Below are 70,008 nucleotides of genomic sequence, written 5' to 3'. Positions count from 1 at the left end.
TTTACTCTCGCATTCCTATTCGAGTACTCGCCATTCTAGGTTGAATACTCGCATTTGTCATCTCTCAAATAATTCTCTCTTTTACCAGTTAAATTGTACTTTTTGGTGTTGCGAAATATCAGTAACAACAAAATCCAAATTGTTTGAAAAACTAAACAATTAATTCAAATGAAAGAGCTTCTTCTTTATTATAGACAATCTCCATCCACCATCCAGCTTTCTAATCCAACTCGTTAAGACAGCACCCGAGTTTAAGAAGCTTTAGCTATAAGAAGAATAATAAACAAGGTTAGTAGTCCAGAATTATTAATCCAAAAGGATAATAATTCACTAAAAACACATCAATTTATAAAGAAAATACCTTGTTTCTTTGCGAGATACTTAGGACATTGGGATTTCCAATGGCCTTTCTCATTGCAGTAGAAACATTTTCCTTTTTGTGTATTGCCAGAAGCTCCAGCATTTTTGTTTCTAGCTGCATTCGCAGCTTGAGCTCGCTTCTTGGCATTTTTCCACTTCTTCTTATGATGGGATTTGGAAGTAGAAGCAACAAGTGCTTCAGGATTACTTGTCTTATTACCATTTCCAGAATTCTGAGGTTTATTCCCTCTTTTCTTGGGACCTCCAATCAAATTTTCATATGTCTGAAGGTCATTGACTAAAGTATGAAAGTCTTGTTCCTTCTTATTCATGACATAATTTGATGTGTAGGGATTTCCAATGGCCTATGAGAGCAATATGAATGTTCTCTCTCCACTTTGGGAAGTTAGACCCATTTAGCTTATTTTCAGTTAAGAGTGACAACATGGGATTTGACATTTCAATTCAGGATACTACAAGATAATGCATAGATATCAGTTATGGTTTATCACAAAATCTCATTCAGAAATTATTAACATACGGCAAGTAGGAATGACTAGAGAAAATACAAAAAAAAAAAAATTCAATCCTAAATAATTTCCAAGGTTTTCAACAAACTGATATCAGTGTCCCGTTTAGGCGAGAGTCAAAGCTATCATTCATTGAATAGAGTTGTCAGCTCATCTAGAATAGCAAACCTTCTAGCAACCTTTTACTCGATCGAAAAGAGAATCTGACGTTGTCCCGTTTAGGCGAGAGTCAAGGTCATTCTTATTTCATGAGCTTCTACCATTGTTTCATATGTTTGTAAGTCTTATACAGTACCCACCATTAGGGTGGTTAATACTAATATAAAACACTTACAAACATACTTATCTTTCGAGATTAAACGGCGCTAACTTGCTAATGAACGTTCCTCCATTAGGGAGGATTACTCACTAAAACAATAGCTATGTAAAACCAACAATGGAGATGGAATATCTCAAAATAATAAAGCTCATTATTTAAATTGTATTTTCTTCTATTATTTATTTATTTTAAATCTATATATATATTTATTAAATTTTAAATTTAGAATGGAATCTAAATAAAATTTAATTTAATATTTGTAAAATTAAACTTAGATGGTTAAGAGAATAAAATGAATTATTTCCATCTTAGTGTTAATTTTTCAACAAATATTAAGAAAATTACTTAATTTAAGTTGTATTAATTTAAATTAATTTACAACTCAAATTAAAATTTTCTACAAATATATATATTGTATTTCCAAAAATACACAATTTTTGAAATACATTTAAAATAAATCAAACTTTACTTAGAAAAAATACCTCAAGCAAAAATATTATCTATCTAGATTTTCTTGACTAATTAATCCAATTTCTAATAATATATTTCAGTTCCTTTATTTTAAATTAATCATTAAATGAAAAGATCATTGATTTAAGTTGATTCAAAATTAATTAAAATAATTAATTTACAACTTCAATCTATCTTTCAAGATAAATTCAAAATCATCTTGCATAATTAAATGCTATTTTGAAAAATGATTAATAAAATAAATAAAATATATTATGAAAATTATTCAAATTTAAGTTGTTATGGAAATACCCAACTTAAAATAATTTTCTTATTTAATTAAATATCATGAAAATACCAATATCCAAGTATCATTATGAAAATCAGCTTAGACATTTAATTTTCAATTTAATTAAATGTATTAAATTCAGGAAATAAATAATTAAGTACAGAGAAGGCTTAATCATTAATTTTCAATTTAATACAAGAAAAAATATCCTTAATTGAATTGTACCAAAATTAATTATTAACCAATTAATTTCACAATCAATGATATTTTCCTAGATTAGAAATAATAATTAGTATGGAAATAACTATCTAGAAAATATCTCAATTCTACTAAGTATCTTTTCAAGATCTGGAAAATATCTGATTTAAGTTATTATAGAAAGAATCTATAATTTACAAACTTAAAATTTTCCAAACATCATTTAATTAAATATCAAAATTAGGTGGTAACTACCTAATTTAAAGATATTCCCTTTTTAAGTTTAAAACCAACTTAAAATAATATCTTCTAAGAATCTTCAATAACTAATTCCTAGAATTCCTCAGCTTAACATTATTATCAAAATATATTCAAATTTAAGTTATTATGAAAAATTAGTAATTACTAATTCATAACTTAAATAAGAATATTTAATGAAATAATAAAAATAAGTTTCAGAAGGAATCTAGTTAGTTAAAATTCTTTATTTAATTAAATACAAGAAAAATACAAATAGTTTATCCAGAAATGAAATTCATTAAACTATGTTTTTCTTAAATTAATTTCGAAGAAATTAATTATGTTGCTATTCAATTTTTTATTAGGTCAAACTAATATAATTAACCTAGCACAGTTATCCAAATTAGGCAAATGGGCCTTCACAATTGGGGTTGTTCATGTGAGGGGGAGCTGGGTCCAGTATGTCGCACCCACTTCTAAGGCTCCCAACTCTCACACAAGGCCCAAAAGAGAGGAATTTAACCTTAAAATGAACAACTGTTATTAATTGAATAGGCTCATTAACTAAATGAGCCTAAATAAAATCTATCAGGTTATGACATTTTATTTAGCAACAACAACCTATATGTATCTATAATAAAAATTAAACATATAGGCTCACACAGACACACAGATTTGGATGGATCCTATCATGTTACTAGGTCATACACAGATGAAAGAAGTTTGTAAAAATTACCTGTTACAAATTATCAACTTGATCTATCATCAATTGAACCATGGGTTAAAATCAGATCATTTGATATGTCAACAAGTTAACCCTGGCAATTTAGATCAAGTAATAATAGGTTTTAGAAAAAACTTACAAACAATCTAAAACACATACTCCTGCAACAAGGTTAGACCTGGATAGTTGGATGTAGGATTTATTTAATTTTAAATCTATATTTCGAAAAATAATATTAAAATTAAACCTACCATTTTGAAAATTTAGGTTTTGGGTAACCTAAATGCATTTCAAAATTAAACTGTCAATTTTCCTTTTAAATTTCATGTTATTTAATAAATTAAATAATAAAATAGAAAATGGTAAATACATACCCTTTTCTTATTTTACAACTTAATTTAATTGAAAAATAACAAAATTTAAAAGTTAACAAAAATACCTTATTTCCTCTTTTAAAATTATCATGATTATTTGGATCTTATTTTAATTAAGGTCAAGTTACCAAAAAAAAATTAATATCTGACCTTAAAAAAAATAAAATAATCAAATTTTAAAGGAAATAAGAAAAAGGTAAGCAAAACTTGATTTTTCCTTATTTTCAAAATCAAATTGCACTAATATCTAAAATTAATTTTAAAAAAAAATAAAATTAATTTATTTCCGATAATTAGATTTGAAATTTGAAAAACAAAAATCAACATACAAAACTACACAAAAAATCGGAATTTAATTCCATGAAATAGCATGAAAAATCGAAGAAAACGAAGAAAATAGCACACTGTACGGATGGTATGCGTTGCATACCATCCGCATGCGCAGGGGAGGAGATCAGCCGAGGTTCCTCGGCGCAGGGAGGCTGCCAGCAGCCCTTCCGCGCGCGTGGGTAGGGTGATCACCACCCAGATTTTTCCCGATTTTTAAAAATTCATAACTAATTCAAATTAAATCGAAATCGAGTTCTGTAAAAAAGTAAATTGCTTAGAATTTTCCAAACTATCCAATAAAAATAATTCCAGATACAGACAATCAATTATTTTTCCCAGAATTCACAAACATCAATCAAACATCAATATGACACAACATGAAACCATCCAAATCACAAGCAAATCGTTTTAAGTCCAAATTTCTTGCAAGTAAATCAATTACCATGGCTCTGGTGCCAGTTGTTGGTATTATATTTATCCAGGATCTTAGATCTATTGCAAGTATGTTGATTTAACAACCTAATATTGAACTTCTAAAACGATGAACTAAACACATAAAAGTTAAGAATAACTTACAGTGATTGCAGCGGAATTTATGTCTCCTTCCACTCAGATCTCTAACCCTTGATTCCTGTCTGTAGCAGAGTATAATCAAGATCTGAGCCCGAAAGTTCTTCAGTTGGATGTGATCCTTCACAGTCTTCCAAACTATGATGAGATACTGAATGATGTGAGTGGGCACTTCTCTCTCACTAGGGAATTTCGAAATCTCTCTTTGTTTTCTCTCTTATTTTCGTGTGATACACTTTGCAGAGCAAAGTTTCTCAAGCAACACACATATATACAAAGAGAAGAGAGGGGCTGCTATATATAGGAAAAGAGAAGACCACAACTTTCCAAATAAACAGTTTCCTCTTTTACTGTGTAATAGAATAACTGCTTTATTTAGTGTGATTCACCACTTTCCTATTTAGGCTAGGCTTTGATTAGCAATTAAATGACAAATTAAATTGAAAAATAATAATTGGGAAAAGGCAATGATGTGGCAGGCCGGCCATGGTGTGAATGGGCCTCACATTGATTTTGCAGTTTCCTCAATTTTATTTCTATTTCTCCAAAAATGCCATTTTTCCAATTCTAATCATTTAAATGCCAAAACCAATTATTTAATAACTAAAATAGATTATTAAATAATATTGCCATTTAAAATTAATTATTAATTCGTACATGCAAAGTCTCATAATTAATAATTAAACTTAGAAACCCTCTTATTTGCGATTTCATCCCTAAACTGTGAGAATTCACAAATTAGACATAGTCTAACTTTTAGAATTATAATTGATTATTCATAAATCAATTATAGAGTCCTACAAACAAGATAATCTCAACTAGAATGGGGACCATGGATCTATATTCTGAGCTTCCAATAAGTTGAACCGATTTACCAAGTAAATCCCTAACTTATTAATTCCTCGTTGAATCCACTCTTAGAACTTGGAATTGCACTCTCAGACTTATATAGAGCATATCATATGTTTCACGATATCAATATGCTATCTCATTTAACCATTGTTATAATCTTAATGTGATTTAGAGATCCTCTATATAGATGATTTACATCGAGACGGGACTAATTTACCGTTTACACCCCTCAATGTATTTTGCCCATTTGAACACTTAGTTACCTGTAAATGATGTTTTAGTGATCTAATATATAGTCACTGAAACAAGAGCTCATCCATTTACTTCTATTCAACTAAGCTCAAAAGGAATCATCACTTTACTTCTATACACCAGTAGAAGCTATAGATTTCCATATTTATGTTTAGCACTCCCTATTCAGTTATGCTATCATGTTCCCAAAATATATGTATTATCCTGACTCAAAACAGGCTTTAACTAATAAATCAAAGAACAAGAATAGCACTCCTGAGATTGAGCCTAAGCATATCAGGATTTAGATTCTCTTAATCTAAGATCAACTTCTGACATTGACTTGGAAAGATACAACGGTAAGTTTACAATATCTTTAACCAAGTTCAATATCGGTCCAGTCCAATGCATACTCCATGCATTCGAAACCAGTATACTTTACCAATATTCTAGAAAGAACATAACACTTACTCCAAGTGTAAGTATACTTCATCGCTGATTATCACATCAGTGTAAATCCAAAACACTGATGAACAGGGACCAAATCTTTTGAATCATATAATCACAATCACATTCCACTGTATTGACGATACTGTAATTGTGAATAACTATATGTTCTAGATTTAACTGATTTTGTGCATATATCAAATATATGTATTAAACCATAAACATGTAACATACATGTAAACATGCTTCACTTCTAAATTGATAACTAATCAGATTGTAATGAGTTTTATTTAGGGCATAAAACCCAACAAGAACGAGATCTAAAACTTTTATGTTGAGCTCCAAGTCCATTTCTACTTCTAAGGTTGCCAAAATTTATAATTAAGTTCTGCCTTGTAAAACCGAGCTCGCCGACTTCCTCTATTTTCCACCAAAATATACTAACATCCCTCCAATGACTCCAAATACATGATTAGTATTTAAAATAGCTTAATAAATTATAATCACACTTATCAATAATTTAAAGAATCAATTTAAGAATATTAATACATAAATTAGCTATATTTATAAGATAAAAAATCAACTTATCACTACCTTTAGTAGAACATTTATAATTCACTCAATATTGATTTGATTGATGCGATTCAACTTGCATTTCGATGCTAATTCAATGTTCTATCAAATAATATCTTACACTTCAATTAAAATTATGAAGTTATCGACCTCAAATTTCACCCCAAGTGAGTTACAAAAATAAGCTTCAAGTTACCCACAGCGGGTCTTGCTAGGCTCCGAAAATTAACTATCAGCTTCAGAAGTTAATTTTGATCATTGGATCATCATCTACGGTCAAAATTAGCCAATTTAGATTTTTTTTTTCATATTTTGAATTAATTTTTTCTATTTTCGTGGGCCTCCTTCACCTATAAAAGAAGAGCTCCCTTACTTCATTTTTCACATTCAGAAAACTACCCACAAGGTTAGAGCTTTTCTCTCTAGTTTCTCTCTCTAAAAATTAGAGTTTTGATACTTAGCCTTTTTCTGTAATACCATCTCCTAAGAAATAAAAACTCAAAGTAGATGTAGCTCCATTACTGTCGTGATACAGGGAGTGAACTACAATAAATTTGTTGTGTTTCTCTTTTTAATACTTAACAACTATTTTATTCTCGCCAATCTAGCGGGCATGAGTGGCTTAGGAATCTATGTCCAAACTTCTGAGTCAACAATATGGGATTTAATTTTTCTTATATAGTCTTCATTGTGCAATTAAAGTTATATAATCAATGAAACTCTTATTTAAATATTTTCTCATCTTCATGCACAACTTAATTTCATTTGAGAAAATTATATTTTCAGAGGATCAGAATAAATAGAAGGTTTAGAGTTTATTCACTTAAATACATGTCACATAAAGTATATTATTATGTAATAAATATATCGTAATACATGGAAAATAATTCTCGCCATATAATGAGGACATATAGCCATAATTCATATATTTGTTATTCAGCAAGGATAATCATTGAGTTTAAGTGGTACACTAGTTTAAATGTCGATCAAGTGAGAGAATATAAATATATTTTCATAATAATAAAATTATTAATTGTATTGATTATAATTAATTATATTCAAGACTCGAATCTCTAAAAGCAAACAACTTCTTGCAAAGTTCAAAAATTCTGCTAATGCTCTTGATACAGAAAAATTTGTGATGGAAAGAACCAATTATTTTGAGATTCTAGCTCAGCAAGAATTATACTGGAATCAAAGATCTAAACAATATTGGCTTCACTCAGTGGACAATAATTATAAATATTTCCATGCCACGGCTAGTGCTCGGAAAAGATCGAATCAAATTCATCAATTACATGATGGTAACGACACCTGGAAGAACTAGAGGACCAGTCTTGATAATCTTATTAATGCCTATTTTGTTGATCTTTTCTCACGCTGCTAACACTTCTTTGCTCTTAATTTTTGATAATATTAACGTTTCTATTAGTGCTATTCACAATAAAGCTCTATTAAAATCAATTCATGATGAAGAAGTTAAATCAGCCCTGTTCTCCATGCACCGTGATAAGGCTCCCGGGCCTGATGGTATGGGTCCTAGATTCTTTCAACATCATTAGGACGTTGTCGGTAATGATGTTACTAAACTAGTTAAGGAGTTTTTTGACTCTGGAGCTATGCCAGATGGCCTTAATGACGCCAATCTTATTTTGATCCCAAAAAGAAGAATTTTTCTGTTATGAGTGACCTTAGGCCTATATCTCTTTGCAATGGTCTTTATAAGATTATTTCTAAAGTTCTTGCAAATCGTATGAGAGACCTCATTGACTAAACTATCTTTGATACTCAAAGCGCATTTATCCTAAGCGTCTCATCTCAGATAATGTAATGGTTGATTTTGAAGTTATGCACTACCTGAAACGTAAAAGAAAAGGTAAGAAAGGCTTCGTGGCTCTTAAGCTTGATATGAGCAAAGCCACTGATCGAGTTGAATGGGATTTTTTAGGGCGGTTATGCACCGTATGGGCTTTGCTAGTAGATGGATTAATCTTGTTATGACTTGTGTCTCCACGGTTCGTTACAAAATTGTACATGGTGGTCATGTGTTGGAGCCTATTTGCCCATCTCGTGGCATTCGTCAAGGTGATCCTCTTTCAACTTACCTCTTCATTATTTGTGTTGAAGGCCTTTCAGCTTTAATTCAGAAATTTGAAGCAAACAGACTCATTCAAGGGTGTCGTGTTGCTCACTGTGGACCCTCAATCACACATATGTTTTTTGCAGATGATAGCTACTTATTTTGCCAAGTGACAAGAGGTGCTGCTGGTAGTATCTCCACTTTACTTCAATTATTTGAAAATGCTTCTGGCCAAAAAATTAATCACTTAAAATCATCGATCTTCTTCAGCCCCAACACTGATTCTTCAAGTCGTGTTCAGGTTTTCTCTACTCTCCACATGACTGAAGCTCCCGAAGGAAGCCTTTATCTTGGCTTCCCTAATATTATTGGCCGTAATAAAAATGTCATGATTGGTTTCATCAAAATTAAAGTCATTGCTTGTATCAACAATTGGAATGGTAAATTTCTGTCTCGTGCAGGGAAAGAAATCCTTCTTAAAATAGTTATTCAATCTCTGCCCACCTATGCTATGAGTGTCTTCCTTTTACCTCTTAGTACTTGCAATGAAATTGAAAAATTAATGACAAGATTTTGGTGGAAAACCTATACTAGTAAAGGGTGTGGCATCATATGGATGTCTTGGGATCGTTTAGCCATTCCCAAAGAAGAAGGAGGTATGGGATTTAGACACCTCCATGATTTTAACCTCGATATGCTTGCAAAAAAAGGATGGAGTTTATTATGTAACCTCGATTCTCTTGCTGGTAGAGTTTACATAGCCAAATATTTTCCAAATTTAGATTTTCTTTCAACTGAACTTGGTAACAATCCAAGCTTTGTTTGGCGTAGCATTTGGGGTGCTCAAGATGTGGTTCGTTTAGGTGCAACATGAGTTATTTGTGATGGTACAAACACCAGTATTCTCGGTTCTCCTTGGCTGCCAACACCTAATAACAAGTTCATTACTTTTAATCACCCTGGGCTGCAAAATCAAACTATAAGTTCCTTGTTTCAGTTGGATAATCGCAGCTGGGATGTGGATATTGTGAATGACCTATTTTCTGTTCAAGAAGCCAAGTTAATTCTTGGTATTCTGTTGAGTAGCACTGTTGGACCCGATTTTCGGTCTTGGACAGCTGACCACAAAGGCGATTTCTCTGTGTGAAGTGCATACTCTCTGCTGCAACGTCAAAAATAAGTCACACTAGGGCCAAATAATTCTGGTTTTTGGTGCAATCTTTGGCACCTAAAGGTACCACTCAAAGTGTCTAACTTTTTGTGGCATGTCATCTCCGGTTCCCTCCCCACTTGTGTCAATCTTGTTACAAAACATGTGCCAATTTTAGCTCAATGCCCGATCTACAACTTACATGTTGAAACTGCATTGCATGCTCTTCTCACTTGTGATTTTGCCAAAGCTTGGTGGTCTGTTTTTGGGTGGCCGATTACGATTGCTTCACCATCAACCTTTGGCATTTGGTTTAAGCTTCTGTAGAATACTAGTGATACAGACCAGGTATTTCGGGTTGCAACACTATGTTGGGCAATATGGAAAGCTCAAAACAAGGTTGTTTGGAACAAGCGAAAATCCACCATTAATGATGTTGTTGACCGAGGTTTTCGGCAACTATTAAAATATAATTATAATAATGAGCTGTAAGAAAGTGAGATGAAGACTTTTTACGTGGTTGGGGCGTTAATGAGCCTTAGTCCACGAGCCACTGCTATTAATGGATGTGTTTAATACAGATTCTACACTTGAGAGAATGTTTTTCTCTTAAATACAGAGAATGTTCTTGGTGAGTTTTTTCTTTCCTTGCTCTTTTGCCACCAAGATTCTCCGACCCCATTAAATGAGCTTTGAGGGGGTATTTATAGTGTTTTGGTGGGGTAATCCCTAGAATTGTTCTTACACATGTGTCTGTAAGTATCCATAAAGTTGGGCATTTCCGATGAATATACCATGGGTGATGCATGGTCAAATCCCTAGGTGCTGTAGGGTTTTTATGGAGAATGTCCTTTTTGTCTTATGATTGACGTGACTCTTCGCAGAGTAGCCGTCGCTAGACTTAAATGATCATTACTGTGGCGCTGCTGTTCGGGGGTTGTGCTGTCAGACTTTATTGCGTGTTACAGTCCCAACACGCTTCCTCCCATGCAGCATTAAATGCGACTTGATTTCTCGGGAGAGACCTGACACATCCCGGAGTGCCTTCATGCTATGCTAGCTTCCCGGAGTACCTTGTACTCCGGGTGTATCCTCCGGGACCCATGCGAATAGCGCTTGCTGGTGGCATAAAAAGACTTAGCAAATCTTTCCAAGTTATCTGATCCACGTGTCCCCTCTTGACTGGTCCACGTATATTGGGCAAATTTAGGAGCAACATTTACCCCCCAAGCCTTGTTTACTTAGTGAAAATAAACCAAGGCTTGTTCAAGTGTCTCCGGTTGACCCCTCGTTTCCCTAGCTCGAGCCTCGAGCGCGTGGGGGCACATTAAATGATGTCATTTAATGCAGCAATATGCTTGTTTGCAGGAATGTTTCCAGCCGCCTCCTCGGTCTTCTGATACGACTTGGGGGCGCGTGGAGGTGTGTCTAATAATGGCATTAAATGCGGCGATTCACTTTTGCAGAGGTCGATTCGTTTCACGCCCCATGATTGATGCAGCGCATTGATGGTGTCAGACAGATACTCAAACGTTTCCACCGCCTTAATGGTAGATTGATCTGGTCCGTTGATCTCTTGGGAATTCGAATCGTGCGTTTCCCCCACCGTGCGATTGGTAGGTGAAGACGCCTGTTCCTCATGCACTTTTGCCTATAAAAGCCACCACCTTTCCTTCATTTCGGTTACTTTCCATTCCTTGCCATTTCTGCTCGAATTTCTCAGAGAGAAAATTCCTCAAAGTAGCACAAACTGCTTTAACACTTAAACACTTCTTTTAAATTTCCAGTGTTCGATTTTGCCAGTGCTTCTCAACTCTCACTCAACCACGCTCAGTACCCCCAGTTCAACAATCAACTGTAAGTTTCTTGCATCTTTAGATAATAACATGCTTACATTTACTTCGTTTGTTTTCTGGGTTCGCACTTAGAGGCTTCTGGGTGTGTGAGTGTTTAAGTTCTTCGAGTTCTGCTTTACGTTTACTGTGTTAGTTGTAGAGTCGCCATTGTCATGCCTCTGTTGTAGGCATACAGCTTTGTTTGAAGAAGGCCATGTGTTCTTCGTTTAGCAATTGCTTAGGGCATAGGAAGGCTTTTCTCTTTTCTTTTCCTTTTTTGCAAAACCACTTTTCTGCGATTTTACTGCACCCGACACTTGTTCAGGGATTCTCTCCTGAGTTTCCCAGATGACACGTGTCCGGAGGGGGCCTCTTTCCAGCGGTTAGGGGACCCCCACTCCCTTTTTCCTGATTTAGGGCTTGGTATGGGGCCTAACTGCTGGGTTTTTTCTTTTTGTTTTTCTCAGAACATAAAATGTCTGCTTCTGGCTCGAAATCTTCGAAGAAGAAAGGGAAAAACATAGCCACCCTGGAGGAGGTTTCTCTCGGGACTCCGTTGCCCAGAAGGGTACAAGTCCCGCGCCACTGGTTGGGAAGCGGCCGAGCTTCGATCGACCCTGACTTGCCCTCACCACCGGAGAACATCATTAATGTGGCCGGGATCAAACCCTCTACCTCAGGGACCTTCCACCGGCCTCCTCGTGACTCGGAGACGCCTAATCACAACTATGACGGCTTCGGGGCTTGGAGTCAGACCCATTTGATGGCCGGTGCCATGCTCCCGCTCCAAGATTACTTTGTGAATTTTCTTGTATTTGTCGGCCTTGCGCCATACCAACTTATTCCTCAAGCTTACCGCCTGCTCTCAGGCTTATTTATTTTTTACACCGCCCGTGGCTGGGGGTCTCCCAGCCCGGCGGAAATTTTATATTTTTATGAACTTGTATCCGTCCCCAAGAAAGGGGACAAACTTAAGGATGGTTTTTATGGGTTCCGGATCCACCCTGCTAACGAGGGGATGGTTCCATATAATAGGCAGACTCATGTTAAGGAGTACCGCCACCGATTTTTCTTCTCGTCCGGGTTCAGGGCCGTGGACCACCCGGAGCTTCTCACGGAGTGGGTGCGGATCCCACCTTACCAGCGGACGCTCCCCACTCAGGCTTTCCTTCGAAGGGCCCAAGCCTTCGCCTCCTACGACCATGCCGATCTTGATGTCGGGGGCCTGGTCACCACGGAGAATTGTAGAAAGGCTAAACTTATCCTTTCTCATCAATCCGTGGATGACTCCAACCTCTCCAAGGTCATCTGCCCTAATGTGAGGGCGCCGGTTGCGGAGAAGGCCTTCCGGGATGAGCTCATTGCTACGGCAGAGAAGAAATACCAAGATTATCTCTACCGGAAGGCCCAGGAGAAGGCGTACTCTAAGGCCCAGGCCGCCTCTGGGAGAGGGCTTCGCGTGGGGAGTCCGGTGGTGCGAAGGAGCCAAGCCATTGGCGGGAAGTCCGAGGCAAAATTTTTTGACAAGATTCTTCAAGAAGAGATTGGGGGTCCTTCCGCCGGGGGGCCCCTTCGTCTTGAAGGTTCTTCTGAGAACCAGACTTCCCGGCCTCAGCCTTCAGCCCCCGAACCAAACTCGGGTGCTCCCGGTGCTAGCACTTCCGGTGCCGGTGGTAAGTCTCCCTTGATAATTCGCTATGTCCCTTCCGTTGATGAATATACCAGTCATAGGCCCATAGGGTTCGACGAGCGTCTCCGTAGGTTTAAGATGCCGTCGACCCGGTGGGGGATCATTTGAAGGAATTTTATTTTACGAACTTAGGAGATTACCTAGGCTCGGTCCCGTGATGGGCCCCGCCTCCGAACCTATTCCCTTAGGTCCATCGGCTTACATAGCGTCCACTGGTTTCGGCCCTGGACAGTTATCTTGGAGATGATGCCGCCGCATTAAAGTTCGGACTTTGCTAGGGCCGAATTAGGAAGTTCGGTAGGAGTAGTTTATTTGCCGCACCTTTTATAAGCAGCCACGAACTTCTAACACTTGCTTATTTTATTGGAACAAGCTTACCTCCATGGATGCCATCCCCGGAACAAGCTTTCCGGGTTCATACTCCCGTGGCTCCTCCGGCTTTCACCCCCTCTCCCCCGGCTCCTTCCTTGAAGGTTCCTTCCGGCGCTCCTCCCGAAACCATTGACTTAGTGGATGACGAGGAGGTGCTTCCGGGAGAAGGCCAAGGGAAAGGGTGGGACTTCTCGGAGGAAGCCGCCGAGGGTACTGGAGAGCCTCAAGCCCTTCCAGTGGTAGCAGAGGAGGACGAGGAGGAGCCTGAAGTGGCTCTGATTCGCAAGCGTAAGGGCAAGATGATTGCCCAGGACGAGCCGAAGAGGCCTCGGAGGGCCGACACTCCCGCTCATGGCCTAGACGGCGGGGTTTCCCCGATGGAGGAAAATCCTGCTCCTCCTCACATTGATCTTACCCCGATTCCGGGGGATGAGGTGAGGCAGGAGCTTCGCATAGCCAAACACAACTACGCTATGGACGAGTACTCCCGGGGGTATGCCGAGGTGGAGGCCCTTAGGAGGATTCTGCGAGCTGAGGTTGAGGCGAGCATCAACCATCCGTACTATCATGATCCATGGAACCTCAACTCCGGACCCTTTAACGACCGGTTCCGTCCCCTCCTGTGGCCCACTTTGGCTCCCTTTGCCGCGGAAATGACCGGTGAGTTCGCTTCTCGGCCCACACGCCGTGCGCCCAAGCGGTTTGCCACTTGCGCTTCCCTGAACTCCATTTTCCAGGTCCAGGACCTCAGCCATTCCCTCACAGTGGTAAGTACTTTGCAATTTTTTGCGTTTCCTTTTTGTTGTTTGTATTTTGTTTTCTTCCTTTGAGAAATTTTTTCTTATACCCCGTTATGGTTCAGCTTGCTGCTGAGGCTGGTCGCCTCTCCAGGAACATCATAAACCATGGCTTCGCTCTGTCCGACTTTGGGGACATGAACGACGTCAGGAAGGTCCTCCAAGACCTCACAAATGGGAGAGGTAGATCTACCAGGGAGGCCGCCGAGCGCCAGAAGCAATGGCCAAGGCCAAGGAAGAGAAGGCCAAGGCCAAGGAAGAGGAGGCCACCCGGAGGGAGGCTCAGGCGGAGGCCATGATCCGTGCCGAGGCCCACGGAGAGGCGGTGATGGAGGCCCATCATCGGGAGGAACTAAGGGCTCAAACCGAGGCCGCCGAGAAGGCCGTGCGAGATCTTCGAGAGGCCGGGGAGGCTTTGGATGAAATGGCCGCCAAGGTGAGGTCTCTAGAGGAGACTCACCGGTCGGATATCGAATCCAAGGCCGCTCTAGGCCGCGGAGTTGAAGGAGCTTCGGACTACAAAGATCGGCCTACCAGAAGGCCAAGAGGGCCGAGCTCCTTTCTCCTCGTCTCCTCGCGCCGTGCCCGAAGCGCTTTGATGATGGTGTCTACATGGCTTGGGCCACCAATGATCGAGTATCAAGCTTACTTTTTATCCCAAACCCGAGGACATGATTGCCAAATTTCGGGAAAAGAAGAAGAGGCTTGATGCCGAGCTTCGAGGCACCGGATTGGACCTCGTCTTCCACCGGCGGCCGACCGAGCCGCCGTATTATTGACCCGCATTCTACCCGTTCTTCTTATAACTTTTTTTTTTTTTTTTTTTTTGTTTGTACATATTTGCTGCTGCCTTAGAACAATTTACATATAGGCGGCAACTTTTATTTGGAGGGGAGACAATTATATCTTAAGGCCTGTCCCCGGGCCATTTACATGTGTATGACCTACCCTTCGGGCTAGGATATATATTTTTTTTTTATTTATATATATATGCGATCTTTTTTTTTTTTTTTCACACTTATATATTTCAACCTGTCCTTTGGCTCAGGGTTTTTATAATTACGCTCTTTATTTTTGCGCATATTTTTTGACCTGCCCTTTGGGTCAGGATATTTTACTTAGATTGTTTTTGTTTGTCCGTGCGGTATACCCTAGTACCCCCCTGAGTGGCATAGAAACTTTGTTTTTAAGGCACTCGGTTTTTTTTTAATATAGAGGAGGCATACATTTGGACGGTACAAACCCTTTGAACAAAATCTAAGTTTAATTCGCTTACCGGTAATATTTTCCGAGGTGATCGGCATTCCAGTGCTCTTGGGACGTAGTTCCGTCCATTCTTTTCAGTTTGTAAGTGCCAGAACCGATTTCGTCCTCGATTTCATATGGTCCTTCCCAATTTGGTCCAAGTACCCCCACTCCGGGTTCTTGGGTGGCTGGGAAAACCCTTCTTAGGACCATATCCCCAATAGCGAATTTTTTGTTTTTAACCTTGGAGTTAAAATACTTGGTCACCTTCTTTTGATAAGCGGCCATCCGTATTTGGGACTCATCCCGGAGTTCTTCGACTTGATCCAGAGCTTCTTGGAGCAGGGCCTGATTGGTGGCCGGATCGTAAGTCGTCCTCCTGTGGGATGGGAATAATGTTTCCACCGGGACCATTGCTTCACAACCGTACGCCATTGAGAACGGCGAGTGACCGGTTGTGGTTCTGGGGGTCGTCCGTAGGCCCACAATACCCTTGGCAATTCTTCAGGCCAGTTATTTTTACAGGCCAGCAGCTTCTTTTTCAAGGTGACCTTTAGGATTTTATTGACTGCTTCCGCCTGGCCGTTTGTCTGAGGCTGGGCTACCGCGGAGAAGCTTTTTACCACTCCGTGTTGGTTGCAAAAGTCAGTAAATTCCTCGCAATCAAATTGCTTTCCATTGTTTGAGACTATCTTGTGAGGCAAGCCGTATCGACACACTATGTTTTTGATAACAAAGTCCAACGCCTTCTTAGCGCTATTGTCTTCATAGGCTCACCTCCGTCCACTTGGTGAAGTAGTCCACTGCTACTATTGCATACTTTACCCCTCCTTTTCCCCGTAGGTAGAGACCCGATGAGATCTATGCCCCGTACCGCGAAGGGCCGTGGGCCGGTCATCAAAGTGATCTCATTTGGAGGAGCTCTCGGTATGTTCGCGTACCTTTGGCACGAGTCACACTTTTGGACATAGTCTATACAATCTTTTTTCATTGTTGGCCAGAAGTATCCCTGCCTCAATATTTTCTTTGAGAGGCTGGGTCCTCCTGTATAATCTCCACAGAACCCTTCATGGACCTCCAGCATGATTTGTCTAGCTTCGTGTCCGATACACACCTTAAATAAGGCATGCCGAGTCCTCTTCGTAGAGAATTTGATCCATCATTACATAACGATGAGCCCGATACCGAATCTTTCGAGACGGGCCCTCTCTTGGGGCAACTCACCCGTGGTTATGTATTTTATGATGGGGACCATCCACCGGGTTCTTGCCCAACCGTTTGTGTCGTCTCTTTCATTTTGATGCTTGGCTCGCCAAGCGTTCCACCGGTACTACCCCCGGCTCTTCGATTTCGCCGTCCGAGGCTAACTTAGCCGGACGGTCCGCGTGAGCGTTCTTTTCTGGGATTCTTTCTATTTTATAGTCCGTGAACTCGTGGAGCAGCTTCTCGGACTATTGTTACGTACGCGCCATCCTTTCGCCGCGAGTTTGGTATTCTCCGGAAACTTGGTTTACGACCACCGAGAATCGCCGTAGACTTCCACCCTCTTGGCTCCTACAGCCTTTAGCCAATTTTAGCCCCCGCTATCGGTGCCTCATATTCGGCTTCATTATTCGAAGCCGTGAAGTTGAATCGAGTGCCGCCCGGAGCCGCAACCCGCAGGTGATATCATAGCCACTCCGGCTCCTGAACCGTTTTCATTAGAAGACCCATCCACAAATACTCTCCAAGTGGGGATGGGTGGCTCCGGTGTATTGGCTGTTGCCTCGGCTTCATTACATTCGGTGATGAAGTCCGCCAAGGCTTGGCCTTTTATGGAAATCCGGGGCACGTAATGTAAGTCGAACTGACTCAGCTCCATTGCCCATTTGAGGAGTCTTCCGGAGGCTTCAGGCTTCTGGAGAACTTGCCGGAGTGGATGATTGGTCAAAATTCTGATCGGATGGGCTTGGAAGTATGGTCTCAACTTCCGTGATGCCATCAGGAGGCAGAATACTAACTTTTCAATAACCGGGTACCTTGTCTCGGCCCCTACCATGCGTTTACTAACATAGTACACGGGGTGCTGAATTTTTCTTCCTCCCGACCAATGCAAGATCGACCGCATGCTCGGAGACGGCCAAGTAAAGGAACAAGTCTTCTCCAAGGACGGGTTTTGATAGGATAGGAGGTTTGGCCATGTGGTCTTTTAACCTTTTGAATGCCTCCTCGCATTCATCTGTCCATTCGAACTTTTGGCATTTCTTCAGTATGTTGAAGAAGGGTATGCACTTGTCCGTGGACCGTGAGATAAAGCGGCTCAGTGCGGCTACCTTTCCGGTCAAACTTTGCACGTCCTTATGTTTCTTGGGGGATGGCATGTCCAGGAGAGCTTGGATTTTCTCCGGGTTCGCCTCGATCCCCCTTTGGCTGACTATGAAGCCCAGGAATTTTCCCGACTTGACCCCGAAGGTGCATTTTTTCGGATTGAGTTTCATGCCGTATCTCCGGACGACTTCGAAACATTCCTCTAAGTCGCTTGCATGGCTGTTGCATGCTTTGGATTTGACGAGCATGTCGTCTACATATACTTCCATGTTTCGTCCCAGGAGGCTTTTAAACATCCGGTTAACCATTCTTTGATAGGTTGCTCCGGCGTTTTTCAGTCCGAAAGGCATGACTAGGTACGGAAAGCAGTCCTTTGGGCAGGCTTTGTTTAGATCTGTGAAATCTATACAAACCCGCCAAGTCCCGTTTGGCTTGGGCACCAGGACCGGATTGGCCAGCCATTCCGGATAGTATACGTCGCGGATCATGCTATTGGACAAAAGTTTATCCACCTCTTTCTCTAAGGCCTCGGCTTTCACCGAGTCGAGCGGGCGTCTCTTTTGCTGTACAGGGGGCATGTCCGGATTGACATTGAGTACATGGGTGATGACATGAGGGCTGATGCCAGTCATGTCTTCTTGGCGCCATGCAAAAATGTCGATGGCGCCCTTCAGTGTTTTTATTATTTTATCTTTTTCCTCCGGATCTAGGCTTCTCCCTATCCGGAGTACTTTGGTGGAGTCGTCGTCGCACACTGGTATTTCTTCGACATCCTCCATTGGTTCTACGACCCTTTCGGATCCTATGCGAGGATCCAGCTCGTCTTCTTCAGCCTTCTCTATCTCAGGGGGCCCCCGGACCATGAGTACTGGCAAGTGGGTGGCAACATTGTAACATTGCCTGGCCTCTCCTTGATTTCCCCTCACCGTTCCGACTCCGGCTTCCTGGGTAGGGAATTTTAGGCATAGGTGTCGGATTGAAGTTATTGCACCAAAGTCGACGAGGGCCGGTCGGCCTAAGATTGCGTTGTAGGCTGTTGGACAGTCTACCACCACGAAGGTGCAATACTTGAATGTGCTCTGGGGGTATCCGGCACAGGTAACTGGGAGCCTGACTTTTCCCATCGGGATTAGCGTTGTCCCGTTAAACCCTGTGAGCTGCGATCCACTAGGAGAGAGGTCCCGGTCGGTCAACCCTATCGCAGTGAAGGCTTCTTTGAAGAGCAAGTTCACGGAACTTCCGTTGTCAATCAGGACCCTAGCCACCACTTTATTTGCGATGGGGGTCTCTATGACCAGCGGGTCGTGATGAGGAAAACGTACCGTCTTGGCGTCTTCTTCCGTGAACGTTATGGGTTGGTCCATTAGCCGAGGCCTTTGAGCTGGGAGTTGAGTGACCTCCCACACCTCACTATGTCTTGCGGCCTCGGCATATCTCTTTCGCTCCTTTCGAGTGTTTCCTCCGATATGGGGACCTCCGAAGATCATGGCTACCCGTCCATTAGGCCGGGCGTAGTCCCGTATATGCCGGGCGTCACCTGCGGAGCACGGAGGCAATACTCCCGCCGTACCCCCTGGTGTTCCCGAAGGCATACCCCCCGTCACCTCGCCCCGGTTAAGGTGGGGCAACCTATTTTTGATCCACTCATGAGGTGGCCCAAACGGATCGCATTCTCAATCTCATCTTTGAGATTTTTACACTCATTGGTGCTGTGGCCAATGTCGTTGTGGTACTCGCACCTTTTACTCGGATCTCTCCGGAGCCGTCTCTGTACAATGGCCGGGGTCTCCGTATTGCGTATTCGCCTTGTGGCAAAATATACACGTTCCCGAGAGTCCGTGAGCTCGTGTACCGGGTGTATTGGGGTGTGTACCCCTTCTTTTGGCGCTTCTCTCCCGTTCGGGTGCTGCCCTTGGAAGACCTTTTGCTTCTCGACCCCTGGGTAGGGCCTGTTAAGCTAGCGGTCGGGGCAGCCTGTGAAGGAGTCCGTCCATTCACCCCGGACGGGTTGCCGTAATGGGAAGATGCCGGGGGCAAAGCTTGGCCCTGGCTGTATCCGGGAGTAGCAGAAAACTGTATGCCACTTATCGGAGGGGTCGCGGTCGGGACAGTACCCGAGGGCGATACTCCTGGCATGTATCCTACTATCCCGGTGGGATAATAGCCTCCGTAAGCCACGATCTGGGCTTCTTCGAGGTTAATATATTTTTGGACTCGCTTCTGGAAGTCCTGAAGGCTAGCAGCGCCTTCTTGCTGTAATTCGTTCCAGAAGGGAGTCCCAGTGCGGATTCCTGCTTGGAGAAGCGCAAGCTGTTGTCCGTCGTCGACCTTCTTGGTCTTCGAGGCTTCCTCTCGGAACCTCTTGATGTAATTCTTCAAAGTCTCGGTGGGCAGTTGCTTGATGTTGGTCAAGGCACTAACCTCCAAGTTGACCTTCCTGGCGGCGACAAATTGTCTCCGGAAGTTGGTTTGGAGTTTGTTCCAACATCCCACCGATCCTGGTTCCAATTTCTTGAACCATTCCTCTGCCGATCCGCTCAGAGTGAGGGGGAAGCATAAGCATTTGGCGTCATTGCTGACCCGCATGACTGTCATGACTCGGTTGAATCGTGACAAGTGATCACTGGGGTCGGAGTTCCCAGTATATGCCGCCATCTCGAGCATCTTGAAGTTTTTAGGGAGCTCCGCCTCCAGGATATGTTTGGCACAAGGCTCCCGATCCTCACTGTCCGAGTCGGAGTCATCTCCCTTCTGCCTCCGGGAGACTCGGGCAATATCTTTTCGAAGTATGGCAAGCTCTGCCATAATCCCTTCGTTTACAGTACCCGAGGAGACTACGGGTCTGTATCTTTTTTGGTCAAGGTGATCCCGGAGGTCACCTTGATTCCCATTGATTTGATTTCTCAGATCAATGGGTGGACATCTCTGTCCTCCTCTTCCTCTACCCCCGGTTCCCGGTGCACGGAAACGCTTTTCCGGTCCCTCGATCCCGAGGGCCAAGACTCCCTCTTTGGGGCTTGCCCTCTCTGCGGACCTTTCCCTTTAGGGAAATCCGAGCGGACCTTTCGCGGATCCTCGCGCCTTTTTCTTTCGACCGGGGGCGGAAGTAGGGTTTTTGTTTGGTTTTCCTCACAGGTGCCTTATAGGGCTAGGGTTCCCTAGGCCTTCGCCGCCGGGAATTAGGCGAAGACGTCGCCGGCTCCCCGTCGAGTCCACGGCCATCGCCTTGGGATGCACGTGAATACCACCGCCTCCATGGCTTTCTCGCATGGCTAGCATCACTTCATGCATTTTTTGATTTTGCACTTTCGAGCTTCGATCTCGCCTTCATGATCGATAGCTTTTTGTCTGAGGAGCACCAGCTCTTGGTAGCTTCCATCATCATAAGCATACTCGTCGAGGTGTTCCTCGTGGTTTTCATCGGGAACTATTCCTTCTTCTTCTTCCTCGGACTCCTCTGCTGCCCTTGAGGCTACATCTTCCTCATTGGGATCTTGAGCGTCTTCTAGAGGGCGAGGATGACGTGTAGCTCTTGTCTCCACCATTATCGTGAAGTTAAATGCTTGCTGTGAAGCAGCTTTCCTCAGCTCTCAATGAAAGCACCAAAATGTTGACCGAGGTTTTCGGCAACTATTAAAATATAATTATAATAATGAGCTGTAAGAAAGTGAGATGAAGACTTTTTACGTGGTTGGGGCGTTAATGAGCCTTAGTCCACGAGCCACTGCTATTAATGGATGTGTTTAATACAGATTCTACACTTGAGAGAATGTTTTTCTCTTAAATACAGAGAATGTTCTTGGTGAGTTTTTTCTTTCCTTGCTCTTTTGCCACCAAGATTCTCCGACCCCATTAAATGAGCTTTGAGGGGGTATTTATAGTGTTTTGGTGGGGTAATCCCTAGAATTGTTCTTACACATGTGTCTGTAAGTATCCATAAAGTTGGGCATTTCCGATGAATATACCATGGGTGATGCATGGTCAAATCCCTAGGTGCTGTAGGGTTTTTATGGAGAATGTCCTTTTTGTCTTATGATTGACGTGACTCTTCGCAGAGTAGCCGTCGCTAGACTTAAATGATCATTACTGTGGCGCTGCTGTTCGGGGGTTGTGCTGTCAGACTTTATTGCGTGTTACAGTCCCAACACGCTTCCTCCCATGCAGCATTAAATGCGACTTGATTTCTCGGGAGAGACCTGACACATCCCGGAGTGCCTTCATGCTATGCTAGCTTCCCGGAGTACCTTGTACTCCGGGTGTATCCTCCGGGACCCATGCGAATAGCGCTTGCTGGTGGCATAAAAAGACTTAGCAAGTCTTTCCAAGTTATCTGATCCACGTGTCCCCTCTTGACTGGTCCACGTATATTGGGCGAATTTAGGAGCAACAGATGTTATAACCATTAATGATGTTATAACCATTAAAACCCGATGCGAACCACATCAAGATTAATGTAGATGTTGCACTATTTCATCAAGACAACTCGTATGGTTTTGGTATAGTAGCGAGAGATAATTTGGGTAAGCTCATTGAGGCCAAAACATGTCACCATGTTGGTTCTTACCCTGCAGAGGTTGTGGAAGCTTGGGGATTAAAGAAGCTCTAAGTTGGATCAATAGCAAAAACTGGCATAATGTAGAGCTTGAATCTGACAGTCTGTTATCTGTCCAAGCAATCCAAAGTAATCAAAGGATGTCTTTTACTTTTGGTTTGATTATTCAGGATTGTCGTTCTTTTTTGTCTTCTCAACATGATGTAAGATTACATTTTATTAGGGGATCAACAAATCGAGTTGCTCATGCTATTGCTAGACATGCTCAATTTATCTCTGGTTGTAGCATTTTTGAGCAGGATGTTTGGGCCAATTTGAAAGCTATATTGTATTCATAATGTTTTTAATTCAATAAAGTTGACATTTCATCAAAAAAAAAAAATTGATTATAATCAGAGTCAATAATTGGTTTAATTGACGTAATCTTTTAAATATGGTCAATATTTTTTGTTACCAATTTTATTTAATTCGGTTGTCCAAATTACATATCCCAATTTTATGAATTTTGAATTCAAATTTAATTATTTTATTACATATAAATAAGAATCGTTTGGTCAAACTGATAAAATTATATTGATTAAATTTTATTTTAGGGTACTAAATATGTACAATTTCAAAATATAAAATATTAAATAAGTATTATTAAAAACACAATGTACCAAATATGTTTTTCGAGAAAACACAAGTACTATATGAGTATATTCCCTACATTATTTTTCAAGGAATAATTACATAAGGCACCATTTTTTGTAAAATATTTACATTTTTACGTTCAAAGAATGTTTTTTTACATTTTTACGGTTTTCCAAAAAATAACAAGAAAACAACATCAAAATAACAACAAAAAAAAACATACATATAACAAAAAATTAACAATAAATGAACAAAATTTCAACATAAAAAGACTGTATTTTATGTAAATAAAATCAAAAAAATCGTAAAAATATTTAAAATTCCGTGAAACCGTATTTTTGTTGTTTTTTTGTTGTTTTTGTGCATTTGTGAAATTAACGCATTTTTCTTCTGTTTTTGATAATTTTTTTATCAAAATATAGCTCAAAATAATCTAAATTCCCAGCTTCACCAGATTTCTTCTTTTACGTGCTAAGGTGGAGTTTGGTAACACTTTCGTTTTAAATTTTTTAATCAAAAAAATAAAAGTAAAATTTTGTTTCTAAAATTTTGATTTTGAAAAATAAAAATGTATTCTATAACCATTTTTATTTTTTAATTTTAAAAAATAAAAAATAAAAGTGTGTTCTATAAATTTCATTTCATTTTTATTTGTTGATTTTATTTAAATCGGGTTTGGAGTCGGGACTGGGGGCGGGGTTGGGTTCGGTTTCCAAGGTCTAAGTTAGGGTCGAAGTCCAAAATATTGATTAAAAAAAACTGTTTAAAAAAATATTGAAAGTAATTTTTTTTTTTTAAATTTAGATTTTTAATTAAAAAATTGGAAAGTAATAAAAACAATTTTATAGAACATGATTTTAGAAAATATTTTTATTATTCTAATTTTAAAAATAAAAATTTAATTAAAAAAATGTTACCATTAATAATTTTTTGTTAAACTTCACAATGATACACTATATGAAAATATGCAAAGATTAGTGTTGGCTTATACATAGATTGTTGAATGTTTACTGCATATTCTTATGGATATGATATATAAACACTATTACAATCTGTCCAATGTAATAATTAGTTTAGCTAATCAGAGCTCGTTTACTTTATTCAGTTCTTTCTTTGGCCAAATGAAGAACCATCTACTGAATTGATATAACATGTAAACAGCACTTAGTTTTGACTGTTGTAGCCCTTTTCAAGTAGCTTAATTTTGTCTTAAAATAAAAATAAAAAAAAATTAAAAGATCAGTTTTTTGTCCAAGAATTATTTACATGGTCCATTCAAAAACATTATCATACATTTTGTGAAGGGGCAGTTGACATAAAAACTCTTATGACAAAATTTAAGACAGACAACAAAGAGATTAAACCAACTGCCCAGAAGACTTCATTAAAGATTAGTTCAACCAGTTCAGATACATTACAACTGGAATATCTACCAATATAAATGAAGAAGTATAACAGATTCAATAGCCCTGAAGCATCAACAAAAAGATCAACAAAAATTATGATACTTGTTTTTACTCAATATCATCATATCAAAGTATAAGATTTACAAGTTTTGTGTTCCATGTGTAGAGTATATACTTTTAAAGATTGAGAGCATGATTGGAAGAATACCAGCCAATGCTATTTGGAGCTGATCAGAACTGCTTGTTTTGATAGTGATCTTCCCATTTCGCCTATGGTTCAAGCCGATATGGATAGCCGTTTTAGAGCTTTGTCCGATTGAGAATTGAGACTGCAGGAAAGCTGTTAGAGCCAAATCTCCTTTTGATTTCATTAAAGACAACCCCAGATTGGACTGATCTTGTCCTATGGGGAAATCCTTCTCTTTGAGACGCAGCTCCAAGTTGGCACCGTATGCAGTGTTGCCTTGAGAACGCAAAGCTCCAGCACTCGTTGCCAAAACTAAGAACTTCCCAATTGCAATCTGATCCTCTACTTTCAACCCAGTTGCAAGATTTTTGCCTATGAAATTGACAGTTACTCCAGCAGTTGTCTTGTTTATTCTGAAGCTTCTCACTTTGGTTTCGCCTCTGACAATGTAGGCAAGTTGATCTCCAAGAGTGTGGATGTCAAGTCCAGCTAAGGTTGAGCAATTCTCTCCATGCTTCATAGATAATGAAGAATCCAAGTGAAGATTCAGCTTTTCCTTGTCCTTTGTGATTTGGAAAGAAAATGCAGTTGGAAATCGATCAGAAACAACAAATTCCTTTTCGAGGTTGACACCATTGTACCCACAATCATGGTCCCAACAATAAGTTTCCATGACTGGCCTCACAAGAAGCTCCGATGAGAGGTCTAGGGAACGGTATCTATAGGCAGACTCTTCTCCATCAAAAGACAACGGGAGTGTGATGTCAGGTAAAGGCACTGATTCAGAAGTCGAATTCGAATCTTCCTTCTCCTCATCCTCCTTGAAATCATGATAAATATGTGCACCATCCTCTTTTCCTTTGGTCTTAATTTCTCTCAGCCTTTTAATCTCTTCTTTCCATTGCTTCCTTTGAAGGAGCTTCACACGATAATCATACTCCTCGAAATAATTTTTTCTCTGTTCTTTGCTGAGCATAGCAATCTGAGATTTACTCAGAGGCCTGAATGAAGGTAGTTGGTCATATTCATCCTCTTCTTCACTTTCAAGATCCCACAAGTCTGCAAACTCAGTATCAGACTCAGCATTGTTTGGATGAGCATGAGACTGCAATAGAGATGACAGTAGATAGTGCATTAGAGACGAATGGATGGGGAACCCCATAAATTTCCTCCGATCTGAAGGCTTTTCACGCTTTGCAATGGAGCTAGCTTCTGACAACACCTTCAATGAATGGCACAAGAGCAACAATTGGGATCTCGAGTTAGAACTATCAGACTGCAATGAATTGTTCTCAACAAGAGCAAGTGGATGCATAATACTTGAATTCATAAGATACAAATTATCAACAGCCATGCTGATAGACTGTAGAACACCATGGTATTTTTGTGCAACAAAGATGTCACGGTTAAGGGGTAAGCCTGTTGAACCATCTGGAGGAACAGAAGCAGCATGAGTCAAAGTGACAACTGCATTTTTCCATATCGATGAACCAAGAGACCTAGTGATTGATCTCAACAAAGGTAAATCATCATCTCTGTTTTGGGTATCCAAACGATCAACATAAAAGACAACATCTGGAGGAAATTTCTTTATGTATTTATTGATAGTTGACAGCATTTTCTGGTTGGCAGCCTGGTCAACTGCAGGTACTTTCAGACCCGGTGTGTCAAGGATTCTAATCTTGATTCCATCAACTGTCCCAACAATCTCTTTCAAAGAAGTGGTGGCAGGTTTGAAGGCATTGATCATGGCTTTCTTCTCACCGAAAATGAAGTTAATGGTTGCACTTTTTCCCACTCCAGATTTTCCAAGAACCAAAATGTTCAAACAGAAATCCAAGTTACTTTGGTTATCTGCTTCAAAATCCAAGGCCACTTTCTTTGTTGATTCAAGGGCATCAAAATGATTTGTGTGTTTCTCAACATCAAGGAATAACTTTTCTAACACTTGGGAAACTTTTGAATCTTCAAGAGATATACCAAGTCTGTGAACAAGCCTCAAAAACTTCACTCTTAGGACTTGCATCTTCTCAATCTTCTTTTTATCCTCAATGCTTAGGCTGACCTCAACTTCATCCCCACTAAGGTGTAAAGAAGTAAGAGTATCGATGTGAGTCTGTTGAGAAGCAGCCTCTCCAGAATGCAGTGATGAATCAAAAGTAGTGGGACTGAGGACAGTAGTCGTGTTCAAAATATCCATTGATGAGGCAGACTTGTTTCCTTCTATTGACTCTTGAGAACAAACTGTTCCCAAATGAGATGCAGCAGCAACCCTTTCTTCTTCAACAATGACCTTTTCGGTTCTTTCAGGGCTCCCATGCGCCAAATCTTCAGCATCATCATCAAAAACATGGCTATGTACTTTTACTTCATCAGTGTCTTCATTACAGTCTACAACCCTTTCTTCCACTTCAACAATGATCTTTTCGGTTCTTTCAGAGCTCCCATGTGCCAAATCTTCAGCATCGTCATTAGAAACATGACTATGCAGTTTTACTTTATCCATGTCTTCATTACAGTCTGCAACCCTTTCTTCCACTTCAACAATGATCTTTTCGGCTCTTTCAGAGCTCCCATGTGCCGAATCTTCAGCATCGTCATCAGAAACATGATTATGCAGTTTTACTTCATCCATGTCTTCATTACAGTCTACAACCCTTTCTTCCACTTCAACAATGATCTTCTCGGTTCTTTCAGAGCTCCCATGTGCCAAATCTTCAGCATCATCATCAGAAACATGGCTATGTACTTTTACTTCATCCATGTCTTCACGACAGTCTGCAACCCTTTCTTCCACTTCAACAATGATCTTTTCGGCTCTTTCAGAGCTCCCATTTGCCAAATCTTTAGCATCATCATCAAATACATGACCATGTTTTTCTACTTCATCCATGTCTTCATTACAGTCTTCTATTTTATAATCATCAACTATTTCTGATAAAGGACACTCACCAGAATCTACAATCTCTTCTGCTTCATCAGTCACGAAGAGTTCATCGAAATCAAACTCTTTCTGATTCGCCTCGCAACAATTATCAGTAGATTCCAGCATGGCAGCCAAGGAATTTTCCTTAGCTTTGTCAAAATCAATTTCTTCATCCATTTTACTCTCTGGAATCTCTTCAATAGTTCCATCATAAAGTCTTGCACCTTCACCACTGTTTTGGTTGCCATTTTCACAAACCAAGAGTTCTTCCACTGCATACTTCAAATTATTCTCTGCTCCCCCATTATCACCATCCAACACCAGCAGTTCCGCTTCTTCTTTCTCTACCAAATGGTTTTCCATAAGTCTATCAGTATCATCACAACAACCTTGAATAGCATCATTTTCTTCCTTAAATGACTCCGAATCACCAGAATCTTCAATCTGTGTATTTCTTGCAGTATCAAACTCATTAAACTTATGTTCCTCAGCACAAAAATGCTTAACATGAGAAATCAATTCCGAATTTAGCTCCAAAACATCTCTTTTATTAGGCTCCAAAGGCTCTTCATGAAGAGCAGCACCCTCACCAGAAGTGTCCTTAACTAATACATCTTGAACAAAACCCTCTACACCATTCAACTTCTCTTCTTTATCAATCGAAAAACTATTATCAGCTTCAACAAAAATATCAGAATCAAAATTCTCTTTCAGGTTTACAATCAAAGACTTGGTGTGCACCATGGATTCATCTCCCTTTCCTTCTTCCACCTCAAAAATCTTAATTCTAGGAGCAACACTAATCTTTTCTCCAACCCCAAGATTGTTAACATCAATACTACCCAAAGAAAATTCATCTTCCACCTCACTAAACACCACATCACTACCATCATCATCATCCTCCCATGACAACTGAGCAATTGGCCTAATTAACTTTTCTCCATCTGGGTATGCAACAACAGGCCTAAAAATATCACCTTTACCATAAATATCACTTTTTCCAACAGAATTCTGATCTGGGTTAGCCACTAATCCCCTCACTGACTCTGACGCAGTTTCAAACTCTTCCCCCCCACCCACAAAAACCTCATACTCATTTCCACTGTCATTACCACTAACACTACTACCATAACTGGTATCCTCAAATTTATCATTGTTGGACTCAAAATCAGAATCATCATCAACAGTAATAGGGGCTCTAATAGGGAGTGAAATAGGTGACAAAAGTGAGCTGGAAAGAGCAAGCTTACGTGGTTCAAAAGGTTGAGTTGGTAGTACTAATGGGGTCCCTTGTGTTGCAGAAAGTGAGACACGCTTTGATGATGAGTCCATGGATTCCATTGCTTCTAACAAAAATAAGAAGAAAACTCCATAAGCAGTAGACAAACTAAACAGAAAAGTTGCAACAAAAGTAGAAAAAGAAGAAAGAAATGAGTACCTCAGTTAAGTTTCGGTAATGCTTAGGTTGTTGTTTTTTTTTTCTTTTGTTTTATGTGTTTGTTTTTTTATATTAATAATTAAATATTTTTATGGTTTGGTTTAGTGTTTGGTGGAGGAAGCTACTCCTTGGAAGAAACGATAGTGTAGGGACTTGAACCACACATAACATACATTCAACTCTCGTGTTTTTTTTGTCTACTGTAGATTAATTATTTGATTAAAACAATATAATTCACATTAAATTAAAATATATGAAAAGTATCTTTTATCACAAAAAAATATATATCAATTATCTATTCAGTGAGCACCATTTTTTTCTGCTCCTCATATTTGTTTTTGCCAATTTTGAAAATCAACATCATTCCTTTAATTGAATGGCTCATAATTACTTATCAGATTATGTGATATACCGTGGTGTTATATTTATTTTTTAAGGATATAATAACAATACAACAAAAATAAAAAAAATAAAAATACTATATTAATATACAAAAAAATATAATTACATTATAATATACAACAAAAAACTTTATGAAATGCTTAAGAAAATACATTTATTAATTTTACTTTTAAAAACAAGAACATATTATTGATAATATATTAATCAAATAAAATGTTCTGTTTTAATTAAAAATAAAAAATAATTACTGTTATTTATAAATCTTTCACAAAATTTGTAATATCATAATTGTTCACAATTTAAAATAATAATAGTAAAAAATAATACAAGTTAGTTAATAACATAAAAAAATATTATCACTCCTTTTTCAGAAAAAAAAAACAAGAAAATAAATAAATTCCCTACATAAATTTTCCTAAATATTAACACCATTAAATTTATTGCAAACCATTTTCCATTAAAAATGCAACAAGTACCAATAGCCAAGTTACAACTTTACAACCTCTGATTTCTATGTGACATGAATTATACATAATGTAATCCAATTTTTAATTTTTTTTTTTTCATTTGCTCTTTAAAATAACCTTTATTAATACAAAAACTTGAAGAACAAAGTCCATTGTGGAAACAAAAGGTTTCACCTCTGAAAAAATACAACCAAAAATACTATTGTTAGCATCCCACTTTGCCAGTACAAACTGCAAGGCAACCAACAGATCTCGAAACCAGAAATTAAATCCAACACCCAAAAGAGATGCGAGAAAAACAGAGTTTCTTTCCAATCATAGGCCTGCTTGAGAAGAACCTCATGCACCAAATTTGGGCAATAACAAATGAAAAAAAGGGGTTTTCCAACCCCTTAAAAACAGCCTAGGAAGTCCATGAAGCATAGCAGTAGTTTCTGCAACTAGCAGGGGATGAAGTTGTGTACTCCACCATGACTGTCTCAATATCACACAACAAGATACATCAAACTAAACCTTTAGAAGCTGCATAAACAAAAGTGTTAACTTCCATCCTAAAGCCACACCTATGATAGGAATTGTGGTGCAGGTTTTCAGGAGCGTTGGGAGGATCAAAAAGTCTTGCAATTCAACACAAGGATTTTCTTCTAAATGCCACACCTTAGTTGACGATCAAAAATCATTTACTAAAATAAATTTGATTATTTTGCCAGCTTTTTAGACTAATTAATATTAAATAGCATACAAATGTAAAAAAGGCATTGTATAAGAAAAGCTAGTTGTGCATACCCTAGTCTAAATATAAAAGAAAAAACATTCTTTTCTATTAGAGATAAGCCAAAATTTAGACTGGGCTTGGAGGGTTGCGCCAGGCCAATGCAGTAGTGCAACGCATAGGCGACGCTCGAGGACCCAAATAGCAAGCTATTGAACGGGCCCTCACCCTTAAAAAATTAATTTAATATCGTGTGGACCATTGGCCCACATATCAGATATTAAACTGATAAGAACAGATACTACACTTGATCTTAGCCAAAAGGCCGAGAAAGGTATGCTTTCAACTTTCAACAAGGTTGTCTTTTATAACTTGCTAGCCTACCTTACTTTAACTCCTTAACCGATGTGGGATAAATGGGCTTACATTCTTATCTTCTCATTTTCTTTCTAAAGAAGAGAAAGTTCACCTCATGTACTTCAGTTAATCAATCTTGTTTTTCTGTGCAAAAATTAATTTATGTGTTTTATCTTTTGTCAATCTTGTTTTTCAAATGTTGTTGCTTATAAATCCAAAGCTGCAAAAATGTAGAAGAAGAAAAAAGTAAGCTTGAGTGTGTTATGCAAGCTTTCCCCTTATTATTTTCTTTCAGCTTTGTTCTGTTATGGGATGCTTTATTTCATTGAACTAGGTGAAAAAGGAGACCATGTGAGATCTTTTGCTAGGATATTGGCCTATATATATACATATGTACATGTGTGAGTTAGAGCTGAATGTGCATGGAACAAAGTCACTGATCCTAAAATGGACTACATTGAACACATTGAGTGCTTTTTTTTTTTTTTCTCTTTTTTCCGAATAGGCAAGAAGAATTTGCAATGTTCTTATACATGTTTCTATGAATACTGTTCTCAATGTAGTTATCTTGAAAAGCTTTCCAAATACTTTACTACGATAACATTTTTTTCTGCTCTACTGTATGTGCAGAAGTGCACCAGTCCCTAGTTTACAGAAGATTGGCTTTTGTTAATATGTTTTAAGTTTTTCCCTCTTCTTTATTGGGCATTTGTACCATCATAAACTGTTAATTATATATGAAGTCATGAATACCACTTCAGATCCTCTACTTATACTGCCCAATTAATTACATGCTTTTTCTCAAAAGTATTTTCCAATACATTTCTTCTTCCTCTAAACACTACATAAACAGCTTATTCAAGATATGGATTATGGAGAGCTTCGATTTTTGTCTTCCTAATTAGAGATATATGTTATGCAAATGGGACAATGGTTGAGTCATAAGCATCAACTATGCCACTCAGTGTTGCTGATATGTTTTTTATTGGTAATAATGAGCATGACTGGCCTGGATCAGGATCAGGATCTTTACATGGAAACTTGGGTATTTGGGTTCAGGGGAAGAATGTGGTGTACAGAGCTAAGGTCTGGTATGCAATGATAGAAAGAAAGAAGTTGAAAGTAGCAGCCATCTTACCATCCAAATGCATCAATAGTCAATATCAATAGGAACCTAAGATCCCCACTTATTGCGAAAGAGCATCATAGTTCCACATCAAAATTGTGCAAAGGACACAATTCCTAGGGAAAAGAAGGTCATGACATGTCTGACATTTTTTCACAACACATCTAAGCTTTACAGCTTCACTCCCATTTTTCCACATCTTCCCAAGTCCCACCATACTAATCCACCATGAGGCCCAAGAAAATTTGAGAGAAGAAAGAACACTACTACTCTAATTTATCCCATTTCTTAAGGTCCAAAAATCTAATGTACCTCATGGATTTCCCAAAAAGACTAGATTAGAAACCAAATTATAACAAATAATTCATGACAACAAGTTTCAAGTTCAAATGTTTGAAACATTGCTGAAATATATTTAAGATTAACACATCAGAACCCATTTTGTTTTAAAACTAGAAGAATATATATTCAACGGACTTAATCTATTTCTCAAATTTATTCTCACCTCAAAATCTATCTCAAAGCCCTCAACTTGGAACACTACCTCATAATTATAGTTAAGATTATAACAAATTAAGGGGAAAAAATGACTCCAAAACTTGCCAACATTTCAACTTTTCAGGTGCTATAAATGTTAAGAACCTTCCAATTGGGCCAATAACAAAGAGTGCATACATTAGAAAAACAAACAAAATGTACGCAAGAAGTCAGTAGCTGCTATCGATCTGTTTGAGGTTTTAGATCTGTTTAAGTAGTGAATCATTCAATCAAACACTTGTACTACATTATACATTATTACTAACAACAAAGCTAATACTACTGCTGCTAACACAAATATCACCCTTTTTTTTGAAAGAGAAATATTCAATCTTTTCAAGTAGTATTGCTTCCACCATAGTCGAAATTTTAATTATACATTTATACCAATTCGTACTCGTTTTTGTTAATTATATTATTGTTGACAACTTCAACTGCTCAGAATAATATATTAAGCATAAATTTCAAAGCTTGATCCTTTTCCGAACGAGGATTACCAATGGCGGGCACCAATTATTCCGCTGCCTTCTCCTTCGTAACTCCTAATATCACCTCAAATATCAGACCACGCAAATTGCTCCTCTTAGCTTATACAACAACGACCCCATCAAAACACGTAAAGTATACAAAGCGAAGAAACTCATTACGACCCAAAATCCTCAAAATCCCACCTCAACCTCACTCACCACCTACTCACCGTCCTTCTCTTCCTCAAAAACCTCCCGAAAACCCCGTCATTCTTGTTATACCGCCCGAAACCCTGAATGAGGAGCTTCCGGTCGCCGCAGAGGACAACAAAGTGGAGGAAGAGGAGCTTCGGTCGTCTGAGACCACCGGAATATCTAATGGCAGTGTTGGTGAAATTTCTGGTAGGTATTTTTTGAAGTTTGGTGTGTATTTGTGTGGCGCTTTTGTGCTTCAGACTGTATATGCTGTTTGGGTTTTGGCTAATCAGAAAGATAGGGATTTGGATAGTTCATATTCTGAGAAGAACAGGGTTTCTTTGAGTAGAGATGATAAAGCTTTGAGCTTTGATTCAGTGTCTGAGAGTAGCAATCTGGGTTCTTTTGATGAAGTTCAAGTGGGTGAGAAAATTGAAGAAATTAGAGCTATGGCTAAGCAAGCTCGGAAAGTTGAAAGAAATGAGAAAAATGGGCAAAAGAAAGATTCGAGGACTAGGAAAATTGGTTTTGGTGAAATATTGAGTACTAAGAGTAGAACTGGGATTGAGAAAGAGATTGAAACGAGGTTGAGGAAGTTGGAGAATAGTTTGAATTCTGATAAAGAGAAGTTTACAGGAACATATGCCAACTATTTTATCAATGCTGAGAAGAAGGTAGAAGATGAAGTGAGAAAGAATAGTTTGGATGAGAGAAAGGAGAATGAGAATCAGATGTATAAGAAAAAACATAAATTTAAAAGTCCTTCTATTGATACAAGAAAGAATTTGAAGGGGTTTGGTGATTCAGAAAAGTATAAAGTGTCAAAGGGGAAAAGGGATGGTTTCAGTGACAAAATAATTGCAGAAAATGGAAGTGTTCGAAATGAAAAATTGGGATCACAGGTAGAAGAAGAGAAGGATTTGACAAAAAATGTTTTGAGCGATTCGAACAAAGGGGTGAGCAGAGGAAGTGGTGGTGAAAAGAAAGCAAGTAAAATAGGAAGACCAAGAAATGGTAATGTCCCTAAATCATACAATATATTTGAATGTTTTTTAGCTAGTATTTTCCAGCATTTAGTTATTTGTTAAAATAAATGGTATGATTCTAACTTTCTTATAGCAGTTTTACATGTTTGTTTGGTCGTTATGATTTTGGTGTGTGTGTTCAGCTTTGTTGTTGACTCTTTTGGCATTTATGTCCAATTTTGTTGTCTTTTATTAGATTTTGTCTTTTGACAATGACTACATGGAGAAGAGACTATCTGGGTATCTCATAATCATGTTGGATATTAAAATATAAACTGGACAGATTCATGTTATTGTAGTTTCTTATATGAATCTAGTTCAAGACTTTCTGATAAAATGTAAGTCAAGGTGACAAATTTGCATATATGTTATGATTGTCTTTGCCTTCTGGTAGTTTTTATAATTAATGCAAGGCTCATTTATGGTATATCATAAACAGTTAAAATGTATGTGTTTGTATATATTATATATGGACATGGCTTTGAGAAGTACATTTCGAGTGATCGCTTAAATTATAGGTGTTTTACATCAGGAGGGTAGACTTGAGGAGACTTCAGCTGAATCAGCAAAATCAAGGAAGTCAGGGATGGGAAGTGATGAAACTTTAATGAAAGAGAACCATGAAACCATAGAAGGACACAGTGATGATCTTGTCTCGAGTAGAAATGGTAGTTCAAGACAAGAAGTAGCTGGAAAGAAACGAGTATCCAATAGTATTCCAAAGCCTCAATCGAACAGTGAAACTGATATGTGGTGGTTGGGTCTTCCTTATGTTCTAGTAAGTATAATAAACTTTGTCAAGGTTTACAATTTTTAAGAACCTTATTGTCCATTGATTTGCTATTAGAGATAAATAGTAACTTGGTTTCATCTTAGAGATTGTGCCTTCTTACTTGAACCAGACCATCTTGGCCATATTTTTTTACATGTTTAGCTAACTGTAATCTATTGTCATTCTTGTTTTGTTGGCTTTTGCTAACCATCAAAACAATCTATCTCCAATACATAGGTTGTTCTTATGCATCGAGGTTCTGATCCTGAAGGACCAGAAGGACTTTACACCTTAAAGCCTGGTATTGAAGCCCGAAACCAGAATGATTATTCGTATACTGTTGCATTTGAAGATCGCAGTGATGCCAATAACTTCTGTTTTCTGTTGGAATCATTTTTTGAAGATCTGGGTGATGTTAGAGCTGATATTGTTCCTTTGTCCATAAAAGTAAGAATAATATAATTTTACCTTAAAAAAATCTTATGTATAATAACACTCTTTTATTCAAGTGAGAGACTTGTGCCAACATTTTTGAATGCAAAACTTTTGCAGGAACTCCAAGAAGCAATAAACTCAAACAAATTGAAGGTAATTGTTGTAAAGAAGGGTCAGCTTCAACTATATGCTGGGCAACCATTTGCTGAGGTTGAGATGGCTTTGCGCTCTTTGGTTAAATAAACTATACGAAAACTTTATTTTTTTGAATTGTCAAAGTCGCTCTTTGGGGTATCATTTGATTTTTGTGTAATGGTAATAGTAATGGTAATATAATAGTTATCATTTTTGGAATGGTAACAGGATTGAGTGTGGATAGACTCTATTATTCTTTTAGGAATTATGATTATATAGATTTTTTTTTTAATTGAAGCGTTTTTATATACATTACATTATAATTTGGGACTCGATCCCAAGACCACCACGCACTCTTTCCATATTTCTTATGGTGACTTGAGCTAGCCTGGTTATGATTACATATAAGAAAGATTGTAATGATGATTAGTGGTGGTTACAATGTAAAGACTACAATATTTTAAAAATAAAACAAGGTAATTGTGACTGATTTATCTTCCCAAAACTTGAAATATTTTATTTCCTTTATAATAAGAAGCTTTTTACAGCAAACAATTAATAAATAATTCTCATTCATCTCAAACCAGTGTTATACTAAGTGTCATGTAAAAACAACCTTTACATGACCAAAAGCTCAGAAGTTCACACTTATGGCTGTCATGTAAAAACAACCTTTCCTTATTTAGTTACTACAGTATAATTTCCTCTTCAACCTCTAGGAAGTTGTAAATTTGAATACAGATTGAACGTGTATAAGTGACAAATTAGACTGGCAAAAGTTTTGCCATGCCTCTTGCTTCTTCTCCCCCTCTTCATTCTCTATAAATGCATTGTAAACAGAAACCAGAGCACTCCTTGCAGCTTCTCGCGCTTCTGGTAATCGATCATTCAACAAATCAGCAGCTATTTGAATCAGATCAACTAGTCCATATTCTTTCATTTCTTCCAGACCCTGAAAAAACAAATGGTTTGATAATCTGGATTAGCATTTACCATTAAGAATTAGCTAAAAGAGTCATTTCATTACTAATTGGTTAAGCCTTATAAGCATACCATCTTAGAGACACAATTAGAAATAGCAACAGCAGCCTTAGCTCTGATTCTAAGGTTGGTATGCTTAACAGAGGCTCTAAGCCTTTGGAGGAGAGGCAAAGGAGTCAAGGACCCCACCATTGATTTTAATGCCTTGTCTGCCTCTTCACACACAAACCTTTTGTCTTGAGAGGCCTTCAGTAGCAACTGAAGTATCTGCAAAACTCATCAAATAAAATCCAACCCTTTTATCAAAAACCAATCACAGAAAACTAGTTATTAACTAATAATTATTCAAGGTTAAGAGAACCAGACCAAGTGATCAAATGCATCAGAGGTAGATGGATCAAGTAATTTTTGATTAAAGGCCTTAAAGATATCAGAAGAAGCCATGATAGAGGTCTTGCAAAGGGCACTTCTGGGGTTCTTCATTGCCTTCACCAGTACCAGCATGACTTTGTCCCTGAAAAAATCACACCCAGATTGTAATATTTGTACTAATAACATATTTAATTTCATGAAAAAGTTAACAAATTGAGATTAAAATAGAAAGCTTACAGTAAAGGGGTAAGGAGATCAGAGTGATAGAGTGCAAAACGTCTAGCATTATTCAGTGACTCACACACTTGGATCCAGTCTTTTGATTCTAATCCTTCTATTAAGTTCTGAAATTTCATAAATAAATGAATAAATAAAATTCGAAATGGGGTTGCTCAGAAACACTTAAATAATCTGAAGAAAAGGGACTCTGACTCACTTGGATCTTGGATTGAGGGTCTTCAATCGGTTCAAGACTGTCGGAGTCGATATATTCAATGGTGGAGTCAACAGGAGCTTTGTTTTCGTCATTGGTAGAAAGCTGGGGCTGTTTTTGAATCGGAATCGCTACTTTAGCTTGCTTTTTAGGCCTTTCTGGGATCGTTGTTGGAAGCTCGTTGTCTATGGGTCTGAGAGCCATGGCCATTTCGAAACGCAGAGGTTTTTTTTTGCGAGTGTTGAAAATGGAGTAGAGGGAATTTGTGAGTGTGGGTGATAAGATTGGATAGAGAAGAGAGTAATAAGCTTTTCCAAATTGGATATTTAAATTTGAATAAGAAAAGACAAAGGTGGAGAAGGAAAGAGCCGTTGGAGTATTGCCTTTAGGATTTTGTAACGTCTACATTTCTCAGCCGTTACGATTTAAGCTTCTTAATTCTTAGTGATCTTGACGCGTGGCATTGATTACGTTATTATTCTCATTATTTACAATTTGACCCAAATGTTGTATCATTATTAATAAATAGAATAGAATAGAATAAACCTTAAATTGAATTTTAATATAAAATAGAAAAATTTGCAATATAATTAAAATTTATTTTTAATTATTTATCCAAACTAAATAAAAATACTCTAAGTTTAGTTGAGTATTTTTTTTTGAAAAAGAGAAATCTTTATTCATAAACGAACAAGCTACAAACAACCAAAGCAAGAATCATACACAACTAAATAAAACTAAATAAAATGATTAGTATTTTAGATGATATTTCCTTAAAAACAGAATTTAAGATCCAAAAACCACAATGTTGTTATTTCTAATCCAAATGTTATAAAGAACATAATTTGTGGATGGAAGTTTATGAATCAAACCATCAAGAAATCTCAATTTATTTTTGATAAAAATAGTTAATTGCATAATTTTACTCCATGAGACATAATTGGCTTGCCCATTTAAAGGATGTGAGACCAAAATGTTACTTAGATTATCTCCATGTTGCAGATAATAGGGGTTGACGAGATCTTCGAGAGGATTTTTGGAGTGACCTACCTGTAAACCTTGAACGATCAGATTCTGTGGCTTTGTTGTAGTTTGAATAAGTGGGCCATTGATGGCCTGGGTGCCTTGATTGCCTTGATCGCCATTATTTTTCTTGGAGGGAAAATAGAGATGGGGAGAAGAGAGGAGATAGATCGTCATAGAGATAAAGATAAATATTCGATTAGGACACGAACTCACCAAAAAAAAAAGAACAAGACCGAAGAAGAACACGATCTATGGAAGGCTGTAGAACCAAGATCAAGGGAAATTTTCACTTCTTCTTCTCTAATACCATATTAGAGGAAGGACAGAAAGAACAAAATGAAATAACATGAAAGTGTGATACTGAACTGAATTAAATTACAAAGATGAAATAAGGACTTATATATACAAAATGTTAGTGAAATTAATTTACATAACCAAATCAAGAACTAGTTAAACTAGAGTAAAGAATCACCTTACCTAACCTAACAACCAACTATAACTAACAAATATTAGTAAGATTCTAACCACTAACCAGACTAACTATAATTCTGTTAAATTATTTTACAACATTGCAAATAGTTCGAGAATTATTTTTAACAAACAAAAAAAATTAAGAAGCATACTAATGTGTTCATCATAATTTGAGGGACAAAAATACTAAATAACATTTTAAAAAATAAAATAAAAATGCAATTAGTAAAAAAAAAAGTGATTTTTATCAACTAATTCTTTTGAATATTGCATACATTTCAATAAGAAAGAATATTGAGATTTAAAAGTTAAGAATTACATCTTTTAAACTAGTTAAGTCAATTTTCAATTTTCATATATCAATAATTTTTTTTGGTATATATTGCCAAATTAATTTAGTTCACCTTATGCAGTATCACTAGAGTTACATGGTATACATCAATATATTTTTTTTCTACAAAAAAAGAGTTACATGTTTTTTCTGGATGTTAATAGCAATACAACATTTTTATAGTTTTCAATATTCAAAATGCTTTTTAACTCACTTTAGAGAGCAAGTCATGCATTCATGTGATGTCTATAGTAGCTGAAATTGGAAGTGCAATGACAAACTCATTTAAAGTGCAAATCATCCATTCCATTACCATTATGGCATTATCATTATCATTATCATATCATTCACATTCATATTTTCCTTTATTCCTCCTCCTTGAGCCATTTCATTTTAAATTACATGTCGTTGAAGATGCTTATTATGCCATTCAATCAATATATAATAGTCACCACTTAGAGAACATTCTTTTCCTTACTGAAGAAATCAATTGTTGATTGTCATTAATTGTGAAAGAAAGGGAAAACTGCAAAAGAATGGGTAATATATTTAGTATATACTACAAACTACCACTTTTACAAAAATCTGTTATTCCAAGGCCAAAAAAACTCAATTTCTTTTCTTCCTCTACTATCTCTCCCAACAAAATGCCCACCACACAGAAAAGTTTATTCCACTTTTTTTTTCTATAAGCATTTAATGCAAATGTCCCCATTGAGTAAGAGGACAGTGTTACCATGTCCTTGAAGCATGCTGAGACTTTGCGGTTTCCTTCAAGACAGCACCCACAATCGCCGCCTGCTCGAGACATTCAGCCTTGTGCAATGAATCTAAGAGGACAACACAAGTCTTGCTATGGATTTTAAAACCTTTCAACCGAGTTTCTTCGAATAGCATATATGCATCCATTGCTTGATTTGCACTGCTTAGCCCTTCTATCATAGCATTATAGCTAGCAGAATCAGGCATTCCACCACTAGCTTTTAACCTTTCAAACAGTCTGTTAGCTTCTGCTATGTTCCCGGCCTTTGCAAGTCCAGAGATCATGGTGGTGTAGGTGATTGTGTTGGGCTTCAACCCAAGTTTTTGCATCTCTTGCCAATACACAAAAGCCTTGGTAAATTTTCTAACTCTGCAAAATCCATTTATGAGAATGCTATAAGTTATTTGGTTGGGAGCACAGTTCAAGTCTTTCATGGACTGAAAGCAAACAAGGGCTTCATCAATTTCTTCGGCTTTCACGAGGGCATCAAGCAAGCAATTCCATGTGTAAACATTGGGAGTCAATCCTTTCTGCATTAATTCTTCCATTATAAGATAGGCTTCATCAACTCTACCCACCTTACCAAATCCGTCGATAAGACTACTGTAGATAACTAAATTCAACTCTATACCCTTTGATTTAGCTTCTTCAAAAAGCATATAAGCTTCATCAAGCCTATCAATCTTGGCAAGACCATCAACGACCGAGCCATAGGTAACAACAGTGGGATGGTGACCCTTCGTCTTCATTTCCTCCAGCAACTGGTACGCTTTGTTTACCTTTCCTGATTTGCAGAATCCATCAATAACAGTGTTGTATGCTCGGGTGTCCAAAACACAGCCTTGCTCCTTCATTGCATAAAACAGCTCATAAGTTTCATGTGCAAATCCAGCCTTTATAAGACCATGGATTAGGATTGAGAAGCTCCGCACATCGGGATTGAATCCTTGAGCTTTAATCTCCTTAAACAAAGCTCTACCTTTCTCAGTTTCACCAGCTTTGAAAATGCAATCCATATAGGTATTAAGAAGCATCAAATCAGGAGGACAGCCCCGCTGCACCATTTCTTTGTATATCTTGTGACCATCCTCCTTCCTGCCACACCGAAAAAAATTCCTAATGAGAGATGTATAAATAATAGCAGTTGGAATCTTATCAGTATCCAACATCTTTTCATAAAGCTTATAGGCATCATCTACTCTTCCTTGTTTGCCCAGGCCATCTATAAGAGAGCAAAATGTAAACTCATTTGGGGTGCAAACTTTGTAATCCATTTCTTCAAATATAGAACAAGCTGCATCGAGTTTTTGAGCTTTGCAAAGTCGATCAATCATTATGTTTATAGTCATAACATTAGGATACAGGCCAGCTTCTTTCATGGCATCCTGAACCTTCAAAGCAGCCTCAAGCTTTCCTTCCCTGCAAAGCAAGTCTATCAGAATATTATATGTTGGAAGATTGGGTACTGCATCTTTCTTCATTTCCTCAAAAATCCTCAACGCTTCATCCACTTTCCCTTTTCTCCCAAGACATGTAAGAATACAATTATATGCAATCACACTTGGAATGCATCCCTTTGTTTTTTGCCTCTCAAGTAGGCTGTATGCTTGATCAAATTTTCCTGCTGAACTATAGCCCATAATCATGGTGTTATAAGCATATGCGCATGGTACTGTCCTATTAAGATCCATCTGTTCAAATAACTGAACTGCTTCTTCCAATTTGTCAGCCTTGCAAAGAACTCCTATCATGCTAGTATAAGTAACATCATCAGGCCTCAAACCATTCGCTTTCATTTCATGAAAAAATTTCCAGGCCATATCCACTTTACCAACTTTACCAAAACAATCTATACATACATTATAAAGAACAATATCAGCATTAAGCGAGTTGCTCTTCATCTCATCCAACAAAGAGAGTGCAGCATCAACTCTTCCCTCCTTAGCAAACACACGAATGACAGTTGTAAATAAGTGCACACTTACTTCATAACCTAGCTCCTGCATTTGATGAAAGAGAGTGAGCATGAGATCAGCTTCATGAACTGTAGATAGTGCTCCAATAAGATTAGTGTAAGCCGAGAATGCTGGGCGGAATTTAAACCTCCTCATGGTTTGAATTAGATCAAAAGCTTCTCTTAGTTTCTGTGACTTGATACAGCTCACAACTAACTCAACAGTAGTATAATTAGATGGACCAATTCCTGCTACACTCATTTCTTCCAAAATTTGATCTAACCAAATGAAATTTCTACTCCTAGCCATGACCGTAATTAGTGAATTATATGCTTCTGGACAATGTGCCTGGTCAATTTGTCTCTCAGACCACCGAAAATAATTTACAGCTAGATTAACATCCTTCAGCCTCCTCAACACTCGAATGACTGATTCTGGTTGAGGTTTCCCAAAACGTGCCAACAGAGAATTCTCAATGGAAGGTCCCCAAGGACTGCTCTCCAATATATGGCATGTTTCATCAACTACCTGTCTTGTACACTCAGCATTCAATGGGCTTTCAGGGATACTACCACCATCCACAAAGGAAATAACTTTCCCCTCCGACTCCGAAAAATTCCCATTTGATGAAAATGAGCACTTATGTGAAAAATTGTAAATCTTACCAAACTTGAAATCGAAACGATGTGCTATTCCTGCAAAACCCAGATAAAGATAGGCAGATGATAAATGAAACATACATTACAGACAAAGATGCAAGCCATAAAACCAATGCTTTGACCGCCACAAAAGAATACAAGTTGAAACTTACCATAATTTCTTAGGAGTGTTTTCATGTATGCACATCCAGCTGATACCATCCAGGTCTAGAGTGAATTTTTTACTTCATATATCTGATGCACACGGTGCAAATTATTATTTTTTTCAAAAGAGTTTCCTTTAAATACTAAAGCAGCAAAACAAGAAAACATACCCGTACATCTCAGCCTATGGAGATCAACAAAATAATAAAAGAAAAATTAAGAAATGGCATACAACTTTCACACATTCAAACCAGTTGAAATACTAATGTTAACTTAGGTATTTTTTATTTTATTTTTTAAAATATTAAACACAAATATATATATATTTCGTTTTTGGTTCAAAAATAAATAAATATATATATATATATATATATATATATACATAAATACGTTTTGGGAACTTTTATTTTTTGTCTAAGGACCATTATTTATTATTTTCAAAATCAATATAAGAGAATTATGATTGAAAGATCAAATTAAAAGGCTATATTGACAGTTAAAAATATCATTAACAAATGGAGAAGACAAAACACACACACACATACATATAAAGGTCACTCTATCCTCTTCACAATCTCAACATACTCCATGATAAGAAGAAAAGCAATAGGACTTTATAGATTCTTAGACTAGCTAGCTATTATAGTTTATAGGCACTGTTTGAAGAGAAACCAAAAAACACATAATGGTCCAAAACTTCAAAAAGGGTCCTCGAAAGAGCAGTAAAAAGAAGATATCAAAGGATTCCAACTGAGGCGCGGTGATGCTCTGGAATGATTTCTTCTAAGGGGCAGTGGTCAGCTTACCAAGATAAATTAAGGGTAAAAGTGAAAATCCTTTAGAATCTTTGTGAAGGGACCCTACCTAGCCATTAACAAATGTCTTCTTAATTGAGACAATACATGTAAAAACCATGATTAATTGGACCCACTGTTACCATCTAGTACTGCCCGTATTTTGAGCAAACAGTCATACCAAAAAACTTGTTACATGAGCAAATAAGTGAGACCATGCCCACTAGTGCTCGCTCCTCATCACTGCTACCACTTCATATGAAACCTTAAACTAACCATATATCTACGCTTAGTAGAATTATCAATATGTCTTTGAACCTTCTAATTGGTCTCAATCAAACCATTTTATGACACTTTAGATATTCAAACTGTATGTTGAACCAGTAACAGATTAAGGCAAAAAAGTTCTAACAAGACAATAAAGCAGAGCATGAAAAGTGGCTGAAGCCAAAAATTTCGAGTCCGAAAATAACAATTATGCTAGCATACGGTGAAAGAAGATAACATAAAACCAAAACATAATTTAGTGATCAAATGACATCTGTCTGCTACCATTGAATCATTTCTTTCCTAGATTGAAAAGATCTAGACCCCTATTCGACCAACAAAACAACTCAATGGCAATTGTTCATAGACCATAATTAACAGGCCTGGAATGAAAGAAGTAAAAATAAAAATATCCCTCTTTGACATTTTATCAAATACATTACAAACAACTTCAATATATCATTCTTTCACAACACCACTCCCACATTTGTCATAGACCCATAATGAAAAACAATCTAGCCACAGACTACAGTCTAATGAGCAAAAACTATTATGAATAATTTAGTCACAGAAACAATGATCGAACTAAAGAATACAAAACACAAAACCTAACCCCCGAAAAATTACTTAACTAGTAGAAAAATCCAACCGCTAAGAATCTGACTCAGTCATTACGCCACTTTTATATGGATCTTAGAACCTTTACAATGCAAATGCAAATGCAAATGCAGGATATCCAACATTAGAATGATAATATTCTTATCGAGAAAGAGATTGAAAAACAAAAAGTCCGTTCATATGAAGGAGAAATAATTGATACCTGAAGAAGTAGTCATTAGAACTGATAGCAAGTGATGATGGAGTAGATAACAATGGCCTCTCTGAGTAGAACAGAAAAAAAAAAAATTGGAGTCGGCGAGTTGGAGGAAAAGAAAATTTAAATAAAAAATATTGAAAGTACAAATATATATGTCTATATTCGTTTAAAACCAGCTAAAATTGAAGCTGAAGTTAATAAAGCAGTGAACAAGGGAACCACTTTGCTCCAATACTGGGAGCGAAACTGTTGAAAGCTTCTCAGTTCTCAATTAAGGTTCAAAACAAACATATAAGAAAAGGAGTGAGTACTGTAATGTCATCATATTCATAATCCACATACCTGTAATTCGAAAAGCAATAAGCTTGAGAGCTAGGGTTTACGCAAATCAAAAGAGAGAAGACGAAGACGAAGACAGTCACAGCCGGCGCCAATGAACTTCCACAGTCCAGTTCAGTAATAAGGTCTCATCATTAGTTAATACTGTTCGAAAAACAAAACATTGAAACTGTTGAAATTACCAAATTACCCCTCCGCAGATAAACGCAGCGTTGCATTACTATACTTTTTTCTTTCCCAATACAATTTTTTTTTTTAAATTATTAAATATTAATTTTATTTTTCATAACTGAGGTTTCAGTCTGAGAACACAAGAGTTGATTAGTGAAGCAATGTGGTGGATCAAAACGGTGCGTTTTTGAGTTGTTCTTCTGAAGAATATGGAAGACCAATATCCCAAGACCAATCGCTCGTACGGACCGCATATGAAAATGACGATTCCGCCCTCGCAGCACTCCGACAACGACCGGAGCAGCGCCGAGCTTCGTGCCCTGGATTGTAATCTCACCTCACTCTGCGACCACATCCAAATCGAAGGCTTCAATTCCGGCGCCTTCTCCGATGTCATCGTTAATGCCATGGGTTCCACCTACCATCTTCACCGTCTCATTCTCTCTCGCAGCCCTTATTTCAGGTATTAAATTTCATATGTTGAATTTGATGAGAATTTGTAATTAATTGGATACCGGGTTTGGTTTTGATCGATTATATTGAATTTAGGATTGAAATTTATGAGAATGAGAGTGTGTATTCTGAAATGGATTGGATTGTTCAATTATTTCTGTGGAAAATTCTTAATCTAGTTCTGCACTGTGTTTGATTTAAAGTAATTATAATGTTTGAGTGAAATTATTTTGGGTTTCTAAAGTGGGTTATATTTGATTGATGATCACGATAGTTTTCAATGTTCAATTTGGATTTTTCTTTTTGGGTTTGATTCTTTATTGATTTAATGTAGTATTTGTCGTATTGTATTGAAATTTCTTTGTCGTTATGGAATGTGGCTGTATTGTACGATGGATTCTGAGACTTGGTAAGAAGTTATGGTTCATTTTTTGGCCTCTTGCTGCTTCATTAGAGATCTAATATTCCTGGTACTATTAGGAACATGCTTCATGGTCCTTGGAAAGAAGCCAATGCTCCTGTTGTAAACTTACATGTAGATGATAAAAATGTTAATGGAGAGGCAATTGCAACAGCTTTGGCATATTTGTATGGACACCACCCTAAGCTTAATGACAATAATGCATTTCGTGTTCTTGCTGCTGCTTCTTTTCTTGACCTTCAGGTTATTGCTTTTTCACTTAAGTTTGGTCAATGCTAGTTGTTTTTTTCATATGTTCATCTGTCTTACATTACTTGTCATAATTTCATTTTCAGGATTTATGTGCAATATGCACGGATTTCATTATCTCTGAGTTGTGGACTTCAAACTTCTTAGCCTACCAGGTTTTAAAGGCTTGTCCACACTCTTTATATGATGCCAACATGGTATCCATTTGCTTAGTTATTGAGATGACTACCTGTGTTTCAGGTGTTTGCAGAGAGTCAAGATTACGGTATACATGGAGAACGTGTGCGGAATGCTTGCTGGGGATATCTTTGTCAAAGTGGTGCCATGGAATTGAAAGAGGTACAAGTAGCATTATTGTATGCAGTTTAGGTTGCAGGTTTGTTTAGTTGATTATGTTATCTTATTATTTTTTGTCTTTTATGATACGATTCGATAAAATTAGAATTTTTTCTTTGTTGGAAGCAATTAACTTATGATATATAAGATTTCACTCATTTCTATTGTAATAATTTATGCATATTTATTCTCTCCACTGCTTAAGGTGCTTCCAAGACTATCTGCTCAAACCTTGCATGCTTTATTAACATCGAATGAACTGTGGGTGCCTAGTGAAGAGAAAAGGTAAGGGTATGAAAATCTTTTTCTCATTTTCAGTTGTGGATGATTTGGGCTTCTATGAGATGGATAAGACTGTGTTTTCTTCTTTTCGTAAGGTTTGAATTGGCACTATTCACATATCTCACAAAATGTGCTCATGCGAAACAAGAAAATTCTGAGCAGGAAAGTAACTCTGAGGCAGGAATGGATTCTCATTCTGATTCTTCCAGTACAAAGGAAAAGAATTTGACAGATTGTTTCACTGACAAAAGTTTGGAATCTGAACTAGGAAATGTGTCCCTGAAAGATGGTATGGAGGGCCATAATACATCTCAAAGCCTTCTCGTCGAACTTGCTGACTGTGTAGCTGACTTCCAGGTGGGAGCTTCCAATTCTAGGAAACAGGTCAGGGAAATCGCATATCCTCAGTCAAAGCTGGAGTCAGGGTACCCTTGCAACGCAAAGGGGTCTTCTTCGAGCAACTCATTTTCAGATAGAAATGCAATACAAACCTCATGCTCATATGCTGAAATGCAAGTTAGTGTGGGAGCAAGTGGATTGGGGGCCACTAGGGAAGGTCCATCTGATGAAGGATCATGCTTTCATTTGAATAACAATGGGTGGCTTTCCAGGGATGACTACTCGAGTAACTGCACATCAATGAACACTTCCTCTAGTGATTTAATGCCAAATGACTGGGGAAGATGTGGCATGCCTTCTGTTTCTTGGGGTGGCAGAACTGTTGGCAGAAGACAGCTTAAAGATCATGCTAACGGGAACATTGGGGTTCATGGAGAAATGTACGACTCCTTCATCAATGTATTCGAAGGGGGATCCCTCTTATATTGCAACATGTCTTTTGAGGCACTTTTGAATGTGAGGAAGCGGCTTGAAGAATTGGGATTCCCTTGCAAAGCTGTAAATGATGGTCTTTGGCTGCAGGTCTGTTACTGATTTGTGTTAAAATCTTTATGTGTGCTCCTTTACTGATTTGTCATTGCTACATATTAGATGCTTGAACTTGCTTCTCATCCTAATCAATTAATAATTTTTAAAAATGGTGTCTTTGCAAAGCTGTAAATGATGGTCTTTGGCTGCAGGTCTGTTACTGATTTGTGTTAAAATCTTTACGTGTGCTCCTTTACTGATTTGTCATTGCTACATATTAGATGCTTGAACTTGCTTCTCATCCTAATCAATTAATAATTTTTAAAAATGGTGTCTTTGCTTGTGCCTTTGACAAGTATTTTTTAATCTTGTTATGGTTTATGACTGACAATATTTTATGACCGTATATAGATGCTTTTTAGTCACCGAGTTCAAGAAATTGGTGCTGATACTTGCAAAAGTTGCTGCTTTGTGAGTATGGCATGCGTCTGCAGACAACCATTTGGATTCAACCATGGGGTTGCAACGTCTGGCTATTACATGCAAGAGCATGATCAGAATAACTCTCCAAGCAACGTGGGAAATGTATATGTTGCTGAGTCTGCCCCTAGCGAGGGGAATGGCCTATTTAGGCCTGTACGGGTACATGTTAGGGGGCCTATTGATGGGCTTGCAGGTATTGGACGTGGAACTACTTTTGTGCCCGCAACTGCTTGGCCTCCAACACGCTTTGTCTTCTCCCGTGTGCCATTTGGCATGGGAAACAGAAATTGCCCGCAGTCTCTTGCTAATGATGATTCAGAGACTAGAAATGATCACAATGTAGACATTTCTGGTGATGGCTTAACAGCTTTGGTTGGGTTAAGTCAAGGAGGAAGCAACTCGGCTAATATCAACGGAGAGCAAATAGAGAGAGGTTATGAGATGGATTTGCAAAACAGAATGTCTGGAAGTTCCATGACGGGGCCATCCAGTTCTAGTGGTATTCCTGTGCAGATGGTGCAGTCATCAGAGCATGCAATTGGAGCTGAGTGGGAAAATTCTAATAGCTCCTCAATATCACTGGATATGAAAACTCCCTTAACTCACTTCCCTCCTTTCCGGTTTGGGTATGTTAATTCACTTATTTATGGTTGACAGCTTAGGTTAACATTTAAAGGATTTCTCTTGTGGTTCTTGATCTTCTAGCTTGACCACTGAAGTGTTAGAAATCAGTAGCAACTTTATTCTGATCAGTTGATATTCCTTGTACTTAAGAATCATTTCTTGTGTTGTGTTTCCTTTTTAATTTTGATTTGACTGCTAAGATGTAGAAAACATGTCATGTGCTTGCATTGCATTCTCCACAGGGTTCAATTTGAGGATGTTCATAGGCTAAGTGATGGACAAGTCAAACACTCCCCTGAAGTATTTTATGCTGGTTCTTTTTGGAAGGTAGTAGACTATTTTTTTCTTTTCAACAAAGAATAAATATGACTGTCATATTCCTGTATCTGTTTTCTGTATCCTGTTTCTTTCTTAAAAGGTATTAATCTTAAAAAAAATGAATAAATTATGTGCTTTTTCCTATTCCTACATGTTACTGATACAGATTTGATATATTTGATGGAATATTTAGGTAAGCGTTCAGGCCTTTAATGATGAAGATCCTCAAGGGCGCCGAACGCTTGGTACTTTCCAGAAACAGTTTTACATTTTTATTTAATGTATTTTGTTCTTCTTGTTCCATCAGTCATCTAAAGTAAAAGGAACTGTGATGGTATTTCAGGATTATTTCTTCACCGAAGGAAGGCAGAAAATACAGATTCTTTTAGAAAGGTCAGCTCACTCTTTCTGTGTATTGTAAAGATGAAAAGTTCAGAAATTCTTCTTTTTTTTTCTCTCATTAAATTAGTACCTGTCCAGTGATTTGGTTAATTAGTTCATCTTTATTTGTGCTCAATCTCATGTGTCCAGTTTCAGATGTATGTTGACTCTCGTGAAAAGGTCACTGCTCGTTATCAGGTACTAAACATTCTGTGATCGATCAATCGAATCCATGTAACACAACTTAATCCAGAATCTTGTGTTTATGATCCCTTGTTCTGCTATAATCCATCTTACAGTTAATTTGTCCGTCGAAGAGAGAAGTTATGTTTTTCGGAAGTTTCAAGCAAGCAGGAACTCTTCTACCCAAAGCTCCCAAGGGATGGGGCTGGAGAACAGCGCTGCTGTTCGACGAGCTGTCTGATCTTCTCCAAAATGGGGTCCTAAGAATAGCTGCTGTTGTGCAGCTTGTGTGAAAATAGCAAGAAGAAACACAAGATATGATTCTTTTAATTTTATAGAATGTAAACAGTTTCTATTTTATTATTACACGACAGATAATAATGGCTTTCTGTTAGTTGATTTGTGCATATATATCTATAGTGGTCAGCATGTAATAATAAGGTCTCTATTTACAAATGAACTCACATTATTATTATATTATATTATACAATACATGGCTATTTGGGTAGTTAGGTTCTATTTACAAATGAACTCACATTATTATTATATTATATTATACAATACATCCGATAGTGAAAACAGTATTACTCTATAAGTGGATATATATTATTTGTATCAATCACTTTCATTTTTTCACCTTCAAATCCTAATCCTAATAATCGTTTACTTGTTGTCATCTCTCTTGTGTTTTTTTTTCTTATTATTATTCTTTTTTTATTTCCATGTTTGCTAGTTCATAAGTAAATCTGCAACACATGAAAAAGAGCCACACTTGAAAGGATATCTAATATCTACAAAAACTAAAATCTCAGTTTCAATATTACAATTCTATAGAACTATGTATAATGGTATCTAACATCCTCTACCAAAACTAAATATACTAATAATATAATAATATATTAAGCAAAATATATACTAATAATATAATAAAAATCACATAAAAAAATAGTGTTCCCAATAAGAATGGTATCTTTTAACATTTTATTTTATACCTTTTTTAACCCAAAAAAAAAATTAAAGCAATATTGTATTCAATTCCATCATCATTTCCAAAATAAACTAAACATCAAAATATAAGGCAGTAAAAGGAGATAAAAAAAAAAAAAAGACAAATGGTGAAATGGAAGATCTAGTGTTAATAGAAACAATGTGGGAAACCTAGGATGGCAAATGGCAAGTGTGTCTTCCTTATAATAACAAAATAATCCTTCTTCACAAAATTACACACACTTCACAGATTTAGAAAGAAAGAAGCCCTTTTCCTCACTCACTTAAACGTACTATCTCTACTATACTCTCTCTCTCCCTCCTCAAATTCCTCGAACTAACTTTCATTCATACTGTCCCTTCCTCTCTCCCTCTCTCTCTCTCATCGCTCAATTGTTTTTTTCACCCAATCCGTGAAAAGCTTGTGACTTTACTATTCCTTCTCTTCAATTTTGAACAATCGTTTTTCAAAGGTTCAAATTTTCCCTAATTAAATATTCTGTCTCTCTTATTGTTTAACCATAAACCCTAGAAGAGTTTCGAATCCGATTGGTTTTGTCAGACTTTTTTTTTTTTTGCCGGTGGAAAATAAAAATTGAAAAATTGCCGATTTGGTCGAATTTTCGAGTTGATGATTCCGGGCCGGCATGGTTTTTGTTAGAGGCGATGCGCGGTTTTAGGGTTTTGGAGTTCTGGGTCTATCAATGGGTGCCCTAACCAGCAACCGTAAACGCGGAGATGAGTATTCAAGCTTGAACCACGGACACCCATCTCTGAATTCGCCCAATTTTCAAATTGCAAAGAGACCTAGATTCTCATCCATGCAGTCGAGCCAGGATAACGCAGCACCTGTGTTGTCATCCAAAAGTGCGATCGCTAGGGTCTCTAGGTACCCCGAAGCCAAGCCTCCATTGCCTAGAGTTCATGCCCCTTGTAGAACACTCAAGTTCGGTTCCCTTTCGAGTCGAGGAAATGAGTACGGTAATACTCTTTTCGATCGTTTGTATGAAAAATGTTATAGGATTAAGAACTTTGCATTGGAGACGTTTCGTTATTTACCCAAGGAAAAGGAAGTTGTTGAGTTAGATAGAGATGTTGAAGAAGATTCGAGTATAGAAGAAATTGAGCTTATAGAAGATGATGATGATGATGATGACGTCAAAATAGTAGAACCCAATGTGATCATTGTTGAAGAATTGGAAACAAAAGCCCCGGGAAGTGGTTTTCAGACAACTCCTTCGAAAGTTTCAAACTTTTCAGACACCCCTTCGAAGGTAGAGGATGCGGGGCTGGCTTTGGATTCATTGTCTCTTCATTCTGATTCTGATTACGTTCCACTATACAAGAAATTACTCGAGGAATATGAGCAGACTTCCAAATTGTCACGGTTAAGTTTGGATATTGAATTGGCTGAGAAGAGCCGGTCTAGATATCAAGCTCAGCGTTCTACAAGGAAAACACAAGCAGTTGAGGTAACATTCTCTTTCCTTTTTTCAATTTCCTGGTTTTACTTGAATTTGCAATGGTTTTGTAATGACAAGTTATGTTATTTCTGTTTTAGAAAGTCCCGAATGAACCATTTATTCCTCTTACAAAGGAGGAAGAAGCTGAGATTGCTCGAGCGTTTTCTTCTTCTAATCGGTATATGCTTTTGATGCCTGTGCTGTTTTTTTTACCTTTTTTCTATGAAAACTGGTATTGGTGATAACAATGTTGTGATTCCTTACTACTACAGGAGGAAGGTATTGGTTGTTCATGAGAACTCGAATTTACAGATTACAGGTCAAATCTTGTTGTGCCTTAGACCAGGTGCCTGGTTGAATGATGAGGTGAGCTTTTTGCTCATGTATATCTTTTATTATTATAATAGTGAGTTGAGTGACAATGCTAGCTGTAGTTGATTGACTCTGACATTTTGTCTTGTTGTATTCATTGTATTATAAATTCTTTTCTGTCTGTATGTTTATATACTTTTGCAGGTTATTAATCTCTACATGGAGTTGCTGAAGGAGCGGGAGAAAAGAGATCCAAAGAAGTATTTGAAATGCCATTTCTTTAATACCTTTTTCTACAAGAAGGTTGTTTACTATAACTTTTTACCTTTGTTCTCTCACTGCATGATCTCCCACACCCAAATTTTTGTTGTTCAGGCACAATTATTTATTTATTTGTTTGTATTGTTTTGTTTTGTTCTTCATAAAACACTTTAGTTGATAGGGAATTCATTCTATACTGCCTCTTTTATGGTTTTACTTGTCCCTGGTGTTGCTCCTAGTGGAAGTTTTGCTCCTTTGCTAACATTTTCAATCTTACATGTATTTCTGCAGTTAATAAGTGGGAACGGTTATGATTATAAATCGGTCAGAAGATGGACAACCCAAAGGAAGCTGGGATACAGCATTGCTGACTGTGATAAAGTAACCCTTTTTATAAATACCCATTTTCCACAGTATTTTGTTTGGTAATTTTGGTAACCTGTTCTAATTGCTCTTTTTTTTCACTGTTCTCAGATTTTTGTCCCTGTACACAAAGAGATACATTGGTGCTTAGCAGTTATCAATAAGAAAGAAGAGAAATTCCAGTACCTTGATTCCCTGAAAGGAAAGGATACCCGGGTGATGAAAGTACTGGTATGATTTTGATCCTGTGTCGGTTGCCATTTAACTCAAGTGTCTCTACTGATACAAGCCAAATGGAAACTCTTCCCTAACATTATTGTCCTCTTTCTCTTTAATTTACCATAGAAATTTTATTGGGTTTCACTTAATATAGCACATGTAGTTTTTTGGTACATATAAATGCACTGGCAGTATGTCCAAGGTGTTAACTTTATCTGTCGTTTTTCAAATTTGCAATTTGAGTAATCTACAACTGTTTAACTTGTAGAGATAGATGGCTTAATAAATTTTTCTGTTGTCATGTGGTAGGCCAAATACTATGTTGATGAAGTGAAGGATAAGAGTGGAAAAGATATTAATGTTAGTTCTTGGAAACAAGAATTTGTTGAAGACCTTCCTGAGCAACAGAACGGGTAATCTGTCATTTTATTTTACCAGTTTTATCATTGACCGCATTTATTTATATAATTTCTTACTTAAAACAAGTTAATGGATATCTAAATGATTTTATTAACTTTCTCTCTATAAACAGGTATGATTGTGGTATGTTTATGATCAAATATGCAGACTTTTATAGCAGAGGTTTGGGGCTCCGTTTCAACCAGGTAAAATGCATAGTACATTGAAAGAGACCTTTTCTCCTGGCCCCTAATTTTTGGTTACAACACAATGGTTGTTATATATATCAATGTACTGAATCTGTTTCTCTTGTCCTTGTTAGGAACACATGCCTTATTTTCGATTGAGGACAGTGAAGGAGATTTTAAGATTGAGAGCTGAGTAAGTAGATTTTTGAAGTTTACTATTCTTTTGACGACAAAAGTGATGCTCATCAAAGAATTAGCTAGCAAACAACAGCAAAGAAGAGGTTCCCATATATGCTCGAATGTTGGAAATAACTATTTCCAGCCTTTCCTCTTGTGAAGATGCAGCAAGCAACATCGTCAGAAAATGGATGCTAAGCATTCTTGGCTCCTTATTGATCCGGCAGCTAAGATTTACGAGGCATCGTAGGGCCATAGTTTGTTCTGTTATATACCATCTTCAAAGCCTTGATTTCACTAACAAGTTTTGTTGGATTGATTTTTTTTTTCCCTCAAACTGTTTTACCTGTTTTTACTTTAATCTTTTACCAGCAGCATTAGCAATTTGTAGTTGTGTAAAGAAATGAGTCACAAATGTTTTGTTTAATGATATAATGATATGCTTCTTGTGTTTACATAAAATGGTCATTGAATTTATATCATAACAATAGTACAACTTTCTTTTCATGATAATAATCATGCTCATAATAAAAAATAAATGTAAGTGAATTTTCGTATATATTTTCTTTTTACAGTACAAGATTACAAACTTTCTAAAAACCAACAAAATGTCATTGAATCTCCATACCATTTCAATGGCATTGTTGAAATATTGAAAATTTCCAAACTATTTCAATATACAAAGAGTCAAGAGAGAATGAAAAAAAAACGAATCTATTGAATTTCTTTTTTCTTTCCTAAAAATATTTGAGTTCAAATTCACATTAACCATTTAACAAAACAGCCCCCTATTACACAACCCATAAAACCTGGCAAGAACCTCATCAGACTTATCTTGCAAATATAAACGAATTACAACAACACTACAAGAGACATGAACAGCCGCCTGGATGTGCACAGCCCAAGTCTGCACTCTCCTCTCTCAGAGATACCCTCCTGCTCCTAACTGTGTAGAGGCGAAAATAAAAATTAAAAAAAATTATTTTTTTGTTTTCGATCCCTTTGTACCAAGGATAAAAACAAAAGCTGGGATGAGAAATTACAAAAGAGAAAACGAAGGCCGTCATTATACACACGAAATGTTGCCTCAGCGGGGTACTCTTTTCCGGCTAAGTATCTCTTGCTCCTTAAGTCTATGCTGGAACCTTGCAAGACGAGCTTGGAGGCTAACCAAACTTGCAGCCTTTCGAGACAGAACAAAGCTCAACTGAGCCACGTAGTTGTCTATGAGACTTCCTGGCTGGTCCACTTCTGCTAGCAATTTCATTTCCTGGTGATCGGGAATCATAGAAACTCAATAAAAACTCTTCATACTTTGTAACATTTCATAAGAAAGTAGTCTACCTGTAACCGACAATACTCGTAAAATAGAAACTAGAAAAGGAAGCAATCACTTACTTCGCGAACGATCTCCATTGTATCCTCAATCTCTTTCCTGTGAGCAGCGATCAAGGCCTCCTCTTCCTGTAACAATTCAAATAGCTTAAGATGACAAACAAGAAGTACAAAGAAACCTCTTTGTATACATAAATATAAATGTGTGTGAGAATGGAAACTGCGAGGCAAGTGAGACAATAAAAACCAACCTCCAGTATGGCATTAATATTCCCATCAGCACTTTCATGCTCATGTCGCCTTGACCCAGCATTACTTGAATTGAAATTACCAATGTTTTGTGGTAACTTTAAACCTGTCGAAGATACATCTGATGAGTTGAAATTGCCAGTGTTATGGGGCAGCTTTAAACCTGTTGAAGATACATCTGATGAGTTGAAATTTCCAGTGTTATGCGGTGGCCTTAAGCCTGTCGAAGATGCATCTGATGAATTGAAATTGCCAGTGGTTTGTGGTGGCCTTAAACCTGTCGAAGACACATCTGATCCACTATCTTTTCTCAGCCAGTTTCCAAACTTATCGGATTTTTCCTCTCTGGGTACTTTTCTACGAGGTGGTGACACCTTTTGCACTTTGTCTTCCACATCACCCGAGTTCTGAGAATAAGAGTACATTCTTTGGCTATTAGAATCACCATAGGAATTTTTCATTTCAAACCGCTCCCGATCCGTTGAACCAGAAGCAATCCCTTTTTCGTCCCTTCCATTAGGAAGGTAACTGGATGACAGACTTCCTGATTGCTTATCAAAATCAGCACTAGAGTTGTAGAAAGAGTTGTCCTTTTCTGTAACTCTTCTACCTGTATCTGCCACTTTCACCTCTTGACGTTGTTGCTCGTAAATATCTTCTGCATCACCAGATACCTGATGTAATGCTGATATAACCTCTTTGTTACTTGGAAGAGGTATATTTGTAGCTTGATCTTTTCTAGCATTCCCACTCTTAGACAGGCTCTTTACCCTGGTCAAAAAATAACATTTTGCGGTTTAATAAAAAATGAAATAAATAAATAAAAACCTGAAAAAACTACTGACAAACAAATGGAATGTGCCATTACCTATCTGCATATCTCAAAGTATTGAGTGTGTGTTCGCATGACCCTGCATTTGGTGAAATGCAAGAGATCATAACTGTCCTTGAATTTCCAACAAAGGAGTCGCGAAGGACTTCTGTAAGCTTGCTTCCACGAAATGGTATGTGTATCTGGTCATTGTCCAAAGCACGGATGCACTCTTTAAGAGCTAAAAGACTCTTGTTGATTTCTGCTCCCTCAATTCTGCAATGAACCAAATAACAAGAATCAACCAATTAGAATACAGTACAGTACCCACATTGGATTAATATTAAAATACAGCTGCTAAAGCATAGAAGGCATCTTATCACCTACCTAACACAGGCATTGGATTTCATATTATTCAATTCAGCAAGTTCTAGGTTCCACACTTCATAAAGGAAGTGTAGAAGAAAACAATCTCAATATTGTCTGCATCTCTAACAAATGCCAAGGACGATATATAAAGCATGTCTATCTCATTGAAAAAACAAAAAACAAATAATTTTTCATTTCACAAGAATGATCCGATATTTGCATGCAAGAAGTACAGCCCCTGAAAAAGGAAAAAAAAAAACCTCTGATTGGTAAAGAAGTGGCTTAGACCTATTCCATTGCCCACCCCTACACAGTTTGTTCAACCTCGCAAATACTCGAGGTACATACTACATAAATCACAAACACTAAAGTTCCAAATTTTCTATACCAAGAATGTGACAATAAATGTTGGTATATATTTGATAAATAACATTTACGTTTTCCCTTTGCTGAGTAAATAACATATCAGTTATACCATCACATTTTGAAATTAAGCACTTGAGAATGGGCAAGTAATTTGCCGCATAACTTGATACACTAAATTATGAAGACAAAAATTAAACAGGTAAGTACTCAGTTATAAAAATTTAGAATGCCTCATTTTGTGGAAATGGAAATGAAAGAAGGTAGACTTCTTCTCTAAGCTTTAGTACCTTGTTTGTCTGTCGTTATCAGTAGTGTCAGCACCTCTTTCACTACCGGCGAGATCAATGAAAGAGATTTTCCCCACAACTCTCCCATGTTTGGAATCATTTTCATCAATCTTCCTCCTTGAATCTTTTACTTCAACGTGCTTTTTCACAACAAGTTGCAATATAGCATGTGACCTCGAAGATTCCTCATTGGCCCCAGTGGAACCTGTACTTCTAGCAGCATTACCCCTCTCGATAAATTCTTTAACAATTTGTACGTCTAAAACCTCAAATTCTTGCAAGCCAACAATGCAAACTTGTTGTCTTCCATCTTCTCGCATACAAAGTTTTCTATTGGAAAAAGAATGCATTTAGCAATTTAATAGAAATCAAAAGCATAACGCATTACTCGCACATATTCACCTTAAAATCCATGCTAATTAATACTTGATGTTCTCATAGATCAAACATAGTGCATGATCAGAGGAATGTAAAACAGACCATACACGTATAAAAGTAGCAGATACTTCAAGTAAACATGTGATCAAAACCCCACAGGTGAAAGAATCAGAATTCAGACCTTGAAAATTCACATTCAATACCTTGAAATTTTCACAAAAGCACTCAAAAAAATCCAGGAAAAGTAAAATTTAAAGATAAACACGTACAATACACAGTTTATTAGAGACAAAGAATCAAGTTTTGGATCACAGCATACAAGTGGAATTGAACAAAAGAAAAACAGAATAAACTGATAATGAATGAAATGCACTAACTTTCTTTCACTAAGAAGATCAAATAGCTTTCCACCATATATCTCGAAGTAGCTAAGCCACAGTTTAAATCTCTGATTCCGATAGACTGGCTGATGCAACAATCTAACAAGGTCTTCTGCAGCTCTAAGAGGTAATGGTTGCATTGTATATGTTTTGCCACTGCCTGTAATCAAGATGTTATCATCACTTATATCATTCACACTAAAACCCGAATGTCTACCTCTGAGGCGGGAGACTTATATTGGTAAAAAGAAATTAAAAGAGATCATCCAATCAGATCGATAGTGGCATAGAGAAGAGGGAGAAGAAGAAAATACCTGTTTGGCCGTAAGCGAAGCAAGTAGCTTTTGTTCGTTCGAAAATGGTAGGTATTATTGGTTGAACAGTAGCCCTGTATACCTGTCTCAATCATCACGCAAAGTACTTTAGCAAAAAAAAATCATCATGCAAAGTATAAAATACAAAACGTCACACAATAGCTAAAAATAAACTGAACAGATGAACTCTAAACAAGAAAATTCTGAAGTACCAAGAGCAACATGAAATACTATCAGATAAACAGTGTCATTCAAATTCTTCATAAATCATATCAGCCAAGTAAATCAATGACAATACCTCATCATTGGTGACATGCTCATTGAGAACAGCATCAAAACAAAACTCATGCTTCTCCACATAAGCAGTCAAATCGACCTATAAAATCATGACAGAAATATTAATCGTACAACAGGAAATCAAACACAATATAAATATGCCAGCACCAATTCAACATTATCTTATAAAATCGAAAACCATACCTTAACCTTAGGTTCATGGACAGTCAAATAAGCATTATCATATACATTTACAATATCTTCCTCTTTCCGAGAAAGCTCCTTCTTGTTTAAAGGTCTTTTTCGTACCTAAAGCATGCAAAGAGATATTTAGATATACATATATATCACAGAGGTATTCTCATGAAACCTTATCAAAATGGCTGTAAGTTCAAACTTCCAATGCAATATCTGTTATAGCGAACATACCACTACTTTAATCTTAGCCACATTGTTTTCTCTTGGGGTCTCTTTTTCATTTGTAGAATATGAAACAGGCACATCTGCTTCTGGTTGTCCCCTTTGCTGAGTGCCAGTTGCTGCATTCAAGTCATTGTCAAATGCTCTAGTGCCACTGGGAACGAATGGTGAAGGCTCAAAAGATTCTGGCATAACATGCTGCACAAAAATGAAACCTTTCAACAGATAATAAACATTAAATGAAAACACATCCATGGGAAAAATATTTTATTGAACATATCCTTGTCATCACAGCAGTTCAACATCCAAACACAGATCAAATTCTCAAAACTGTGCGTAGATAGATAACATCATAAATTGAACTAGCAGAAGAGACCTTTCAACAAACAATAAAAGATAAAATGGAAACATATCCTCGTCGTCACAGCAGTTCAACATCCAAACACACAGATAAAATTCTCAGAACTGTATTTAGATAAGTAGCATCAAAAGTGGAACTGGCAGAAGAGAGAAGGAATCCAAACTCAGATTTCCATGCATCCTCAAAGATAAATGAACAAGCTCCTTCAACAAACAGGATAAAATCCCAAAATTGGTTTCCTTACAAACAAGTCAAGATAGCTATAACAAAAATAATTTGCATGGACGAAAAAAATACACCTATCACACACAAAACCAATTCAGACTAATGCAAAAGTATCTGAACCGAGTATATAAAGCAGAACTTTCTAAAAATCCCATCTTACCTCGGTTAAGAGTTCTGTATCATCCATAGCATGAAGGTCCAACAGCCCAGCTCCGAAATCCCCTCGAAAGTCTGGAGAATAAAACCCATCAGACGCAGACACTCCACCTGAAGTATGGGCAGTAGGTGTATAAGGTTCAGAAGCAGATTCTCCATTGAAATTGAGATTTCTCATTAACTTGAAAAGCCGTTGCTTTTCTTCAGCTGACTGTGCTCCATAACCCTTCAATAAAATCACTCATTTATTATGTATTTCATATAGTAATTCTACGTGGTTAGACTTGACAGGCAAAAAGTCAGTAAAGACATTTTTGAAAATAAAAACACTTCACGAACGAATACACAGACTAATACTTCAATGTAAATCGAAATGTGGATGATGACGAAAATAATTGATAATACAACAAATTAGCACAGAAAAATTTACCCACCGCCAGACGACATGTAACGTAAAATTCAACGACGTGATCATAGGCATAGGTATAAAGACTAGTGGTACTACACAACAGGTCCGAGTTCGAATCCCTTCCCCCAATGTTAAAAAAATTACCATCATACAACAACATACATATTGGACTTTGTCTGGTTTTTTTTTCTTTAGTAAAATTTGCATGTTGATCAAATGGGCACATACCGACCATTTATGAGTAAAGTGAAAGAAAAAGTTCCGCGTACTAAATTTGAAAAAGGTTTAAAGACATGAGACAGGAACTAACCTGCATCAGAAGATTAGGAAGGAGACGATTGTCAATGCCGGTGTTAGCCAATGGAGAGGCCAGATGCTGCAACCCTGCGGATTGAAGCCATCGCGCCATGACCGCATCGCCAGCGTCACTAGCGGAACCTGCATTGTGCAGCGAGCCACCACCGGCACCGGTGCCTGGGCCGGCATGATCATACAGAGCAGCAGCCGCCGCCGCGGCATTGCTCTGCTGCATCTGGCCGCCCATGTGGCGCTGCGAACGTCTTTGGGGAGCCAATTTTCAAGATCTAATATCAACAATCACTTCACAAACAAACCCCCCCCAAAAAAAAGTCTTTTTTAGTAAAATGAACATTCACATTTATTCATATCCATCATAAAAAGAAAACCACGATCTAAAAAAACAAGGAATATTACTCACAATGGAGGGAAAATCGAATTCAAAACAGAACATGAACACGGATTACAATCTCTCAGAATCTGCAACACAGTATTCAGAATCCAAAAATTAAAAACGAACAACAAAAGATCGAAGATGAAAAAATGTTAAAAAAGTTCAACAATGAAATATATACCAAATGAGGAAAATGAAAATAGGATAATCGAGATCTAAGCGACTGAAATAACTTCTTTAAAAATTGGAACTGTGATCGGATCTAACAACATACGATGAATCGGAACCCTAACAATATTTTCCGATGAGAAAGAAAAAGGCAGGAATTTTGATGGCTGGGGCTCCACGGAAGAGGTGTGTATAGTGCTCCTTCATATAATAAAGAAAACCTTTGTTTGTGTTGACAAAAAATAAAACTAAAAATCGATTAAACATATAAGTCACTGTAAATTTGGTAATATTATAATTTTCAAATTAATTAAACGGCCATTTTTAAATCCTTTTGTAATTACTAATTTGCCCTCGTTCTTCCTCTAATTTTCTGGTGCTTAGACGGACCGTTTCGAAACGTGGTGGTATAAAATAGTGAGAGTCTTTCCGTTTCGTTGTTAATTCAAGCGAAACGGTAACTTGTGGACGTAAAAGGCTGCTAACAATGTTTTGCTTTAGCTAAAAAAGAATGTAACAATGTTTTGAGTAAAAAGCCAAAGGGCGTGTTTGGTTCCCAAGCTTAAAAGGGCTTTTCAATTTATTTTTTATGTTAATTTTTCTATTTCTACTTTTTGTGGAGGCATTTAGCACAAAGTTTTAATGATTTTTCAAAAGAAAATTTGATAATTCTAAAGGTTTATTGGGAAAAAAAATATTTTTTAATAAATCATTCAATTTTATTAGTAGTAGCAAAAATAATAGCTTGCAATTAATCTAAGATTAAAATTAGAAAAACGAATCAAATAATCAGTCGTCTAATTCTCAAATTGTTTAGCAAAAATTTTTTTAATAAAATCAGATGAAAAAAATTGCACAACAATAGAAACTGTTACAGTAGGTTCGACCTCGTAATTTGAGTATTTAACTATTATGTAAGGTATGTAACTGCACTACTAACAACAACCCCTTCACTCACAAAAAAACTTGTTATTCTCAACCACTAACAGGGATTTAATGGCGAGTCCTTAAAGAACAAATAAGAACCAACAATAACACGAAACAAAACAAAACAAAATTATATCATATAGACAAGGCTAAAGCAAAGTATGTCACAGAGATAATAGTAAAACACTCAAAAGCATGTCACAAAGATAAGACTAAAACACTTAAAAACAAAAATCGAATGACAATAGTAAAATACAACTCCGACCAAAAAACACACCTAAGCTCAAAAAATGTCGGCAGACCTAACCGAAGAAAAAAAAAACTTTTGGAAAAAAAATATAAATATAATATAAATTGATTTAAAATTTTGGATCATTTTGTATCAAAATTATCCAAGAAGACTAGGAATTATTGTTCAAATTTTTTTTTTTTTTTTTTTTTTTTTTGGTGTCCATCTCACTTGTTAATGATCCAATATATTTGTTTGGTATAAATTTAGTATAAATCAATAATGATGGCTCGTCTCACCATTTTTATTACAAAATTGGATTATATTTCCATTAAGTTGGGCAGATAATCTTTTGAAACATTTGTTTTGGCAAAATTTATTAACGGCTTGCACTTTTATTTTGTTAAATAATAATTTATACTCTATATTTCATAAAATAAAACATAATAATATTATTAAATTCAATTTTAATCAAAAAATAGAATAAATCTAAAATATTAAAAAGCTATGTTTTAAAAAAATTGTGTTAAAATAATGTTTGGTAAGCAGTCAAAAAAATAACATTTTGAAAAATTTATGGAAAAGCTACAGCTAAAACTAAAACTAGCTGATTGCTGATGATAATCCTTGTGTGATTTCTTCACACCCTGCCTTGTCCAATTGTTCCTTTGAGCAATAATGTGGATGTTGATAATTGGTATTGGAACAAAGAACCTAATGGTTTCTACTATGTTAAAAGTTCGTACCGTTATTTTCAAGAATTGAAAGGAGAGTGGAGTACTCAGATGGAATCTAATTTGTGGAAGATCTTGTGGAAAATTAAAGTACCCCTTAAGGTTCTTCATTTTGCTTGGAAAGCCATATCAGGTTGTTTGCCTACTCGATCCCAACTCATAATCAAACACGTCCCTGTTGAATCTTCTCGTGTCTTTTGTAATACTGTGGATGAAACAATTTATCATGTGTTGATTGAATGCCCTTTTGCTCAATCCTGCTGGGACAGGTCTGCTGTGGGGCAATTTTCACCTGCTGCAACAACTTTTTTGGACTGGTTTAAAGAGTTTTTGATGAGGGGGAGATCGAGCATGTTGGAGGAGCTTTTAGTGGTTGGTTGGAGTATTTGGAAAGCTCGAAATAAGCTTCTTTGGAAGGACCGTGCGACTGCTGCAGCCGAGGTAATTAAGTTAGCAAGAACTGCACTTTTCAGCTGGACATCAGCTCAAAAAAACTGCCTGGAACCGTTACTGTTTGACTCAAACACATTGGGCAACAACGATTTATGGCTGAAGCCTACTGCTGGAATGCTAAAAATTAATGTGGATGGTGCTATATTCGAAGCTAACAACCAATTCGGTACGGGTCTGATTGTTCGGGACTGCCAAGGGAAGGTTGTTGAAGCTTTCTCTTCTTTGCATAATGGAGCGTGCCAACCTGCTATGGCTGAGGTAATGCACGTCAAAGAGGCACTCAGCTGGCTTAAAAGAAAGAATCTATCTAATGTGTTAATTGAGACAGATTGTATTGTTGTTGTTCAGGCTATCTATAGCTCAATTGCACTCCCCTCTATTTTTAACCTGATTGTTCAAGAGTGCCAATTGATTTTATCTTCCCTTAATAATGTTTCGATTTCACATATTAAACGATCTGCTAACAAAGTCGCACATTGCATTGCTCGTGGCGCTTGTTATTGGTTTGATCGTCTTTTTACTGAGAGCAATATTCCTTCTGTTCTTTAGTCTTTTGTAATAGCGGATGTTGCTATTTAATGAATTATCTTTTTTTCAAAAAAAAAAAAAAAAAAAAAAAACTAAAGCTAGCTTAACCCAACTTTTTCAAAAAAAAAAAAATTAAAAGACTATAATAAATTTATTTGTACTAAAATTATATTTACTTATTTATTATATATTAAAAAATAAAAATATCTAAAATAAATTAATTACAATAAAATAAATAATAATTAAATCTCTTATTTAAAAAAATATATATTTTATTTTAATATTAACAAACAACATCAACTTAAAACTTTTCTTATATACTTTATTTTCTGAATTTTTATTTTTACATTTGATAAAATATAATATAAAAATACTATAAACTCTTTTTATCAAATGCATATATATTTATACTTTGAAAAAATATATATATAAAAAATAAAAATGTTATATAAAATAAGTTTTTATGTATTTATGATTAAATAACATTATTATTATTATTATAATATATCTTAACAACTTATAGTACTTTAAAATTTATAATTTATCAAACACTCAGTTCAACTTTTTTCTATAATTCTGTTGGTTTTTTCTCAGTTGTTTTTTCCCACAGCACAACTGTGTCAAATTAACTCTTATTCTTTCTAACCAAAAAATTTCATTTTTCATAACCCTAATAATTGTGATATGATTAATAATTGTAACTCTAGAATTAATCATTGACTAAAATCAAACTCAAAAGTATTATTATATTATATTTTGTAAAATAAATAGATTAATCAATAATTTTTACAAATCCCTTTTCACAATAATATTATATATTTATGTATACATTTGAAATCATAGTCTTCCAACCGCAAAATTCTCATAAAATGAATTAATCTTAATTCACATAACACTAACTTTATTTTCTATTCAAAAAAAAAAAAAAAACTTTATTTTTCAAAGCATGCAACAACAACATAATATAATAACAAGTTTCTAATACAATAACATCCCAACAACTATCCTCCTTTCTATAGATTAATTGAATAACTTTTAGAAAATCAAATTTAATACTAAAATGTAAGTTTAAAATATTTACATTTTTCTTATTTTTTTATTTCTCATATACCTAATATTTAATTTTTGCTCTGCAGTAAAATAAAGAATTTACTAAATGAACAACATAAAAATTGTGAAATTTACCTAATTAGTGGCTTTGGTATAAAATTAAATTAAATGTGTATATATAAGTGATCCTAAAGTTTGTTTTAGGGTCATATATAGTAATCTTTGAGGTTATTTTGTAAATAATTTCTTAAAAAGTAAATTTCCTAATAAAAATTCTCATATGAATCCGATATATAAATAAGTCATTTGATTCTTTTTTTAAAAAGGAAAAGTACGTATAATTTGCATGTTATTATAATTACATTTACGAGTGATGGCAAATACTGTAAATTCAGAGAAAACGAGGGGCCAAATTAGAAGAGAAAGAGAATTGATGGTGGTGGACGGCAGCAATGGTGGGCACGACAACAGAAAAAGACACTTGTCTTCTTTAAGCACAAGTCAACCACTTAATTACCAAATCACCCCACGTGAGATTTCTTCCAATTTCCCAATTAATAAAAACTAATTAAGTTAATGTATATTTTAAATGAGGTATGTCTCTGATATTAATTATTAGGCTAATTAAGATTTTTGTTCTTTGAATTTTACTATGAATCAAATCATATTCGATCGTTAAAAATATTCTGAACTATTGAGATTATTAGATTTAATGACTTAGGTTTAATTTTAGTAAAAAAAAAAAGTCTAACATAAATGAAAGTTTAGAAGACATGATTTTTTATATCAAAATTCGAGGAGTATGAATTAGTAGATATCAAAATCTGAGGAGCATAGTTTAGTAAATAAACGATTACTGAAATAGTAAAATTGAATGAACTTAGACAAAAGTTTAAATCCAACCATCTCAATAGTTCAAGAGGCATTTTTAACGACCTTAAAAGTCCATGAAGCATAATTTGATACATGTCAAAATTCAGGGACAAACATCCTCATTAACCTAATTAATTAAAATATATCCCAATTCAAACTTAATTAAAATATATGTATATATAGATAGGCTTAGGATTCTCATGGTGGCAGGAAATTGGTGATTTTGTTTAGGTGAAGAGGAGCAAAATGCATGTGAAACCCATACTTGATAATCGATCTCAGACAGAAGCTCTAGTTTCAGAGTTTGAGTTGGGTTTTTGCCGTTTTGTTATCTCTTGGCTCTGAAAATTATGCTCTCCTCATACTATAATATATATTATATATAGAATAACAATCGTTCCCACGTACGTAATAATAAATATATATATATACACGTGTATAGCAGCCGGCAACAAGAACATTGTGCAGCTTTGAAGATAATTATGTCTATTTTGTGGTTCATTTTTTGTAATTTAGGCCTTGGGATTCTGTGATGGGTCATATAAAGACACCCATTAATTGATCCTTGTGTTGATTAGTGTGTTCCTCTACCTCCATAACATAACACATTACACACTTGTTGTGTCATGTGGTTTTACTTGTACACCTGCAATTTAATATATTAGTATATATTTTTTTTTTAATAAACTTAGTAACTTTATTAACTGATCGCAATCGTTAATAACAATAAAACGTATTTCGTTGGAACAATTCTCTAATTGAAATACACGACCTGAAGAGAAACAAGAATACTGGCTAAAACATGAGCCAGATTGTTTGCAGATCGTTTAACAAAACACAACTCAACATTATTTAAAAATAAGAGAAGAGTACGAACACCATGAACTAATAGACCAAAAGATGATGACAAAGTAATTTGGCTATCAGTTTCCGAAATCAATTGTCCTCACAAATAACGGTCAATCTAGTTTAAAGCTTCTTTTATGCCAACAAAAATCATCTATTTCAGGTTGCTCCTGCCATTTCAGTATAAAAATTCCTACCATTTCTTCTGCTGCCTCCATTCGTTGATAACTACTCGACGCCATGGACACCCGAACGAACCCAAAACCAAGAACCAGTAACTAACGCCAGAAACCAATAAACTAAAACTAAAGAGAGAAACTATAGAACCATGTCAAAAGACAAAACGGATAAGAGAAACTAAAAAACTATGTCAAAAGACAAAAATATGTATAATTTAACTAAATATGGGATTTTTTTCCAAAATTAATTAATAAGATAATTAGTTATATAACTAATAACTGATTATTTTAGTACTTTTTTTAGAAAAATTAGCCTCATTAAAATTTTTAGAGTAAACTTAGTAGAGAAAACCTTATGAGAAAAAAGAGTGTAAAAAAGATATCGTTGATATAAAAAAAAGAACATCATATTGCATATTGTTTTGCAAATACGGGGTATTATTAAGTAGAATTTTATTTTATTTTTTATTGTTGATATGAATTATATTAAAATTACATTTCCTTATAACGTGGCACTGGTATTTTTTTTAAAAAAAATAAAAAATTGGTTTTAGGGAAATTTACACAAAAAACAATTTTTGGACAAAATTATAATATTTTAACAGTTAAATAATTATTTTTTATATTTTTTACAATTATTTTTAATTTTATGATTTTTTATTTTTTTAGTTACAATTTTACGATATCTTACAAAAATAACAAACAACAACATAAAAACAATAAGATTACAACACAAAAATAACATGAAAATATTTGTAATTAAAAACTTATAAACTATATTTAATTACTCATTGTTTTAATTTTTATCCTGCTAATATATATTGTTTTTATATTTAATATTTAATTACTCATTTTATAAATTTGCAATAATATTTAATTAATACTCATTATTTTAATTTCCGTCCTACTAATATATTATTTATTTATGTGCAGTTGAAATATTATTGTCCCTCAGAGCTCTTAGAGAAATGATAGCGAATTTTTATAACAAATTGCATGCAGCTGATGATGACAATGGATTGGAGTCTGTTACAAAGATTTTACAACTATGATTGCTTTTATTATTAGAGTTCCCGCTCAAATAATTTTAAGATCATTATTAGATCCCAGGAGTGTCCCTAATCTGTGTTGCTCATAGATTAGTTGTGCATGCTCTTTGGATGACGTTATTATATTTTAATGAATTTATTCATTGCAAAAAAAATCTTATAAACTATAAAAAATATTTAAAATTTTGTACGACTGTATTTTTTTTGTAATTTTTTGACTTTTTTTGTGTATTTATAAAAAGAAAATTGATAGGGGCACCCCACAAGAGGTGACATATCGCTATTAGTACAATTTAATGTTTCGTCCTACAATAAATAATATAAAAAATCGTTAATCACTCACAACACGTCATATAGATGTGTGATAGCACCTTCAAGTGCTCAATAGCAATACTCTTATAAAAATATCCCTTTGATAAATGTATTTTTGTGAAAAAAACTATTTTAAGTAAAAAAAAAAAAACCCTATTATTAGTGCCAATTTTTTTTCTAAATATTGTAACACTAAAAATCAAAATTTATAAGTAGGTCCACCATTTTGAAAAGATTAACTCTTTAAAGCATTCCAGCAATTTCTCTACTTTATTCTTTAAAATACATCACCAAAATTCTAATTTTTATATATTACATGACACTTTTACATTACACCATACATTAGCTTCTTTAAAATACATCACCAAAACCTTACTTTTTATAATTTTTATTATATTTTATTTATTTCAAATATATAATCTAGTGTGGCTATGTAACGGAATTCTTAGTTTAACGAGGTTTTTTGGTTTTTTACGTTAACTTTAACAGAATATCTCAATTATTTAACAGAATATTCTCTATTAATTTTATAATATTATTATATGTATTTAAAAATAAAAATTATGTTGATATTTTATATAAAAAAATTAATTTAATTATATATATTTAAAAATAAAAATTATATCTATATATAAAATATATATATAAATCTTAATTTCAGACAATAATTTTTACACTTTATTATAACTACATTCTCCTAACTATAAATTAAGAATATTGTATCTATCACGATTATTTTTTAAAAAATATATGTTTAGACATAATATATAAAATATATTTTAAAAGTAATTAATTCTCTAATCAAATTTAAATTTTGTCAAAATATTTTCTAATATAGTCCTTATACATAAAGAGATCAATATAAAAAAACATATAAAATACGTATAACAATGAAATTCATTTTTTTTTATTGTATATATAAAATACATATATATAATCACATTTAAAGAGCAAACCAATGTAGTTGTAATAGCTAAAAAAAAAAATTGAAAGATCAAAATCTCAAACCCTATTTCAAAAATTAAATAATAAAAATATATTACCTAATTAAAAAAATTTAACATACATGTATTGCACTTAACATTACTTAATTAAAGTTAATTAAAAAAAAAAACTAATTAGACGTGCATTGCACGTAACATCGACCTAGTATTAATATATACACATATCCTCATACAAAATAATTATTAACTCAAAACAATTAATAAAATATGTTTAGTATTTTATAAATATAGAGAATGAGCACTCCTATTAGTGTATCTACTCTATTTTCAAAATAACTCACAAAAAAACTACTTTATTTAATTTACTTCAAACTCTTTAGAGGATATACCAGTGAATGTTCATCGGGGAGCTCATCCGATCCCTACAGGGTCTATTAGACGATATTCCCAACACTCGTGAGGTGA

General features: G+C 36.2%; 7 protein-coding genes and 1 non-coding gene across 14 annotated transcripts; 3 read left to right on the top strand and 5 right to left on the bottom strand.

Moving 5' to 3' along the window:
* Positions 1-24,506: 24,506 nt before the first annotated feature.
* LOC115723044 (translocase of chloroplast 101, chloroplastic) lies at positions 24,507-29,372 on the bottom strand. The gene is made up of 2 exons (XM_030652445.2): positions 29,106-29,372; positions 24,507-29,013 (listed from the first exon to the last, which is right to left on the bottom strand). Exon 2 carries the CDS (start codon positions 29,006-29,008, stop codon positions 24,695-24,697), a length of 4,314 nt encoding a protein of 1,437 aa, XP_030508305.2. The 5' UTR covers positions 29,009-29,013; positions 29,106-29,372; the 3' UTR covers positions 24,507-24,694.
* A 1,457-nt stretch (positions 29,373-30,829) lies between these two features.
* LOC115724392 (U2 spliceosomal RNA) lies at positions 30,830-31,024 on the bottom strand. The gene has a single exon (XR_004013185.1). It is a non-coding gene; the product is annotated as a U2 spliceosomal RNA (small nuclear RNA).
* Positions 31,025-32,830: 1,806 nt separating this feature from the next.
* On the top strand, positions 32,831-36,028 carry LOC115722826 (uncharacterized). The gene is made up of 4 exons (XM_030652160.2): positions 32,831-34,382; positions 34,912-35,171; positions 35,403-35,612; positions 35,718-36,028. The coding sequence occupies exons 1-4, from the start codon at positions 33,206-33,208 to the stop codon at positions 35,841-35,843; spliced, it is 1,773 nt and encodes a 590-aa protein (XP_030508020.2). The 5' UTR covers positions 32,831-33,205; the 3' UTR covers positions 35,844-36,028.
* A 197-nt stretch (positions 36,029-36,225) lies between these two features.
* On the bottom strand, positions 36,226-37,892 carry LOC115722828 (uncharacterized). Its single transcript, XM_030652161.2, has 5 exons — positions 37,525-37,892; positions 37,326-37,432; positions 37,083-37,230; positions 36,789-36,983; positions 36,226-36,687 (listed from the first exon to the last, which is right to left on the bottom strand). The coding sequence occupies exons 1-5, from the start codon at positions 37,729-37,731 to the stop codon at positions 36,451-36,453; spliced, it is 894 nt and encodes a 297-aa protein (XP_030508021.2). The 5' UTR covers positions 37,732-37,892; the 3' UTR covers positions 36,226-36,450.
* A 1,934-nt stretch (positions 37,893-39,826) lies between these two features.
* On the bottom strand, positions 39,827-45,232 carry LOC115723457 (pentatricopeptide repeat-containing protein At3g06920). 2 transcript variants are annotated; one of them, XM_061103713.1, is made up of 4 exons: positions 45,091-45,232; positions 44,752-44,812; positions 42,879-42,960; positions 39,827-42,762 (listed from the first exon to the last, which is right to left on the bottom strand). In XM_061103713.1, exons 3-4 carry the CDS (start codon positions 42,925-42,927, stop codon positions 40,082-40,084), a joined length of 2,730 nt encoding a protein of 909 aa, XP_060959696.1. In that variant the 5' UTR covers positions 42,928-42,960; positions 44,752-44,812; positions 45,091-45,232; the 3' UTR covers positions 39,827-40,081. The 2 variants fall into 2 exon arrangements, with proteins under 2 accessions (XP_060959696.1, XP_060959697.1); XM_061103714.1 differs by lacking the exons at positions 44,752-44,812; positions 45,091-45,232 and adding an exon at positions 44,556-44,671 and having other exon boundaries at positions 42,879-42,962.
* A 235-nt stretch (positions 45,233-45,467) lies between these two features.
* Positions 45,468-50,363, top strand: LOC115723459 (uncharacterized). 2 transcript variants are annotated; one of them, XM_030652948.2, is made up of 12 exons: positions 45,468-45,721; positions 46,192-46,375; positions 46,468-46,536; positions 46,622-46,720; positions 46,923-47,002; positions 47,095-47,920; positions 48,278-48,975; positions 49,216-49,300; positions 49,485-49,536; positions 49,635-49,684; positions 49,829-49,870; positions 49,972-50,363. In XM_030652948.2, exons 1-12 carry the CDS (start codon positions 45,468-45,470, stop codon positions 50,146-50,148), a joined length of 2,616 nt encoding a protein of 871 aa, XP_030508808.2. In that variant the 3' UTR covers positions 50,149-50,363. The 2 variants fall into 2 exon arrangements, with proteins under 2 accessions (XP_030508808.2, XP_030508807.2); XM_030652947.2 differs by having other exon boundaries at positions 49,823-49,870.
* Positions 50,364-50,970: 607 nt separating this feature from the next.
* Positions 50,971-55,170, top strand: LOC115723461 (ubiquitin-like-specific protease ESD4). The gene is made up of 9 exons (XM_030652949.2): positions 50,971-52,314; positions 52,404-52,483; positions 52,578-52,671; positions 52,822-52,920; positions 53,170-53,259; positions 53,353-53,472; positions 53,770-53,873; positions 53,993-54,065; positions 54,182-55,170. Exons 1-9 carry the CDS (start codon positions 51,547-51,549, stop codon positions 54,242-54,244), a joined length of 1,491 nt encoding a protein of 496 aa, XP_030508809.2. The 5' UTR covers positions 50,971-51,546; the 3' UTR covers positions 54,245-55,170.
* Positions 54,923-61,693, bottom strand: LOC115723458 (kinesin-like protein KIN-13A). Of its 5 annotated transcripts, none has more exons than XM_030652946.2 (15): positions 61,433-61,693; positions 61,279-61,337; positions 60,871-61,160; positions 60,156-60,377; positions 59,419-59,607; positions 59,194-59,298; positions 59,012-59,089; positions 58,714-58,795; positions 58,397-58,559; positions 57,642-57,971; positions 56,677-56,895; positions 55,811-56,579; positions 55,623-55,688; positions 55,268-55,494; positions 54,923-55,170 (listed from the first exon to the last, which is right to left on the bottom strand). In XM_030652946.2, the coding sequence occupies exons 3-14, from the start codon at positions 61,102-61,104 to the stop codon at positions 55,312-55,314; spliced, it is 2,640 nt and encodes an 879-aa protein (XP_030508806.2). In that variant the 5' UTR covers positions 61,105-61,160; positions 61,279-61,337; positions 61,433-61,693; the 3' UTR covers positions 54,923-55,170; positions 55,268-55,311. The 5 variants fall into 5 exon arrangements, with proteins under 5 accessions (XP_030508806.2, XP_060959700.1, XP_060959698.1 ...); XM_061103717.1 differs by having other exon boundaries at positions 61,526-61,665; XM_061103715.1 differs by having other exon boundaries at positions 54,923-55,494.
* Between the last annotated feature and the right edge of the window lie 8,315 nt (positions 61,694-70,008).

The sequence above is a fragment of the Cannabis sativa genome, chromosome 9, assembly GCF_029168945.1.
Source record: "Cannabis sativa cultivar Pink pepper isolate KNU-18-1 chromosome 9, ASM2916894v1, whole genome shotgun sequence".
Lineage (NCBI taxonomy): Eukaryota > Viridiplantae > Streptophyta > Magnoliopsida > Rosales > Cannabaceae > Cannabis > Cannabis sativa.
The sequence above is the reverse complement of the archived record's forward strand: the minus strand, read 5'-3'. Positions and strand labels throughout refer to the sequence as shown.

Bases quoted from the DNA above. Each gene is read 5' to 3' on its own strand.
- LOC115723044 (XM_030652445.2), bottom strand. From the start codon at position 29,008: ATGGAATCCATGGACTCATCATCAAAGCGTGTCTCACTTTCTGCAACA.
- LOC115722826 (XM_030652160.2), top strand. From the start codon at position 33,206: ATGGCGGGCACCAATTATTCCGCTGCCTTCTCCTTCGTAACTCCTAAT. The intron at 34,383-34,911 runs GTAATGTCCCTA...CTTAAATTATAG, and splicing joins AATAGGAAGACCAAGAAATG to GTGTTTTACATCAGGAGGGT. The intron at 35,613-35,717 runs GTAAGAATAATA...AAACTTTTGCAG, and splicing joins TTGTTCCTTTGTCCATAAAA to GAACTCCAAGAAGCAATAAA.
- LOC115722828 (XM_030652161.2), bottom strand. From the start codon at position 37,731: ATGGCCATGGCTCTCAGACCCATAGACAACGAGCTTCCAACAACGATC. The intron at 37,433-37,524 runs GTGAGTCAGAGT...ATGAAATTTCAG, and splicing joins ACCCTCAATCCAAGATCCAA to AACTTAATAGAAGGATTAGA. The intron at 36,984-37,082 runs GTCTGGTTCTCT...TGAGTTTTGCAG, and splicing joins CTGATGCATTTGATCACTTG to ATACTTCAGTTGCTACTGAA.
- LOC115723457 (XM_061103713.1), bottom strand. From the start codon at position 42,927: ATGGTATCAGCTGGATGTGCATACATGAAAACACTCCTAAGAAATTAT. The intron at 42,763-42,878 runs GTAAGTTTCAAC...TGGGTTTTGCAG, and splicing joins AACACTCCTAAGAAATTATG to GAATAGCACATCGTTTCGAT.
- LOC115723459 (XM_030652947.2), top strand. From the start codon at position 45,468: ATGGAAGACCAATATCCCAAGACCAATCGCTCGTACGGACCGCATATG. The intron at 45,722-46,191 runs GTATTAAATTTC...TGGTACTATTAG, and splicing joins TCTCGCAGCCCTTATTTCAG to GAACATGCTTCATGGTCCTT. The intron at 49,537-49,634 runs GTACTTTCCAGA...ATGGTATTTCAG, and splicing joins TCAAGGGCGCCGAACGCTTG to GATTATTTCTTCACCGAAGG.
- LOC115723461 (XM_030652949.2), top strand. From the start codon at position 51,547: ATGGGTGCCCTAACCAGCAACCGTAAACGCGGAGATGAGTATTCAAGC. The intron at 52,484-52,577 runs GTATATGCTTTT...TTACTACTACAG, and splicing joins GCGTTTTCTTCTTCTAATCG to GAGGAAGGTATTGGTTGTTC. The intron at 52,921-53,169 runs GTTGTTTACTAT...GTATTTCTGCAG, and splicing joins ATACCTTTTTCTACAAGAAG to TTAATAAGTGGGAACGGTTA.
- LOC115723458 (XM_061103715.1), bottom strand. From the start codon at position 61,104: ATGGGCGGCCAGATGCAGCAGAGCAATGCCGCGGCGGCGGCTGCTGCT. The intron at 58,796-59,011 runs GTATTGTCATTG...TGATTGAGACAG, and splicing joins AGCATGTCACCAATGATGAG to GTATACAGGGCTACTGTTCA. The intron at 55,689-55,810 runs GTTGGTTTTTAT...GAATTGTTACAG, and splicing joins ATATTAATGCCATACTGGAG to GAAGAGGAGGCCTTGATCGC.